General features: G+C 47.9%; 1 long non-coding RNA gene across 1 annotated transcript; it reads right to left on the bottom strand.

Annotated features, from left to right (window-relative positions):
* Positions 1-22,024: 22,024 nt before the first annotated feature.
* On the bottom strand, positions 22,025-50,605 carry LOC125774597 (uncharacterized). Its single transcript, XR_007421079.1, has 6 exons — positions 50,465-50,605; positions 47,679-48,336; positions 45,649-45,718; positions 36,982-37,107; positions 34,448-34,573; positions 22,025-22,155 (listed from the first exon to the last, which is right to left on the bottom strand). It is a non-coding gene; the product is annotated as an uncharacterized LOC125774597 (long non-coding RNA).
* Between the last annotated feature and the right edge of the window lie 21,484 nt (positions 50,606-72,089).

The following is a 72,089-nucleotide window of genomic DNA, read 5'->3' as shown; positions in this document are numbered from 1 at the left end:
CCATTGCCAGGGCATGTGATGCCACAATGCCCAGAAGGAAACCACCAAATCGTAGACGACGCCCCGCCTACTGGTGGAACCTCCAGGTTAAAAGCTGCAGGGAAGCGTGTTCCATAGCACGAAGGAAATACCAGCGAGAAAAATGTCCGATAACAAGGGAACTGCTACGGGCTGCATACGTTAAGGCCAGATCGGATTTGAAAAGACAAATTAAAGTTAGCAAAGAACGCAGTTTTGTAGATCTGTGCTCAGAAATTGCCCGAAACCCTTTGGGATCTGCGTATAAAACCGTGATGAACAGAGCAAAACTGAAAGACGACCCCATTGAGCGATGCCCGTTGAAATTGCGAGAAATAATTGAGCAGTTGTTTCCAACCCATGACCCTCCAGTTCTGAGCCAAATCTTCAGTACCCCTGAATCACTACCTGTACCCATAACCATGGACGAGGTACTAGTACTCGCAGATCGGCTTAAGGCAGGCAAGGCACCGGGCCCGGATGGCATCCCAAATGAAGCTGTTAAAATAGCGATGCAGACGTATCCAGCGGTATTTCAAGCCGTATTGCAGCACATCCTAGAGTCGGGTCAATTCCCAGATATATGGAAGAGACAGCAACTGGTACTCATTCCAAAACCTGGGAAACCTCCGGGTGACTCGTCAGCCCTAAGGCCTCTAGGCCTTGTAGACTGTTTGGCGAAGGTAACCGAGATGGCGATTCTCACTCGACTAACTGCTTTCACCGAAAGTCAATTTGGGCTGTCCGAAAAGCAGTTTGGATTCCGAAAGAGGCGGTGCACCATTGACGCGATACTCTCCGTCCTGGAACAGGGACAGTCAGCATTCAACCGGAAAAGATGTGGACAACGGTTCTGCGCGGTCATCACGATTGACGTGAAGAACGCGTTTAACAGCGCCAGCTGGGAGGCGATAGCAGCAGCATTAGAGCGCATGAAAGTTCCCCCGTACCTGTGCCGGCTGCTTAGAAGCTACCTTCACGAGCGGAAGCTAATTTACGACACGTCCGATGGTACAAGAATGTGGAACATAACAGCAGGCGTTCCACAGGGATCAGTTCTTGGTCCCACCCTGTGGAACGTCATGTACAATGACGTGCTTAATCTGGATCTGCCTCCAGGTGCAAAACTATTCGGCTTTGCTGATGATATTGCCCTCACGATATCTGGGGAGTTCGTTGAAGAGGTGGAAGTGATTGGCACTGAAGCAATCAACAGAATAGACGCGTGGATGCGAGAGGTAAGACTGCACATAGCACACGCGAAGACAGAGTGTATACTTATAAGCAGTCACAAAGAAATTAAAGAAGCAGTGATACAGGTAGGGTCGGCTCGCATTCAGACAGCTCGGCACCTTAAATATCTCGGTGTAATCATTGATGATCGACTGCTTTTCAAGGAGCACCTGAAGCAAGCTTGCAATAAAGCGGGCAAGATATCTAACATGCTAGCATCGTTCATGCCAAACATCGGAGGGCCAGCTAGCCGTATTAGACGTCTCCACGCTGAAGTAGCCATCTCAGCACTGCGATATGGGGCACCAGTGTGGGCGCACATACTATCACAGCAGCAACATCAGACTGCTGTCAACAGAGTGCATAGAAGATTGGCTATGCGCGTCGCCAGCGCATACAGGACAATCTCATTCGAAGCTGTCTGCGTTATCGCCGGAATGATGCCAGTATGCCTTACCCTAACCGAAGACATGGAGTGCTTCCACATTGCACGGACGGGGGAACCAAGTGCTGGCTCTAGGAAAGTGGCGAAGCAGCGCTCAATGAGAAGGTGGCAGGAATCCTGGTCCAGTTCATCTAAGGGGAGATGGACGTACCGCCTTATCCCCGAAGTCGAGCCCTGGGTGGAAAGAAAGCATGGTGATGTGAATTTCTTCATGACACAATTCCTCTCTGGACACGGATGCTTCAGAAGCTATCTCCACCGCTTCCGGCACGCGTCGTCTTCCTGCTGTCCTACATGCACCGGCGAAGAAGAAACGGCAGAACATGTGCTGTTTTATTGTCCGAGGTTTGCTGAGGAACGTCTACAATTGAACGTCAAGTGTGGTACTGCTGCTAACGTTGGCAACCTGGTGAATGCTATGCTGGAAAGTGCAGAGATGTGGGAGGCCGCGTCGACAACGATGCGGCTTATCGTACAAAAGTTACAGTGTCGGTGGAAGGCGGATCAGCTGCTTGGTCGAGCCTGAGTGTTGCTTGTGTGTTGTGTTTTATTGTGCCCGTGTGTAGTGAAGTGAATGTTAAAACCAGTGTCAAATCAGTGTACGAAGTTGCTAGCGCGTACCAATAGGCAATACAGACTGAGTGCACAGCACTGCCCCTTCCATGACGTAATACCGTGAGGTGATTCCGTGGGAGGGTGCAAAGGGTCCAAGGAGAGTTTTTTACTGGGTAAAAATCCCATGTCCCCCATGGTGGGTGTCTTTCGAAGATTTTAAACTCCTTGTAAAAAAAAAAAAAAAAAAAAAAAAAAAAAAAAAAAAAAAAAAAAAACCTTAGCCAGGACACATTAGCCAAGACACATTAACCAAGACACCTTAGCCAAGACACATTAGCCAAGACACCTTAGCCAAGACACCTTAGCCAAGACACCTTTGCCAAGACACCTTAGCCAAGACACATTAGCCAAGACACCTTAGCCAAGACACCTTAGCCAAGACATCTTAGCCAAGACACCTTAGCCAGGACACATTAGCCAAGACACCTTAGCCAAGACACATTAGCCAAGACACATTAGCCAAGACACCTTAGCCAAGACACCTTAGCCAAGACACATTAGCCAAGACACCTTAGCCAAGACACATTAGCCAAGACACCTTAGCCAAGACACCTTAGCCAAGACACCTTAGCCAAGACACCTTAGCCAAGACACCTTAGCCAAGACACATTAGCCAAGACACCTTAGCCAAGACACCTTAGCCAAGACACATTAGCCAAGACACATTAGCCAAGACACCTTAGCCAAGACACATTAGCCAAGACACCTTAGCCAAGACACCTTAGCCAAGACACCTTAGCCAAGACACCTTAGCCAAGACACCTTAGCCAAGACACATTAGCCAAGACACCTTAGCCAAGACACCTTAGCCAAGACACATTAGCCAAGACACCTTAGCCAAGACACCTTAGCCAAGACACATTAGCCAAGACACCTTAGCCAAGACACATTAGCCAAGACACATTAGCCAAGACACCTTAGCCAAGACACCTTAGCCAAGACACCTTAGCCAAGACACCTTAGCCAAGACACATTAGCCAAGACACCTTAGCCAAGACACCTTAGCCAAGACACCTTAGCCAATACACATTAGCCAAGACACCTTAGCCAAGACACCTTAGCCAAGACACATTAGCCAAGACACCTTAGCCAAGACACCTTAGCCAAGACACCTTAGCCAAGACACCTTAGCCAAGACACCTTAGCCAAGACACATTAGCCAAGACACCTTAGCCAAGACACCTTAGCCAAGACACATTAGCCAAGACACCTTAGCCAAGACACCTTAGCCAAGACACATTAGCCAAGACACCTTAGCCAAGACACAGTAGCCAAGACACCTTAGCCAAGACACCTTAGCCAAGACACCTTAGCCAAGACACATTAGCCAAGACACCTTAGCCAAGACACCTTAGCCAAGACACCTTAGCCAAGACACCTTAGCCAAGACACCTTAGCCAAGACACCTTAGCCAAGACACATTAGCCAAGACACCTTAGCCAAGACACCTTAGCCAAGACACATTAGCCAAGACACCTTAGCCAAGACACCTTAGCCAAGACACATTAGCCAAGACACATTAGCCAAGACACCTTAGCCAAGACACCTTAGCCAAGACACCTTAGCCAAGACACATTAGCCAAGACACCTTAGCCAAGACACCTTAGCCAAGACACATTAGCCAAGACACCTTAGCCAAAACACCTTAGCCAAGACACATTAGCCAAGACACATTAGCCAAGACACATTAGCCAAGACACCTTAGCCAGGACACATTAGCCAAGACACATTAGCCAAGACACCTTAGCCAAGACACCTTAGCCAAGACACCTTAGCCAAGACACCTTAGCCAAGACACATTAGCCAAGACACCTTAGCCAAGACACCTTAGCCAAGACACCTTAGCCAATACACATTAGCCAAGACACCTTAGCCAAGACACCTTAGCCAAGACACCTTAGCCAAGACACATTAGCCAAGACACCTTAGCCAAGACACATTAGCCAAGACACATTAGCCAAGACACCTTAGCCAAGACACCTTAGCCAAGACACCTTAGCCAAGACACCTTAGCCAAGATACATTAGCCAAGACACCTTAGCCAAGACACCTTAGCCAAGACACATTAGCCAAGACACATTAGCCAAGACACCTTAGCCAAGACACCTTAGCCAAGACACCTTAGCCAAGACAACTTAGCGAAGACACCTTAGCCAAGACACCTTAGCCAAGACACATTAGCCAAGACACCTTAGCCAAGACACCTTATTCAAGACACATTAGCCAAGACACATTAGCCAAGACACATTAGCCAAGACACCTTAGCCAAGACACCTTAGCCAAGACACATTAGCCAAGACACCTTAGCCAAGACACATTAGCCAAGACACCTTAGCCAAGACACCTTAGCCAAGACACCTTAGCCAAGACACATTAGCCAAGACACCTTAGCCAAGACACCTTAGCCAAGACACCTTAGCCAAGACACATTAGCCAAGACACCTTAGCCAAGACACCTTAGCCAAGACACCTTAGCCAAGACACATTAGCCAAGACACCTTAGCCAAGACACATTAGCCAAGACACATTAGCCAAGACACCTTAGCCAAGACACCTTAGCCAAGACACCTTAGCCAAGACACATTAGCCAAGACACATTAGCCAAGACACCTTAGCCAAGACACCTTAGCCAAGACACATTAGCCAAGACACCTTAGCCAAGATACCTTAGCCAAGACACCTAAGCCAAGACACCTTAGCCAAGACACCTTAGCCAAGACACCTTAGCCAAGACACATTAGCCAAGACACCTTCGCCAAGACACCTTAACCAAGACACCTTAGCCAAGACACCTTAGCCAAGACACCTTAGCCAAGACACATTAGCCAAGACACCTTAGCCAAGACACCTTAGCCAAGACACATTAGCCAAGACACCTTAGCCAAGACACATTAGCCAAGACACCTTAGCCAAGACACCTTAGCCAAGACAGCTTAGCCAAGACACATTAGCCAAGACACCTTAGCCAAGACACATTAGCCAAGACACCTTAACCAAGACACCTTAGCCAAGACACCTTAGCCAAGACACATTAGCCAAGACACATTAACCAAGACACCTTAGCCAAGACACATTAGCCAAGACACATTAGCCAAGACACCTTAGCCAAGACACCTTAGCCAAGACACATTAGCCAAGACACCTTAGCCAAGACACCTTAGCCAAGACACATTAGCCAAGACACCTTAGCCAAGACACATTAGCCAAGACACCTTAACCAAGACACCTTAGCCAAGACACCTTAGCCAAGACACCTTAGCCAAGAAACCTTAGCCAAGACACATTAGCCAAGACACATTAGCCAAGACACATTAGCCAAGACACCTTAGCCAAGACACCTTAGCCAAGACACATTAGTCAAGACACCTTAGCCAAGACACATTAGCCAAGACACCTTAGCCAAGACACATTAGCCAAGACACCTTAGCCAAGACACCTTAGCCAAGACACCTTAGCCAAGACACATTAGCCAAGACACCTTAGCCAAGACACCTTAGCCAAGACACCTTAGCCAAGACACATTAGCCAAGACACCTTAGCCAAGACACCTTAGCCAAGACACCTTAGCCAAGACACCTTAGCGAAGACACCTTAGCCAAGACACCTTAGCCAAGACACCTTAGCGAAGACACCTTAGCCAAGACACCTTAGCCAATACACATTAGCCAAGACACCTTAGCCAAGACACATTAGCCAAGACACATTAGCCAAGACACCTTAGCCAAGACACATTAGCCAAGACACCTTAGCCAAGACACCTTTGCCAAGACACCTTAGCCAAGACACCTTAGCCAAGACACATTAGCCAAGACACCTTAGCCAAGACACCTTAGCCAAGACACATTAGCCAAGACACATTAGCCAAGGCACATTAGCCAAGACACATTAGCCAAGACACCTTAGCCAAGACAACTTAGCGAAGACACCTTAGCCAAAACACCTTAGCCAAGACACCTTAGCCAAGACACCTTAGCCAAGACACCTTAGCCAAGACACCTTAGCCAAGACACATTAGCCAAGACACATTAGCCAAGACACCTTAGCCAAGACACATTAGCCAAGACACCTTAGCCAAGACACCTTAGCCAAGACACCTTAGCCAAGACACCTTAGCCAAGACACATTGGCCAAGACACCTTAGCCAAGACACCTTAGCCAAGACACATTAGCCAAGACACATTAGCCAAGACACATTAGCCAAGACACCTTAGCCAAGGCACATTAGCCAAGACACATTAGCCAAGACACCTTAGCCAAGACACATTAGCCAAAACACCTTAGCCAAGACACCTTAGCCAAGACACATTAGCCAAGACACCTTAGCCAAGACACATTAGCCAAGACACCTTAGCCATGACACCTTAGCGAAGACACCTTAGCCAAGACACCTTAGCCAAGACACATTAGCCAAGACACCTTAGCCAAGACACATTAGCCAAGACACCTTAGCCAAGACACATTAGCCAAGACACCTTAGCCATGACACCTTAGCGAAGACACCTTAGCCAAGACACCTTAGCCAAGACACATTAGCCAAGACACCTTAGCCAAGACACATTAGCCAAGACACCTTAGCCAAGACACATTAGCCAAGACACATTAGCCAAGACACAATAGCCAAGACACATTAGCCAAGACACATTAGCCAAGACACCTTAGCCAAGACACATTAGGTAAAACACCTTAGCCAAGACACAATAGCCAAGACACCTTAGCTAAGACACATTAGCCAAGACACCTTAGCCAAGACACTTTAGCCAAGACACCTTAGCCAAGACACATTAGCCAAGACACCTTAGCCAAGACACCTCAGCCAAGACACATTAGCCAAGACACCTTAGCCAAGACACATTAGCCAAGACACCTTAGCCAAGACACCTTAGCCAAGACACCTTAGCCAAGACACATTAGCCAAGACACATTAGCCAAGACACATTAGCCAAGACACCTTAGCCAAGACACCTTAGCCAAGACACCTTAGCCAAGACACAGTAGCTAATACACATTAGCCAAGACACCTTAGCCAAGACACCTTAGCCAAGACACCTTAGCCAAGACACATTAGCCAAGACACCTTAGCCAAGACACAATAGCCAAGACACATTAGCCAAGACACATTAGCCAAGACACCTTAGCCAAGACACATTAGCCAAGACACCTTAGCCAAGACACCTCAGCCAAGACACATTAGCCAAGACACCTTAGCCAAGACACATTAGCCAAGACACCTAAGCCAAGACACCTTAGCCAAGACACATTAGCCAAGACACCTTAGCCAAGACACATTAGCCAAGACACCTTAGCCAAGACACATTAGCCAAGACACATTAGCCAAGACACATTAGCCAATACACATTAGCCAAGACACCTTAGCCAAGACACCTTAGCCAAAACACCTTAGCCAAGACACCTTAGCCAAGACACCTTAGCCAAGACACATTAGCCAAGACACCTTAGCCAAGACACTTTAGCCAAGACACATTAGCCAAGACACATTAGCCAAGACACATTATCCAAGACACATAAGACAAGATACCTTAGCCAAGACACCTTAGCCAAGACACATAAGCCAAGACACGTTAGCCAAGACACGTTAGCCAAGACACCTTAGCCAAGACACCTTAGCCAAGACACCTTAGCTAAGACACATTAGCCAAGCCACATTAGCCAAGACACCTTAGCCAAGACACATTAGCCAAGACACATTAGCCAAGACAACTTAGCAAAGACACCTTAGCCAAGACACTTTAGCCAAGACACCTTAGCCAAGACACATTAGCCAATACACATTAGCCAAGACACCTTAGCCAAGACACCTTAGCCAAAACACCTTAGCCAAGACACCTTAGCCAAGACACCTTAGCCAAGACACATTAGCCAAGACACCTTAGCCAAGACACTTTAGCCAAGACACATTAGCCAAGACACATTAGCCAAGACACATTATCCAAGACACATAAGACAAGACACCTTAGCCAAGACACCTTAGCCAAGACACCTTAGTCAAGACACGTTAGCCAAGACACCTTAGCCAAGACACCTTAGCCAAGACACCTTAGCTAAGACACATTAGCCAAGACACCTTAGCCAAGACACCTTAGCCAAGACAACTTAGCGAAGACACCTTAGCCAAGACACCTTAGCCAAGACACCTTAGCCAAGACACATTAGCCAATACACATTAGCCAAGACACCTTAGCCAAGACACCTTAGCCAAGACACATTAGCCAAGACACCTTAGCCAAGACACAATAGCCAAGACACATTAGCCAAGACACATTAGCCAAGACACATTAGCCAAGACACCTTAGCCAAGACACCTTAGCCAAGACACCTTAGCGAAGACACCTTAGCCAAGACACCTTAGCCAAGACACATTAGCCAAGACACCTTAGCCAAGACACCTTAGCTAAGACATATTAGCCAAGACACATTAGCCAAGACACCTTAGCCAAGACACATTAGCCAAGACACCTTAGCCAAGACACAATAGCCAAGACACATTAGCCAAGACACATTAGCCAAGACACATTAGCCAAGACACCTTAGCCAAGACACATTAGCCAAGACACCTTAGCCAAGACACCTTAGCCAAGACACCTTAGCCAAGACACATTAGCCAAGACACCTTAGCCAAGACACTTTAGCCAAGACACCTTAGCCAAGACACATTAGCCAAGACACATTAGCCAAGACACCTCAGCCAAGACACATTAGCCAAGACACCTTAGCTAAGACACCTTAGCCAAAACACAATAGCCAAGACACATTAGCCAAGACACATTAGCCAAGACACATTAGCCAAGACACCTTAGCCAAGACACCTTAGCCAAGACACATTAGCCAAGACACATTAGCCAAGACACCTTAGCCAAGACACTTTAGCCAAGACACCTTAGCCAAGACACATTAGCCAAGACACCTTAGCCAAGACACCTCAGCCAAGACACATTAGCCAAGACACCTTAGCCAAGACACATTAGCCAAGACACCTTAGCCAAGACACCTTAGCCAAGACACCTTAGCCAAGACACATTAGCCAAGACACCTTAGCCAAGACACATTAGCCAAGACACCTTAGCCAAGACACAATAGCCAAGACACATTAGCCAAGACACATTAGCCAAGACACATTAGCCAAGACACCTTAGCCAAGACACATTAGCCAAGACACCTTAGCCAAGACACATTAGCCAAGACACATTAGCCAAGACACCTTAGCTAAGACACATTAGCCAAGACACATTAGCCAAGACACCTTAGCCAAGACACATTAGCCAAGACACCTTAGCCAAGACACAATAGCCAAGACACATTAGCCAAGACACATTAGCCAAGACACATTAGCCAAGACACCTTAGCCAAGACACATTAGCCAAGACACCTTAGCCAAGACACCTTAGCCAAGACACCTTAGCCAAGACACCTTAGCCAAGACACATTAGCCAAGACACTTTAGCCAAGACACCTTAGCCAAGACACATTAGCCAAGACACCTTAGCCAAGACACCTTAGCCAAAACACAATAGCCAAGACACATTAGCCAAGACACATTAGCCAAGACACATTAGCCAAGACACCTTAGCCAAGACACCTTAGCCAAGACACATTAGCCAAGACACATTAGCCAAGACACCTTAGCCAAGACACTTTAGCCAAGACACCTTAGCCAAGACACATTAGCCAAGACACCTTAGCCAAGACACCTCAGCCAAGACACATTAGCCAAGACACCTTAGCCAAGACACATTAGCCAAGACACCTTAGCCAAGACACCTTAGCCAAGACACATTAGCCAAGACACATTAGCCAAGACACCTTAGCCAAGACACATTAGCCAAGACACCTTAGCCAAGACACCTTAGCCAAGACACCTCAGCCAAGACACATTGGCCAAGACACCTTAGCCAAGACACCTTAGCCAAGACACATTAGCCAAGACACCTTAGCCAAGACACATTAGCCAAGACACATTAGCCAAGACACCTTAGCCAAGGCACCTTAGCCAAGACACATTAGCCAAGACACCTTAGCCAAGACACATTAGCCAAAACACCTTAGCCAAGACACATTAGCCAAGACACATTAGCCAAGACACATTAGCCAAGACACCTTAGCCAAGACACATTAGCCAAGACACCTTAGCCAAGACACATTAGCCAAGACACCTTAGCCAAGACACCTTAGCCAAGACACCTTAGCCAAGACACCTTAGCCAAGACACCTTAGCCAAGACACCTTAGCCAAGACACCTTAGCCAAGACACCTTAGCCAAGACACCTTAGCCAAGACACCTTAGCCAAGACACATTAGCCAAGACACCTTAGCCAAGACACCTTAGCCAAGACACCTTAGCCAAGACACCTTAGCCAAGACACATTAGCCAAGACACCTTAGCCAAGACACCTTAGCCAAGACACCTTAGCCAAGACACATTAGCGAAGACACCTTAGCCAAGACACCTTAGCCAAGACACATTAGCCAAGACACCTTAGCCAAGACACATTAGCCAAGACACCTTAGCCAAGACACCTTAGCCAAGACACATTAGCCAAGACACCTTAGCCAAGACACAATTGCCAAGACACATTAGCCAAGACACATTAGCCAAGACACATTAGCCAAGACACCTTAGCCAAGACACCTTAGCCAAGACACCTTAGCCAAGACACCTTAGCCAAGACACCTTAGCCAAGACACCTTAGCCACGACACCTTAGCCAAGACACATTAGCCAAGACACCTTAGCCAAGACACCTTAGCCAAGACACCTTAGCCAAGACACCTTAGCCAAGACACCTTAGCCAAGACACCTTAGCCAAGACACATTAGCCAAGACACATTAGCCAAGACACCTTAGCCAAGACACCTTAGCCAAGACACATTAGCCAAGACACCTTAGCCAAGACACCTTAGCCAAGACACATTAGCCAAGACACCTTAGCCAAGACACATTAGCCAAGACACCTTAGCCAAGACACCTTAGCCATGACACCTTAATCAAGACTCCTTAGCCAAGACACCTTAGCCAAGACACCTTAGCCAAGACACCTTAGCCAAGACACCTTAGCCAAGACACCTTAGCCAAGACACATTAGCCAAGACACCTTAGCCAAGACACCTTAGCCAAGACACATTAGCCAAGACACATTAGCCAAGACACCTTAGCCAAGACACCTTAGCCAAGACACATTAGCCAAAACACCTTAGCCAAGACACCTTAGCCAAGACACATTAGCCAAGACACCTTAGCCAAGACACCTTAGCCAAGACACATTAGCCAAGACACATTAGCCAAGACACCTTAGCCAAGACACCTTAGCCAAGACACCTTAGCCAAGACACCTTAGCGAAGACACCTTAGCCAAGACACCTTAGCCAAGACACCTTAGCGAAGACACCTTAGCCAAGACACCTTAGCCAAGACACCTTAGCGAAGACACCTTAGCCAAGACACCTTAGCCAATACACATTAGCCAAGACACCTTAGCCAAGACACATTAGCCAAGACACATTAGCCAAGACACCTTAGCCAAGACACCTTAGCCAAGACACCTTAGCGAAGACACCTTAGCCAAGACACCTTAGCCAAGACACCTTAGCGAAGACACCTTAGCCAAGACACATTAGCCAAGACACATTAGCCAAGACACCTTAGCCAAGACACATTAGCCAAGACACATTAGCCAAGACACCTTAGCCAAGACACATTAGCCAAGACACCTTAGCCAAGACACCTTTGCCAAGACACCTTAGCCAAGACACCTTAGCCAAGACACATTAGCCAAGACACCTTAGCCAAGACACATTAGCCAAGACACATTAGCCAAGACACCTTAGCCAAGACACATTAGCCAAGACACCTTAGCCAAGACACCTTAGCCAAGACACCTTAGCCAAGACACCTTAGCCAAGACACCTTAGCCAAGACACATTAGCCAAGACACATTAGCCAAGACACATTAGCCAAGACACCTTAGCCAAGGCACATTAGCCAAGACACCTTAGCGAAGACACCTTAGCCAAGACACCTTAGCCAAGACACCTTAGCGAAGACACCTTAGCCAAGACACCTTAGCCAATACACATTAGCCAAGACACCTTAGCCAAGACACATTAGCCAAGACACATTAGCCAAGACACCTTAGCCAAGACACATTAGCCAAGACACCTTAGCCAAGACACCTTTGCCAAGACACCTTAGCCAAGACACCTTAGCCAAGACACATTAGCCAAGACACCTTAGCCAAGACACCTTAGCCAAGACACATTAGCCAAGACACATTAGCCAAGGCACATTAGCCAAGACACATTAGCCAAGACACCTTAGCCAAGACAACTTAGCCAAGACACCTTAGCCAAAACACCTTAGCCAAGACACCTTAGCCAAGACACATTAGCCAAGACACCTTAGCCAAGACACCTTAGCCAAGACACATTAGCCAAGACACATTAGCCAAGACACCTTAGCCAAGACACCTTAGCCAAGACACCTTAGCCAAGACACCTTAGCCAAGACACCTTAGCCAAGACACCTTAGCCAAGACACATTGGCCAAGACACCTTAGCCAAGACACCTTAGCCAAGACACATTAGCCAAGACACATTAGCCAAGACACCTTAGCCAAGACACCTTAGCCAAGGCACATTAGCCAAGACACATTAGCCAAGACACCTTAGCCAAGACACATTAGCCAAAACACCTTAGCCAAGACACCTTAGCCAAGACACATTAGCCAAGACACCTTAGCCAAGACACATTAGCCAAGACACCTTAGCCATGACACCTTAGCGAAGACACCTTAGCCAAGACACCTTAGCCAAGACACATTAGCCAAGACACCTTAGCCAAGACACATTAGCCAAGACACCTTAGCCAAGACACATTAGCCAAGACACCTTAGCCATGACACCTTAGCGAAGACACCTTAGCCAAGACACCTTAGCCAAGACACATTAGCCAAGACACCTTAGCCAAGACACATTAGCCAAGACACCTTAGCCAAGACACATTAGCCAAGACACATTAGCCAAGACACAATAGCCAAGACACCTTAGCCAAGACACCTTAGCCAAGACACATTAGCCAAGACACCTTAGCCAAGACACTTTAGCCAAGACACCTTAGCCAAGACACATTAGCCAAGACACCTTAGCCAAGACACCTCAGCCAAGACACATTAGCCAAGACACCTTAGCTAAGACACCTTAGCCAAAACACAATAGCCAAGACACATTAGCCAAGACACATTAGCCAAGACACATTAGCCAAGACACCTTAGCCAAGACACCTTAGCCAAGACACATTAGCCAAGACACATTAGCCAAGACACCTTAGCCAAGACACTTTAGCCAAGACACCTTAGCCAAGACACATTAGCCAAGACACCTTAGCCAAGACACCTCAGCCAAGACACATTAGCCAATACACATTAGCCAAGACACCTTAGCCAAGACACCTTAGCCAAGACACCTTAGCCAAGACACATTAGCCAAGACACCTTAGCCAAGACACAATAGCCAAGACACATTAGCCAAGACACATTAGCCAAGACACCTTAGCCAAGACACATTAGCCAAGACACCTTAGCCAAGACACCTCAGCCAAGACACATTAGCCAAGACACCTTAGCCAAGACACATTAGCCAAGACACCTTAGCCAAGACACATTAGCCAAGACACATTAGCCAAGACACCTTAGCCAAGACACATTAGCCAAGACACCTTAGCCAAGACACATTAGCCAAGACACCTTAGCCAAGACACATTAGCCAATACACATTAGCCAAGACACCTTAGCCAAGACACCTTAGCCAAAACACCTTAGCCAAGACACCTTAGCCAAGACACCTTAGCCAAGACACATTAGCCAAGACACCTTAGCCAAGACACTTTAGCCAAGACACATTAGCCAAGACACATTAGCCAAGACACATTATCCAAGACACATAAGACAAGATACCTTAGCCAAGACACCTTAGCCAAGACACATAAGCCAAGACACGTTAGCCAAGACACCTTAGCCAAGACACCTTAGCCAAGACACCTTAGCTAAGACACATTAGCCAAGCCACATTAGCCAAGACACCTTAGCCAAGACACATTAGCCAAGACACATTAGCCAAGACAACTTAGCAAAGACACCTTAGCCAAGACACTTTAGCCAAGACACCTTAGCCAAGACACATTAGCCAATACACATTAGCCAAGACACCTTAGCCAAGACACCTTAGCCAAAACACCTTAGCCAAGACACCTTAGCCAAGACACCTTAGCCAAGACACATTAGCCAAGACACCTTAGCCAAGACACTTTAGCCAAGACACATTAACCAAGACACATTATCCAAGACACATAAGACAAGACACCTTAGCCAAGACACCTTAGCCAAGACACCTTAGTCAAGACACGTTAGCCAAGACACCTTAGCCAAGACACCTTAGCCAAGACACCTTAGCTAAGACACATTAGCCAAGACACCTTAGCCAAGACACCTTAGCCAAGACAACTTAGCGAAGACACCTTAGCCAAGACACCTTAGCCAAGACACCTTAGCCAAGACACATTAGCCAATACACATTAGCCAAGACACCTTAGCCAAGACACCTTAGCCAAGACACATTAGCCAAGACACCTTAGCCAAGACACAATAGCCAAGACACATTAGCCAAGACACATTAGCCAAGACACATTAGCCAAGACACCTTAGCCAAGACACCTCAGCCAAGACACCTTAGCGAAGACACCTTAGCCAAGACACCTTAGCCAAGACACATTAGCCAAGACACCTTAGCCAAGACACCTTAGCTAAGACATATTAGCCAAGACACATTAGCCAAGACACCTTAGCCAAGACACATTAGCCAAGACACCTTAGCCAAGACACAATAGCCAAGACACATTAGCCAAGACACATTAGCCAAGACACATTAGCCAAGACACCTTAGCCAAGACACATTAGCCAAGACACCTTAGCCAAGACACCTTAGCCAAGACACCTTAGCCAAGACACATTAGCCAAGACACCTTAGCCAAGACACTTTAGCCAAGACACCTTAGCCAAGACACATTAGCCAAGACACCTTAGCCAAGACACCTCAGCCAAGACACATTAGCCAAGACACCTTAGCTAAGACACCTTAGCCAAAACACAATAGCCAAGACACATTAGCCAAGACACATTAGCCAAGACACATTAGCCAAGACACCTTAGCCAAGACACCTTAGCCAAGACACATTAGCCAAGACACATTAGCCAAGACACCTTAGCCAAGACACTTTAGCCAAGACACCTTAGCCAAGACACATTAGCCAAGACACCTTAGCCAAGACACCTCAGCCAAGACACATTAGCCAAGACACCTTAGCCAAGACACATTAGCCAAGACACCTTAGCCAAGACACCTTAGCCAAGACACCTTAGCCAAGACACATTAGCCAAGACACCTTAGCCAAGACACATTAGCCAAGACACCTTAGCCAAGACACAATAGCCAAGACACATTAGCCAAGACACATTAGCCAAGACACATTAGCCAAGACACCTTAGCCAAGACACATTAGCCAAGACACCTTAGCCAAGACACATTAGCCAAGACACATTAGCCAAGACACCTTAGCTAAGACACATTAGCCAAGACACATTAGCCAAGACACCTTAGCCAAGACACCTTAGCCAAGACACCTTAGCCAAGACACCTTAGCCAAGACACCTTAATCAAGACACCTTAGCCAAGACACCTTAGCCAAGACACCTTAGCCAAGACACCTTAGCCAAGACACCTTAGCCAAGACACCTTAGCCAAGACACCTTAGCCAAGACACCTTAGCCAAGACACCTTAGCCAAGACACATTAGCCAAGACACCTTAGCCAAGACACATTAGCGAAGACACCTTAGCCAAGACACCTTAGCCAAGACACATTAGCCAAGACACCTTAGCCAAGACACATTAGCCAAGACACCTTAGCCAAGACACCTTAGCCAAGACACATTAGCCAAGACACCTTAGCCAAGACACAATTGCCAAGACACATTAGCCAAGACACATTAGCCAAGACACATTAGCCAAGACACCTTAGCCAAGACACCTTAGCCAAGACACCTTAGCCAAGACACCTTAGCCAAGACACCTTAGCCAAGACACCTTAGCCACGACACCTTAGCCAAGACACATTAGCCAAGACACCTTAGCCAAGACACCTTAGCCAAGACACCTTAGCCAAGACACCTTAGCCAAGACACCTTAGCCAAGACACATTAGCCAAGACACATTAGCCAAGACACCTTAGCCAAGACACCTTAGCCAAGACACATTAGCCAAGACACCTTAGCCAAGACACCTTAGCCAAGACACATTAGCCAAGACACCTTAGCCAAGACACATTAGCCAAGACACCTTAGCCAAGACACCTTAGCCATGACACCTTAATCAAGACACCTTAGCCAAGACACCTTAGCCAAGACACCTTAGCCAAGACACCTTAGCCAAGACACCTTAGCCAAGACACCTTAGCCAAGACACATTAGCCAAGACACCTTAGCCAAGACACCTTAGCCAAGACACATTAGCCAAGACACCTTAGCCAAGACACCTTAGCCAAGACACCTTAGCCAAGACACATTAGCGAAGACACCTTAGCCAAGACACCTTAGCCAAGACACATTAGCCAAGACACCTTAGCCAAGACACATTAGCCAAGACACCTTAGCCAAGACACCTTAGCCAAGACACATTAGCCAAGACACCTTAGCCAAGACACAATAGCCAAGACACATTAGCCAAGACACATTAGCCAAGACACATTAGCCAAGACACCTTAGCCAAGACACCTTAGCCAAGACACCTTAGCCAAGACACATAAGCCAAGACACATTAGCCAAGACACCTTAGCCACGACACCTTAGCCAAGACACCTTAGCCAAGACACATTAGCCAAGACACCTTAGCCAAGACACATTAGCCAAGACACCTTAGCCAAGACACTTTAGCCAAGACACCTTAGCCAAGACACATTAGCCAAGACACCTTAGCCAAGACACCTTAGCCAAGACACCTTAGCCAAGACACATTAGCCAATACACATTAGCCAAGACACCTTAGCCAAGACACCTTAGCCAAGACACATTAGCCAAGACACCTTAGCCAAGACACAATAGCCAAGACACATTAGCCAAGACACATTAGCCAAGACACCTTAGCCAAGACACCTTAGCCAAGACACCTTAGCCAAGACACCTTAGCCAAGACACATTAGCCAAGACACATTACCCAAGACACCTTAGCCAAGACACCTTAGCCAAGACACCTTAGCCAAGACACCTTAGCCAAGACACCTTAGCCAAGACACATTAGCCAAGACACATTACCCAAGACACCTTAGCCAAGACACCTTAGCCAAGACACATAAGCCAAGACACATTAGCCAAGACACCTTAGCCAAGACACCTTAGCCAAGACACATTAGCGAAGACACCTTTGCCAAGACACCTTAGCCAAGACACCTTAGCCAAGACACATTAGCCAAGACACTTAAGCCAAGACACCTTAGCCAAGACACATTAGCCAAAACACCTTAGCCAAGACATCTTAGCCAAGACACATTAGCCAAGACACATTAGCCAAGACACATTAGCCAAGACACATTAGCCAAGACACCTTAGCCAAGACACCTTAGCCAAGACACATTAGCCTAGACACATTAGCCAAGACACTTTAGCCAAGACACCTTAGCCAAGACACCTTAGCCAAGACACATTAGCCAAGACACCTTAGCCAAGACACATTAGTCAAGACACCTTGGCCAAGACACATTAGCCAAGACACACTAGCCAAGACACCTTAGCCAAGACACTTTAGCCAAGACACCTTAGCCAAGACACATTAGCCAAAAGACCTTAGCCAAGACACCTTAGCCAAGACACATTAGCCAAGACACCTTAGCCAAGACACCTTAGCCAAGACACCTTAGCCAAGACACCTTTGCCAAGACATCTTAGCCAAGACACCTTAGCCATGACACCTTAGCCACGACACCTTAGCCAAGACACATTAGCCAAGACACCTTAGCCAAGACACCTTAGCCAAGACACCTTAGCCAAGACACATTAGCCGAGACACCTTAGCCAAGACACCTTAGCCAAGACACCTTAGCCAAGACACATTAGCCAAGACACATTAGCCAAGACACATTAGCCAAGACACCTTAGCCAAGACACTTTAGCCAAGACACCTTAGCCAAGACACATTAGCCAAAAGACCTTAGCCAAGACACCTTAGCCAAGACACCTTAGCCAAGACACCTTAGCCAAGACACATTAGCCAAGACACCTTAGCCAAGACACATTAGCCAAGACACATTAGCCAAGACACCTTAGCCAAGACACATTAGCCAAGACACCTTAGCCAAGACACCTTAGCCAAGACACATTAGCCAAGACACCTTAGCCAAGACACATTAGCCAAGACACCTTAGCCAAGACACCTTAGCCAAGACACATTAGCCAAGACACCTTAGCCAAGACACAATAGCCAAGACACATTAGCCAAGACACATTAGCCAAGACACATTAGCCAAGACACCTTAGCCAAGACACCTTAGCCAAGACACCTTAGCCAAGACACATTAGCCAAGACACATTAGCGAAGACACCTTAGCCAAGACACATTAGCCAAGACACATTAGCCAAGACACATTATCCAAGACACATTAGCCAAGACACCTTAGCCAAGACACCTTAGCCAAGACACATAAGCCAAGACACATTAGCCAAGACACCTTAGCCAAGACACCTTAGCCAAGACACCTTAGCCAAGACACATTAGCCAAGACACTTTAGCCAAGACACCTTAGCCAAGACACCTTAGCCAAGACACCTTAGCCAAGACACATAAGAAAAGACACCTTAGCCAAGACACATTAGCCAAGACACCTTAGCCTAGACACCTTAGCCAAGACACCTTAGCCAAGACACATTAGCCAAGACACCTTAGCCAAGACACCTTAGCCAAGACACATTAGCCAAGACACATTAGCCAAGACACCTTAGCCAAGACACATTAGCCAAGACACCTTAGCCAAGACACAATAGCCAAGACACATTAGCCAAGACACATTAGCCAAGACACATTAGCCAAGACACCTTAGCCAAGACACCTTAGCCAAGACACCTTAGCCAAGACACCTTAGCGAAGACACATTAGCCAAGACACCTTAGCCAAGACACCTTAGCCAAGACACCTTAGCCAAGACACATTAGCCAAGACACCTTAGCCAAGACACATTAGCCAAGACACCTTAGCCAAGACACTTTAGCCAAGACACATTAGCCAAGACACATTAGCCAAGACACCTTAGCCAAGACACCTTAGCCAAGACACCTTAGCCAAGACACATTAGCCAATACACATTAGCCAAGACACATTAGCCAAGACACCTTAGCCAAGACACATTAGCCAAGACACCTTAGCCAAGACACAATAGCCAAGACACATTAGCCAAGACACATTAGCCAAGACACATTAGCCAAGACACCTTAGCCAAGACACCTTAGCCAAGACACCTTAGCCAAGACACATTAGCCAAGACACCTTAGCCAAGACACCTTAGCCAAGACACCTTAGCCAAGACACCTTAGCCAAGACACATTAGCCAAGACACATTAGCCAAGACACATTAGCCAAGACACATTAGCCAAGACACCTTAGCCAAGACACCTTAGCCAAGACACATTAGCCAAGACACCTTAGCCAAGACACCTTAGCCAAGACACATTAGCCAAGACACCTTAGCCAAGACACATTAGCCAAGACACCTTAGCCAAGACACCTTAATCAAGACACCTTAGCCAAGACACCTTAGCCAAGACACCTTAGCCAAGACACCTTAGCCAAGACACCTTAGCCAAGACACCTTAGCCAAGACACATTAGCCAAGACACCTTAGCCAAGACACCTTAGCCAAGACACATTAGCCAAGACACCTTAGCCAAGACACCTTAGCCAAGACACCTTAGCCAAGACACATTAGCGAAGACACCTTAGCCAAGACACCTTAGCCAAGACACATTAGCCAAGACACTTTAGCCAAGACACATTAGCCAAGACACCTTAGCCAAGACACCTTAGCCAAGACACATTAGCCAAGACACCTTAGCCAAGACACAATAGCCAAGACACATTAGCCAAGACACATTAGCCAAGACACATTAGCCAAGACACCTTAGCCAAGACACCTTAGCCAAGACACCTTAGCCAAGACACCTTAGCCAAGACACCTTAGCCAAGACACCTTAGCCACGACACCTTAGCCAAGACACCTTAGCCAAGACACATTAGCCAAGACACTTAAGCCAAGACACCTTAGCCAAGACACATTAGCCAAAACACCTTAGCCAAGACACCTTAGCCAAGACACATTAGCCAAGACACCTTAGCCAAGACACATTAGCCAAGACACATTAGCCAAGACACCTTAGCCAAGACACCTTAGCCAAGACACATTAGCCTAGACACATTAGCCAAGACACTTTAGCCAAGACACCTTAGCCAAGACACCTTAGCCAAGACACATTAGCCAAGACACCTTAGCCAAGACACATTAGTCAAGACACCTTGGCCAAGACACATTAGCCAAGACACATTAGCCAAGACACCTTAGCCAAGACACTTTAGCCAAGACACCTTAGCCAAGACACATTAGCCAAAAGACCTTAGCCAAGACACCTTAGCCAAGACACATTAGCCAAGACACCTTAGCCAAGACACCTTAGCCAAGACACCTTAGCCAAGACACCTTTGCCAAGACACCTTAGCCAAGACACCTTAGCCATGACACCTTAGCCACGACACCTTAGCCAAGACACATTAGCCAAGACACATTAGCCAAGACACCTTAGCCAAGACACATTAGCCAAGACACATTAGCCAAGACACCTTAGCCAAGACACCTTAGCGAAGACACCTTAGCCAAGACACCTTAGCCAAGACACATTAGCCAAGACACCTTAGCCAAGACACATTAGCCAAGACACCTTAGCCAAGACACCTTAGCCAAGACACATTAGCCAAGACACATTAGCCAAGACACCTTAGCCAAGACACCTTAGCCAAGACACCTTAGCCAAGACACCTTAGCCAAGACACATTAGCCAAGACACCTTAGCCAAGACACCTTAGACAAGACACCTTAGCCAAGACACCTTAGCCAAGACACCTTAGCGAAGACACCTTAGCCAAGACACCTTAGCCAAGACACATTAGCCAAGACACCTTAGCCAAGACACCTTAGCCAAGACACCTTAGCCAAGACACATTAGCCAAAACACATTAGCCAAGACACCTTAGCCAAGACACCTTAGCCAAGACACATTAGCCAAGACACATTAGCCAAGACACCTTAGCCAAGACACCTTAGCCAAGACACCTTAGCCAAGACACCTTAGCGAAGACACCTTAGCCAAGACACCTTAGCCAAGACACCTTAGCCAAGACACCTTAGCCAAGACACATTAGCCAAGACACCTTAGCCAAGACACATTAGCCAAGACACATTAGCCAAGACACCTTAGCCAAGACACATTAGCCAAGACACATTAGCCAAGACACTTTAGCCAAGACACATTAGCCAAGACACCTTAGCCAAGACACCTTAGCCAAGACACATTAGCCAAGACACCTTAGCCAAGACACAATAGCCAAGACACATTAGCCAAGACACATTAGCCAAGACACATTAGCCAAGACACCTTAGCCAAGACACCTTAGCCAAGACACCTTAGCCAAGACACCTTAGCCAAGACACCTTAGCCAAGACACCTTAGCCACGACACCTTAGCCAAGACACCTTAGCCAAGACACATTAGCCAAGACACTTAAGCCAAGACACCTTAGCCAAGACACATTAGCCAAAACACCTTAGCCAAGACACCTTAGCCAAGACACATTAGCCAAGACACCTTAGCCAAGACACATTAGCCAAGACACATTAGCCAAGACACCTTAGCCAAGACACCTTAGCCAAGACACATTAGCCTAGACACATTAGCCAAGACACCTTAGCCAAGACACCTTAGCCAAGACACCTTAGCCAAGACACATTAGCCAAGACACCTTAGCCAAGACACATTAGTCAAGACACCTTGGCCAAGACACATTAGCCAAGACACATTAGCCAAGACACCTTAGCCAAGACACTTTAGCCAAGACACCTTAGCCAAGACACATTAGCCAAAAGACCTTAGCCAAGACACCTTAGCCAAGACACATTAGCCAAGACACCTTAGCCAAGACACCTTAGCCAAGACACCTTAGCCAAGACACCTTTGCCAAGACACCTTAGCCAAGACACCTTAGCCATGACACCTTAGCCACGACACCTTAGCCAAGACACATTAGCCAAGACACATTAGCCAAGACACATTAGCCAAGACACATTAGCCAAGACACCTTAGCCAAGACACCTTAGCGAAGACACCTTAGCCAAGACACCTTAGCCAAGACACATTAGCCAAGACACCTTAGCCAAGACACATTAGCCAAGACACCTTAGCCAAGACACCTTAGCCAAGACACATTAGCCAAGACACATTAGCCAAGACACCTTAGCCAAGACACCTTAGCCAAGACACCTTAGCCAAGACACCTTAGCCAAGACACATTAGCCAAGACACCTTAGCCAAGACACCTTAGACAAGACACCTTAGCCAAGACACCTTAGCCAAGACACCTTAGCGAAGACACCTTAGCCAAGACACCTTAGCCAAGACACATTAGCCAAGACACCTTAGCCAAGACACCTTAGCCAAGACACCTTAGCCAAGACACATTAGCCAAGACACCTTAGCCAAGACACCTTAGCCAAGACACCTTAGCCAAGACACATTAGCCAAGACACATTAGCCAAGACACCTTAGCCAAGACACCTTAGCCAAGACACCTTAGCCAAGACACCTTAGCGAAGACGCCTTAGCCAAGACACCTTAGCCAAGACACCTTAGCCAAGACACCTTAGCCAAGACACATTAGCCAAGACACCTTAGCCAAGACACATTAGCCAAGACACATTAGCCAAGACACCTTAGCCAAGACACATTAGCCAAGACACATTAGCCAAGACACCTTAGCCAAGACACATTAGCCGAGACACATTAGCCAAGACACATTAGCCAAGACACCTTAGCCAAGACACCTTAGCCAAGACACATTAGCCAAGACACCTCAGTCAAGACACAATAGCCAAGACACATTAGCCAAGACACATTAGCCAAGACACATTAGCCAAGACACCTTAGCCAAGACACCTTAGCCAAGACACCTTAGCCAAGACACCTTAGCCAAGACACCTTAGCCAAGACACCTTAGCCAAGACACCTTAGCCAAGACACATTAGCCAAGACACATTAGCCAAGACACCTTAGCCAAGACACCTTAGCCAAGACACCTTAGCCAAGACACCTTAGCCAAGACACATTAGCCAAGACACCTTAGCCAAGACACATTAGCCAAGACACCTTAGCCAAGACACCTTAGCCAAGACACCTTAGCCAAGACACATTAGCCAAGACACATTAGCCAAGACACATTAGCCAAGACACCTTAGCCAAGACACATTAGCCAAGACACCTTAGCCAAGACACCTTAGCCAAGACACCTTAGCCAAGACACATTAGCCAAGACACATTAGCCAAGACACCTTAGCCAAGACACATTAGCCAAGACACATTAGCCAAGAGACCTTAGCCAAGACACATTGGCTAAGACACATAAGCCAAGACACCTTAGCCAAGACACCTTAGCCAAGACACCTTAGCCAAGACACATTAGCCAAGACACCTTAGCCAAGACACCTTAGCCAAGACACCTTAGCCAAGACACATTAGCCAAGACACATTAGCCAAGACACCTTAGCCAAGACACCTTAGCCAAGACACCTTAGCCAAGACACCTTAGCCAAGACACATTAGCCAAGACACCTTAGCCAAGACACATTAGCCAAGACACCTTAGCCAAGACACCTTAGCCAAGACACCTTAGCCAAGACACCTTAGCCAAGACACATTAGCCAAGACACATTAGCCAAGACACCTTAGCCAAGACACCTTAGCCAAGACACATTAGCCAAGACACATTAGCCAAGACACCTTAGCCAAGACACATTAGCCAAGACACCTTAGCCAAGACACATTAGCCAAGACACCTTAGCCAAGACACCTTAGCCAAGACACCTTAGCCAAGACACCTTAGCCAAGACACCTTAGCCAAGACACATTAGCCAAGACACCTTAGCCAAGACACATTAGCCAAGACACATTAGCCAAGACACCTTAGCCAAGACACCTTAGCCAAGACACATTAGCCAAGACACATTAGCCAAGACACCTTAGCCAAGACACATTAGCCAAGACACCTTAGCCAAGACACATTAGCCAAGACACATTAGCCAAGACACCTTAGCCAAGACACATTAGCCAAGACACCTTAGCCAAGACACCTTAGCCAAGACACATTAGCCAAGACACATTAGCCAAGACACATTAGCCAAGACACCTTAGCCAAGACACCTTAGCCAAGACACATTAGCCAAGACACCTTAGCCAAGACACAATAGCCAAGACACATTAGCCAAGACACATTAGCCAAGACACATTAGCCAAGACACCTTAGCCAAGACACCTTAGCCAAGACACCTTAGCCAAGACACCTTAGCCAAGACACATTAGCCAAGACACCTTAGCCAAGACACATTAGCCAAGACACATTAGCCAAGACACATTATCCAAGACACATTAGCCAAGACACCTTAGCCAAGACACCTTAGCCAAGACACATAAGCCAAGACACATTAGCCAAGACACCTTAGCCAAGACACCTTAGCCAAGACACCTTAGCCAAGACACATTAGCCAAGACACATTAGCCAAGACACCTTAGCCAAGACACCTTAGCCAAGACACCTTAGCCAAGACACATAAGAAAAGACACCTTAGCCAAGACACATTAGCCAAGACACCTTAGCCAAGACACCTTAGCCAAGACACATTAGCCAATACACATTAGCCAAGACACCTTAGCCAAGACACCTTAGCCAAGACACATTAGCCAAGACACCTTAGCCAAGACACAATAGCCAAGACACTTTAGCCAAGACACATTAGCCAAGACACATTAGCCAAGACACCTTAGCCAAGACACCTTAGCCAAGACACCTTAGCCAAGACACCTTAGCCAAGACACATTAGCCAAGACACATTAGCCAAGACACCTTAGCCAAGACACCTTAGCTAAGACATATTAGCCAAGACACATTTGCCAAGACACCTTAGCCAAGACACCTTAGCCAAGACACATTAGCCAAGACACCTTAGCCAAGACACATTAGCCAAGACACATTAGCCAAGACACCTTAGCCAAGGCACATTAGCCAAGACACTTTAGCCAAGACACCTTAGCCAAGACACATTATCCAAGACACATTAGCCAAGACACATTAGCCAAGACACATTAGCCAAGACACCTTAGCCAAGACACCTTAGCCAAGACACATTAGCCTAGACACATTAGCCAAGACACATTAGCCAAGACACCTTAGCCAAGACACCTTAGCCAAGACACCTTAGCCAAGACACCTTAGCCAAGACACATTAGCCAAGACACCTTAGCCAAGACACATTAGCCAAGACACATTAGCCAAGACACCTTAGCCAAGACACCTTAGCCAAGACACCTTAGCCAAGACACATTAGCCAAGACACCTTAGCCAAGGCACATTAGCCAAGACACTTTAGCCAAGACACCTTAGCCAAGACACATTAGCCAAAACACCTTAGCCAAGACACCTTAGCCAAGACACATTAGCCAAGACACCTTAGCCAAGACACCTTAGCCAAGACACATTAGCCAAGACACCTTAGCCAAGACACCTTAGCCAAGACACATTAGCCAAGACACCTTAGCCAAGACACCTTAGCCAAGACACATTAGCCAAGACACATTAGCCAAGACACCTTAGCAAAGACACATTAGCCAAGACACCTTAGCCAAGACACATTAGCCAAGACACATTAGCCAAGACACATTAGCCAAGACACATTAGCCAAGACACCTTAGCCAAGACACATTAGCCAAGACACCTTAGCCAAGAGACCTTAGCCAAGACACATTGGCTAAGACACATAAGCCAAGACACCTTAGCCAAGACACCTTAGCCAAGACACCTTAGCCAAGACACCTTAGCCAAGACACATTAGCCAAGACACCTTAGCCAAGACACCTTAGCCAAGACACCTTAGCCAAGACACATTAGCCAAGACACATTAGCCAAGACACCTTAGCCAAGACACCTTAGCCAAGACACCTTAGCCAAGACACATTAGCCAAGACACATTAGCCAAGACACATTAGCCAAGACACCTTAGCCAAGACACCTTAGCCAAGACACCTTAGCCAAGACACGTTAGCCAAGACACATTAGCCAAGACACATTAGCCAAGACACCTTAGCCAAGACACCTTAGCCAAGACACCTTAGCCAGGACACATTAGCCAAGACACATTAGCCAAGACACCTTAGCCAAGACACATTAGCCAAGACACCTTAGCCAAGAGACCTTAGCCAAGACACATTGGCTAAGACACCTTAGCCAAGACACCTTAGCGAAGACACCTTAGCCAAGACACCTTAGCCAAGACACATTAGCCAAGACACCTTAGCCAAGACACATTAGCCAAGACACCTTAGCCAAGACACATTAGCCAAGACACATTAGCCAAGACACCTTAGCCAAGACACATTAGCCAAGACACCTTAGCCAAGACACCTTAGCCAAGACACATTAGCCAAGACACATTAGCCAAGACACATTAGCCAAGACACCTTAGCCAAGACACCTTAGCCAAGACACATTAGCCAAGACACCTTAGCCAAGACACATTAGCCAAGACACCTTAGCCAAGACACCTTAGCCAAGACACCTTAGCCAAGACACCTTAGCCAAGACACATTAGCCAAGACACCTTAGCCAAGACACCTTAGCCAAGACACATTAGCCAAGACACCTTAGCCAAGACACCTTAGCCAAGACACATTAGCCAAGACACATTAGCCAAGACACCTTAGCCAAGACACCTTAGCCAAGACACATAAGCCAAGACACATTAGCCAAGACACCTTAGCCAAGACACCTTAGCCAAGACACCTTAGCCAAGACACATTAGCCAAGACACATTAGCCAAGACACCTTAGCCAAGACACCTTAGCCAAGACACCTTAGCCAAGACACATAAGAAAAGACACCTTAGCCAAGACACATTAGCCAAGACACCTTAGCCAAGACACCTTAGCCAAGACACATTAGCCAATACACATTAGCCAAGACACCTTAGCCAAGACACCTTAGCCAAGACACATTAGCCAAGACACCTTAGCCAAGACACCTTAGCCAAGACACCTTAGCCAAGACACCTTAGCCAAGACACATTAGCCAAGACACCTTAGCCAAGACACCTTAGCCAAGACACCTTAGCCAAGACACATTAGCCAAGACACCTTAGCCAAGACACCTTAGCTAAGACATATTAGCCAAGACACATTAGCCAAGACACCTTAGCCAAGACACCTTAGCCAAGACACATTAGCCAAGACACCTTAGCCAAGACACATTAGCCAAGACACCTTAGCCAAGGCACATTAGCCAAGACACTTTAACCAAGACACTTTAGCCAAGACACCTTAGCCAAGACACCTTATCCAAGACACCTTAGCCAAGACACATTAGCCAAGACACATTAGCCAAGACACCTTAGCCAAGACACCTTAGCCAAGACACATTAGCCTAGACACATTAGCCAAGACACATTAGCCAAGACACCTTAGCCAAGACACCTTAGCCAAGACACCTTAGCCAAGACACCTTAGCCAAGACACATTAGCCAAGACACCTTAGCCAAGACACATTAGCCAAGACACATTAGCCAAGACACCTTAGCCAAGACACATTAGCCAAGACACCTTAGCCGAGACACATTAGCCAAGACACATTAGCCAAGACACCTTAGCCAAGGCACATTAGCCAAGACACTTTAGCCAAGACACCTTAGCCAGGACACCTTAGCCAAAACACCTTAGCCAAGACACCTTAGCCAAGACACATTAGCCAAGACACCTTAGCCAAGACACCTTAGCCAAGACACCTTAGCCAAGACACCTTAGCCAAGACACCTTAGCCAAGACACATTAGCCAAGACACCTTAGCCAAGACACCTTAGCCAAGACACATTAGCCAAGACACATTAGCCAAGACACCTTAGCAAAGACACATTAGCCAAGACACCTTAGCCAAGACACATTAGCCAAGACACATTAGCCAAGACACATTAGCCAAGACACATTAGCCAAGACACCTTAGCCAAGACACATTAGCCAAGACACCTTAGCCAAGAGACCTTAGCCAAGACACATTGGCTAAGACACATAAGCCAAGACACCTTAGCCAAGACACCTTAGCCAAGACACCTTAGCCAAGACACATTAGCCAAGACACCTTAGCCAAGACACCTTAGCCAAGACACCTTAGCCAAGACACATTAGCGAAGACACCTTAGCCAAGACACCTTAGCCAAGAAACCTTAGCCAAGACACATTAGCCAAGACACATTAGCCAAGACACCTTAGCCAAGACACATTAGCCAAGACACCTTAGCCAAGACACATTAGCCAAGACACTTTAGCCAAGACACCTTAGCCAAGACACATTAGCCAGGACACATTAGCCAAGACACCTTAGCCAAGACACCTTAGCCAAGACACATTAGCCAAGACACCTTAGCCAAGACACCTTAGCCAAGACACATTAGCCAAGACACCTTAGCCAAGACACCTTAGCCAAGACACCTTAGCCAAGACACATTAGCCAAGACACATTAGCCAAGACACCTTAGCCAAGACACCTTAGCCAAGACACCTTAGCCAAGACACCTTAGCCAAGACACATTAGCCAAGACACCTTAGCCAAGACACATTAGCCAAGACACCTTAGCCAAGACACCTTAGCCAAGACACCTTAGCCAAGACACCTTAGCCAAGACACATTAGCCAAGACACATTAGCCAAGACACCTTAGCCAAGACACATTAGCCAAGACACCTTAGCCAAGGCACATTAGCCAAGACACTTTAGCCAAGACACCTTAGCCAAGACACATTAGCCAAAACACCTTAGCCAAGACACCTTAGCCAAGACACATTAGCCAAGACACCTTAGCCAAGACACCTTAGCCAAGACACCTTAGCCAAGACACCTTAGCCAAGACACATTAGCCAAGAGACCTTAGCCAAGACACATTAGCCTAGACACATTAGCCAAGACACATTAGCCAAGACACCTTAGCAAAGACACATTAGCCAAGACACCTTAGCCAAGACACATTAGCCAAGACACATTAGCCAAGACACATTAGCCAAGACACATTAGCCAAGACACCTTAGCCAAGACACATTAGCCAAGACACCTTAGCCAAGAGACCTTAGCCAAGACACATTGGCTAAGACACATAAGCGAAGACACCTTAGCCAAGACACCTTAGCCAAGACACCTTAGCCAAGACACATTAGCCAGGACACCTTAGCCAAGACACCTTAGCCAAGACACCTTAGCCAAGACACATTAGCGAAGACACCTTAGCCAAGACACCTTAGCCAAGACACCTTAGCCAAGACACATTAGCCAAGACACATTAGCCAAGACACCTTAGCCAAGACACATTAGCCAAGACACCTTAGCCAAGACACATTAGCCAAGACACTTTAGCCAAGACACCTTAGCCAAGACACATTAGCCAAGACACATTAGCCAAGACACCTTAGCCAAGACACCTTAGCCAAGACACCTTAGCCAAGACACATTAGCCAAGACACCTTAGCCAAGAGACCTTAGCCAAGACACATTAGCTAAGACACATAAGCCAAGACACCTTAGCCAAGACACCTTAGCCAAGACACCTTAGCCAAGACACATTAGCCAAGACACCTTAGCCAAGACACCTTAGCCAAGACACCTTAGCCAAGACACATTAGCCAAGACACATTAGCCAAGACACCTTAGCCAAGACACATTAGCCAAGACACCTTAGCCAAGACACATTAGCCAAGACACCTTAGCCAAGGCACATTAGCCAAGACACATTAGCCAAGACACCTTAGCCAAGACACCTTAGCCAAGACACCTTAGCCAAGACACATTAGCCAAGACACATTAGCCAAGACACCTTAGCCAAGACACATTAGCCAAGACACATTAGCCAAGACACCTTAGCCAAGACACCTTAGCCAAGACACATAAGAAAAGACACCTTAGCCAAGACACATTAGCCAAGACACCTTAGCCAAGACACCTTAGCCAAGACACATTAGCCAATACACATTAGCCAAGACACCTTAGCCAAGACACCTTAGCCAAGACACATTAGCCAAGACACCTTAGCCAAGACACAATAGCCAAGACACATTAGCCAAGACACATTAGCCAAGACACATTAGCCAAGACACCTTAGCCAAGACACCTTAGCCAAGACACCTTAGCCAAGACACCTTAGCCAAGACACATTAGCCAAGACACCTTAGCCAAGACACATTAGCCAAGACACATTAGCCAAGACACATTAGCCAAGACACCTTAGCCAAGACACCTTAGCCAAGACACCTTAGCCAAGACACCTTAGCCAAGACACATTAGCCAAGACACCTTAGCCAAGACACATTAGCCAAGACACCTTAGCCAAGACACATTAGCCGAGACACATTAGCCAAGACACCTTAGCCAAGACACCTTAGCCAAGACACCTTAGCCAAGACACATTAGCCGAGACACATTAGCCAAGACACCTTAGCCAAGACACCTTAGCCAAGACACCTTAGCCAAGACACCTTAGCCAAGACACATTAGCCAAGACACCTTAGCCAAGACACCTTAGCCAAGACACATTAGCCAAGACACCTTAGCCAAGACACCTTAGCCAAGACACCTTAGCCAAGACACATTAGCCAAGACACCTTAGCCAAGACACCTTAGCCAAGACACCTTAGCCAAGACACATTAGCCAAGACACATTAGCCAAGACACCTTAGCCAAGACACCTTAGCCAAGACACATTAGCCAAGACACCTTAGCCAAGACACCTTAGCCAAGACACCTTAGCCAAGACACATTAGCCAAGACACATTAGCCAAGACACCTTAGCCAAGACACCTTAGCCAAGACACCTTAGCCAAGACACCTTAGCCAAGACACATTAGCCAAGACACCTTAGCCAAGACACATTAGCCAAGACACCTTAGCCAAGACACCTTAGCCAAGACACCTTAGCCAAGACACATTAGCCAAGACACCTTAGCCAAGACACATTAGCCAAGACACCTTAGCCAAGACACCTTAGCCAAGACACATTAGCCAAGACACATTAGCCAAGACACCTTAGCCAAGACACCTTAGCCAAGACACCTTAGCCAAGACACATTAGCCAAGACACCTTAGCCAAGACACATTAGCCAAGACACCTTAGCCAAGACACCTTAGCCAAGACACCTTAGCCAAGACACCTTAGCCAAGACACCTTAGCCAAGACACATTAGCCAAGACACCTTAGCCAAGACACCTTAGCCAAGACACATTAGCCAAGACACATTAGCGAAGACACCTTAGCCAAGACACCTTAGCCAAGACACCTTAGCCAAGACACATTAGCCAAGACACATTAGCCAAGACACCTTAGCCAAGACACATTAGCCAAGACACCTTAGCCAAGACACATTAGCCAAGACACTTTAGCCAAGACACCTTAGCCAAGACACATTAGCCAAGACACATTAGCCAAGACACCTTAGCCAAGACACCTTAGCCAAGACACATTAGCCAAGACACCTTAGCCAAGAGACCTTAGCCAAGACACATTGGCTAAGACACATAAGCCAAGACACCTTAGCCAAGACACCTTAGCCAAGACACCTTAGCCAAGACACATTAGCCAAGACACCTTAGCCAAGACACCTTAGCCAAGACACCTTAGCCAAGACACATTAGCCAAGACACATTAGCCAAGACACCTTAGCCAAGACACCTTAGCCAAGACACCTTAGCCAAGACACCTTAGCCAAGACACATTAGCCAAGACACCTTAGCCAAGACACATTAGCCAAGACACCTTAGCCAAGACACCTTAGCCAAGACACCTTAGCCAAGACACCTTAGCCAAGACACATTAGCCAAGACACATTAGCCAAGACACCTTAGCCAAGACACATTAGCCAAGACACCTTAGCCAAGGCACATTAGCCAAGACACTTTAGCCAAGACACCTTAGCCAAGACACATTAGCCAAAACACCTTAGCCAAGACACCTTAGCCAAGACACATTAGCCAAGACACCTTAGCCAAGACACCTTAGCCAAGACACCTTAGCCAAGACACCTTAGCCAAGACACATTAGCCAAGACACCTTAGCCAAGACACCTTAGCCAAGACACATTAGCCTAGACACATTAGCCAAGACACCTTAGCAAAGACACATTAGCCAAGACACCTTAGCCAAGACACATTAACCAAGACACATTAGCCAAGACACATTAGCCAAGACACATTAGCCAAGACACCTTAGCCAAGACACATTAGCCAAGACACCTTAGCCAAGACACCTTAGCCAAGACACCTTAGCCAAGACACATTAGCCAAGACACCTTATCCAAGACACCTTAGCCAAGACACCTTAGCCAAGACACCTTAGCCAAGACACCTTAGCCAAGACACATTAGCCAAGACACCTTAGCCAAGACACATTAGCCAAGACACCTTAGCCAAGACACCTTAGCCAAGACACCTTAGCCAAGACACCTTAGCCAAGACACATTAGCCAAGACACATTAGCCAAGACACATTAGCCAAGACACCTTAGCCAAGACACCTTAGCCAAGACACCTTAGCCAAGACACATTAGCCAAGACACCTTAGCCAAGACACCTTAGCCAAGACACATTAGCCAAGACACATTAGCCAAGACACCTTAGCCAAGACACCTTAGCCAAGACACCTTAGCCAAGACACCTTAGCCAAGACACATTAGCCAAGACACCTTAGCCAAGACACATTAGCCAAGACACCTTAGCCAAGACACCTTAGCCAAGACACATTAGCCAAGACACCTTAGCCAAGACACATTAGCCAAGACACCTTAGCCAAGACACCTTAGCCAAGACACATTAGCCAAGACACATTAGCCAAGACACCTTAGCCAAGACACCTTAGCCAAGACACCTTAGCCAAGACACATTAGCCAAGACACATTAGCCAAGACACCTTAGCCAAGACACATTAGCCAAGACACCTTAGCCAAGACACATTAGCCAAGACACTTTAGCCAAGACACCTTAGCCAAGACACATTAGCCAAGACACCTTAGCCAAGACACATTAGCCAAGACACCTTAGCCAAGAGACCTTAGCCAAGACACATTGGCTAAGACACATAAGCCAAGACACCTTAGCCAAGACACCTTAGCCAAGACACCTTAGCCAAGACACATTAGCCAAGACACCTTAGCCAAGACACCTTAGCCAAGACACCTTAGCCAAGACACATTAGCCAAGACACATTAGCCAAGACACCTTAGCCAAGACACCTTAGCCAAGACACCTTAGCCAAGACACCTTAGCCAAGACACATTAGCCAAGACACCTTAGCCAAGACACATTAGCCAAGACACCTTAGCCAAGACACCTTAGCCAAGACACCTTAGCCAAGACACCTTAGCCAAGACACATTAGCCAAGACACATTAGCCAAGACACCTTAGCCAAGACACCTTAGCCAAGACACATTAGCCAAGACACATTAGCCAAGACACCTTAGCCAAGACACATTAGCCAAGACACCTTAGCCAAGACACATTAGCCAAGACACCTTAGCCAAGACACATTAGCCAAGACACATAAGCCAAGAAACATTAGCCAAGACACATTAGCCAAGACACATTAGCCAAGACACATTTGCCAAGACACCTTAGCCAAGACACCTTAGCCAAGACACATTAGCCAAGACACCTTAGCCAAGACACATTAGCCAAGACACCTTAGCCAAGACACCTTAGCCAAGACACCTTAGCCACGACACCTTAGCCAAGACACCTTAGCCAAGACACATTAGCCAAGACACCTTAGCCAAGACACATTAGCCAAGACACCTTAGCCAAGACACTTTAGCCAAGACACATTAGCCAAGACACCTTAGCCAAGACACCTTAGCCAAGACACCATAGCCAAGACACATTAGCCAAGACACATTAGCCAAGACACCTTAGCCAAGACACCTTAGCCAAGACACATTAGCCAAGACACCTTAGCCAAGACACCTTAGCCAAGACACATTAGCCAAGACACCTTAGCCAAGACACATTAGCCAAGACACCTTAGCCAAGACACCTTAGCCAAGACACCTTAACCAAGACACATTAGCCAAGACACCTCAGCCAAGACACATTAGCCAAGACACATTAGCCACGACACATTAGCCAAGACACCTTAGCCAAGACACATAAACCAAGACACATTAGCCAAGACACATTAGCCAAGACACCTTAGCCAAGACACCTTAGCCAAGACACATTAGCCAAGACACCTTAGCCAAGACACATAAGCCAAGACACCTTAGCCAAGACACCTTTGCCAAGACACCTTAGCCAAGACACCTTAGCCAAGACACCTTAGCCAAGACAACTTAGCGAAGACACCTTAGCCAAGACACCTTAGCCAAGACACCTTAGCCAAGACACCTTAGCCAAGACACATTAGCCAATACACATTAGCCAAGACACCTTAGCCAAGACACCTTAGCCAAGACACATTAGCCAAGACACCTTAGCCAAGACACCTTAGCCAAGACACATTAGCCAAGACACCTTAGCCAAGACACTTTAGCCAAGACACCTTTGCCAAGACACCTTAGCCAAGACACCTTAGCCAAGACACCTTAGCGAAGACACCTTAGCCAAGACACCTTAGCCAAGACACATTAGCCAAGACACCTTAGCCAAGACACCTTAGCTAAGACATATTAGCCAAGACACATTAGCCAAGACACCTTAGCCAAGACACATTAGCCAAGACACCTTAGCCAAGACACAATAGCCAAGACACCTTAGCCAAGACACATTAGCCAAGACACATTAGCCAAGACACCTTAGCCAAGACACCTTAGCCAAGACACCTTAGCCAAGACACCTTAGCGAAGACACCTTAGCCAAGACACCTTAGCCAAGACACATTAGCCAAGACACCTTAGCCAAGACACATTAGCCAAGACACCTTAGCCAAGACACCTTAGCCAAGACACAATAGCCAAGACACATTAGCCAAGACACATTAGCCAAGACACCTTAGCCAAGACACATTAGCCAAGACACCTTAGCCAAGACACCTTAGCCAAGACACCTTAGCCAAGACACCTTAGCCAAGACACATTAGCCAAGACACCTTAGCCAAGACACCTTAGCGAAGACACCTTAGCCAAGACACCTTAGCCAAGACACCTTAGCCAAGACACATTAGCCAAGACACATTAGCCAAGACACCTTAGCCAAGACACCTTAGCCAAGACACATTAGCCAAGACACCTTAGCCAAGACACCTTAGCCAAGACACCTTAGCCAAGACACCTTAGCCGAGACACCTTAGCGAAGACACCTTAGCCAAGACACCTTAGCCAAAACACCTTAGCCAAGACACATTAGCCAAGACACATTAGCCAAGACACCTTAGCCAAGACACCTTAGCCAAGACACCTTAGCCAAGACACCTTAGCCAAGACACCTTAGCGAAGACACCTTAGCCAAGACACCTTAGCCAAGACACATTAGCCAAGACACCTTAGCCAAGACACCTTAGCCAAGACACATTAGCCAAGACACATTAGCCAAGACACCTTAGCCAAGACACCTTAGCCAAGACACCTTAGCCAAGACACATTAGCCAAGACACCTTAGCCAAGACACAATAGCCAAGACACATTAGCCAAGACACATAAGCCAAGACACCTTAGCCAAGACACCTTTGCCAAGACACCTTAGCCAAGACACCTTAGCCAAGACACCTTAGCCAAGACACCTTAGCGAAGACACCTTAGCCAAGACACCTTAGCCAAGACACATTAGCCAAGACACCTTAGCCAAGACACCTTAGCTAAGACATATTAGCCAAGACACATTAGCCAAGACACCTTAGCCAAGACACCTTAGCCAAGACACCTTAGCCAAGACACAATAGCCAAGACACATTAGCCAAGACACATTAGCCAAGACACATTAGCCAAGACACCTTAGCCAAGACACCTTAGCCAAGACACCTTAGCGATGACACCTTAGCCAAGACACCTTAGCCAAGACACATTAGCCAAGACACCTTAGCCAAGACACATTAGCCAAGACACCTTAGCCAAGACACCTTAGCCAAAACACAATAGCCAAGACACCTTAGCCAAGACACCTTAGCCAAGACACATTAGCCAAGACACATTAGCCAAGACACCTTAGCCAAGACACCTTAGCCAAGGCACATTAGCCAAGACACATTAGCCAAGACACCTTAGCCAAGACACCTTAGCCAAGACACATTAGCCAAGACACATTAGCCAAGACACATTAGCCAAGACACATTAGCCAAGACACATTAGCCAAGACACCTTAGCCAAGACACTTTAGCCAAGACACCTTAGCCAAGACACATTAGCCAAGACACCTTAGCCAAGACACATTAGAAAAGACACCTTAGCCAAGACACCTTAGCCAAGACACAATAGCCAAGACACATTAGCCAAGACACATTAGCCAAGACACCTTAGCCAAGACACCTTAGCCAAGACACCTTAGCCAAGACACATTAGCCAAGACACATTAGCCAAGACACATTAGCCAAGACACCTTAGCCAAGACACCTTAGCCAAGACACCTTAGCGAAGACACCTTAGCCAAGACACCTTAGCCAAGACACCTTAGCCAAGACACCTTAGCGAAGACACCTTAGCGAAGACACCTTAGCGAAGACACCTTAGCGAAGACACCTTAGCCAAGACACCTTAGCCAAGACACCTTAGCCAAGACACCTTAGCCAAGACACATTAGCCAAGACATCTAAGCCAAGACACATTAGCCAAGACACATTCGCCAAGACACATTAGCCAAGACACCTTAGCCAAGACACATTAGCCAAGACACATTAGCCAAGACACATTAGCCAAGACACCTTAGCCAAGACACCTTAGCCAAGACACCTTAGCCAAGACACATTAGCCAAGACACATTAGCCAAGACACCTTAGCCAAGACACCTTAGCCAAGACACCTTAGCCAAGACACATTAGCCAAGACACCTTAGCCAAGACACCTTAGCCAAGACACCTTAGCGAAGACACCTTAGCCAAGACACCTTAGCGAAGACACCTTAGCCAAGACACATTAGCCAAGACACCTTAGCCAAGACACCTTAGCCAAGACACCTTAGCCAAGACACCTTAGCCAAGACACCTTAGCCAAGACACCTTAGCCAAGACACATTAGCCAAGACACCTTAGCCAAGACACCTTAGCCAAGACACCTTAGCCAAGACACATTAGCCAAGACACATTAGCCAAGACACCTTAGCCAAGACACATTAGCCAAGACACATTAGCCAAGACACATTAGCCAAGACACCTTAGCCAAGACACCTTAGCCAAGACACCTTAGCGAAGACACCTTAGCCAAGACACATTAGCCAAGACACATTAGCCAAGACACATAAGCCAAGACACCTTAGCCAAGACACATTAGCCAAGACACCTTAGCCAAGACACATTAGCCAAGACACCTTAGCCAAGACACCTTAGCCAAGACACCTTAGCCAAGACACCTTAGCGAAGACACCTTAGCCAAGACACCTTAGCCAAGACACCTTAGCCAAGACACATTAGCCAAGACACCTTAGCGAAGACACATTAGCCAAGACACATTAGCCAAGACACCTTAGCCAAGACACCTTAGCCAAGACACAATAGCCAAGACACCTTAGCCAAGACACATTAGCCAAGACACATTAGCCAAGACACATTAGCCAAGACACCTTAGCCAAGACACCTTAGCCAAGACACCTTAGCCAAGACACCTTAGCCAAGACACATTAGCCAAGACACATTAGTCAAGACACCTTAGCCAAGACACCTTAGCCAAGACACCTTAGCCAAGACACCTTAGCCAAGACACCTTAGCCAAGACACATTAGCCAAGACACCTTAGCCAAGACACCTTAGCCAAGACACCTTAGCCAAGACACATTAGCCAAGACACATTAGCCAAGACACCTTAGCCAAGACACATTAGCCAAGACACATTAGCCAAGACACATTAGCCAAGACACCTTAGCCAAGACACCTTAGCCAAGACACCTTAGCGAAGACACCTTAGCCAAGACACATTAGCCAAGACACATTAGCCAAGACACATAAGCCAAGACACCTTAGCCAAGACACATTAGCCAAGACACCTTAGCCAAGACACATTAGCCAAGACACCTTAGCCAAGACACCTTAGCCAAGACACCTTAGCCAAGACACCTTAGCCAAGACACATTAGCCAAGACACCTTAGCCAAGACACATTAGCCAAGACACCTTAGCCAAGACACATTAGCCAAGACACCTTAGCCAAGACACCTTAGCCAAGACACCTTAGCCAAGACACCTTAGCGAAGACACCTTAGCCAAGACACCTTAGCCAAGACACCTTAGCCAAGACACATTAGCCAAGACACCTTAGCGAAGACACATTAGCCAAGACACATTAGCCAAGACACCTTAGCCAAGACACCTTAGCCAAGACACAATAGCCAAGACACATTAGCCAAGACACATTAGCCAAGACACATTAGCCAAGACACCTTAGCCAAGACACCTTAGCCAAGACACCTTAGCCAAGACACCTTAGCCAAGACACCTTAGCCAAGACACCTTAGCCAAGACACCTTAGCGAAGACACCTTAGCCAAGACACATTAGCCAAGACACATTAGCCAAGACACATAAGCCAAGACACCTTATCCAAGACACATTAGCCAAGACACCTTAGCCAAGACACATTAGCCAAGACACCTTAGCCAAGACACATTAGCCAAGACACCTTAGCCAAGACACCTTAGCCAAGACACATTAGCCAAGACACCTTAGCCAAGACACCTTAGCCAAGACACCTTAGCCAAGACACCTTAGCCAAGACACATTAGCCAAGACACCTTAGCCAAGACACCTTAGCCAAGACACATTAGCCAAGACACCTTAACCAAGACACCTTAGCCAAGACACCTTAGCCAAGACACCTTAGCCAAGACACATTCGCCAAGACACATTAGCCAACACACATAAGCCAAGACACATTAGCCAAGACACCTTAGCCAAGACACATTAGCCAAGACACCTTAGCCAAGACACCTTAGCCAAGACACCAGCACACGAGTTCCTCGAGGTGCCCAGTATGCGTGACCGTAGATGAAACAGCCGAACACGTGCTCTTCCACTGCCCCAGATTTGTCGACGAACGGCATGAAGCCAGTGAAAAGTGTGGTTCAACAATCAACAAAGGCAACCTGGTCGAGCTAATGATCGAGGACTGCAGAAAGTGGGATGCCGTGGCATTAGCTATGCGATTGATCGCCACAAAACTTCAGCACGCCTGGAGGGTGGACCAAAGACTTGGCCGAGTGTGAAGGGAGTTACGTGTGATGTGTTTTGCTTCATGTGCTTAATGTGTCAGTGTGTGTTTGAGTGTCGGTGAGTACTTGTGGATATTGCAAGTCTGAACTGAACCCTGAATGTACGTCTCGTCCCGTTGAATAGTCTATGGTGTTAAGTTAAGGTGTGGACTAAGTCCATTGTAGAGCCCCACCCGTGAAGTTATACCGCGAGGTGAACCCGTGGGTGGTGGCAGCAACACTACGTGGCCAAGGAGAGTTTTTTTACTGGGTAAAAATCCCATGTCACCGTTGGTGGTGTCTAAGAAGATTTTATCTCTCCTTGAAAAAAAAAAAAAAAAACCTTAGCCAAGACACCTTAGCCAAGACACGTTAGCCAAGACACATTAGCCAAGACACATTAGCCAAGACACCTTAGCCAAGACAAATTAGCCAAGACACATTAGCCAAGACACATTAGCCAAGACACATTAGCCAAGACACCTTAGCCAAGACACCTTAGCCGAGACACCTTAGCCAAGACACATTAGCCAAGACACCTTAGCCAAGACACCTTAGCCAAGACACATTAGCCAAGACACCTTAGCCAAGACACCTTAGCCAAGACACCTTAGCCAAGACACGTTAGCCAAGACACATTAGCCAAGACACATTAGCCAAGACACCTTAGCCAAGACACCTTAGCCAAGACACATTAGCCAAGACACCTTAGCCAAGACACATTAGCCAAGACACCTTAGCCAAGACACATTAGCCAAGACACCTTAGCCAAGACACCTTAGCCAAGACACCTTAGCCAAGACACCTTAGCCAAGACACCTTAGCCAAGACACCTTAGCCAAGACACATTAGCCAAGACACCTTAGCCAAGACACCTTAGCCAAGACACATTAGCCAAGACACATTAGCCAAGACACCTTAGCCAAGACACCTTAGCCAAGACACCTTAGCCAAGACACATTAGCCAAGACACCTTAGCCAAGACACCTTAGCCAAGACACATTAGCCAAGACACATTAGCCAAGACACAATAGCCAAGACACATTAGCCAAGACACATTAGCCAAGACACATTAGCCAAGACACCTTAGCCAAGACACCTTAGCCAAGACACCTTAGCCAAGACACCTTAGCCAAGACACATTAGCCAAGACACCTTAGCCAAGACACCTTAGCCAAGACACATTAGCCAAGACACCTTAGCCAAGACACCTTAGCCAAGACACCTTAGCCAAGACACGTTAGCCAAGACACATTAGCCAAGACACATTAGCCAAGACACCTTAGCCAAGACACCTTAGCCAAGACACATTAGCCAAGACACCTTAGCCAAGACACATTAGCCAAGACACCTTAGCCAAGACACATTAGCCAAGACACCTTAGCCAAGACACCTTAGCCAAGACACCTTAGCCAAGACACCTTAGCCAAGACACCTTAGCCAAGACACCTTAGCCAAGACACCTTAGCCAAGACACATTAGCCAAGACACATTAGCCAAGACACCTTAGCCAAGACACCTTAGCCAAGACACATTAGCCAAGACACCTTAGCCAAGACACATTAGCCAAGACACCTTAGCCAAGACACCTTAGCCAAGACACCTTAGCCAAGACACCTTAGCCAAGACACCTTAGCCAAGACACATTAGCCAAGACACATTAGCCAAGACACATTAGCCAAGACACATTAGCCAAGACACCTTAGCCAAGACACATTAGCCAAGACACCTTAGCCAAGACACATTAGCCAAGACACCTTAGCCAAGACACATTAGCCAAGACACCTTAGCCAAGACACCTTAGCCAAGACACCTTAGCCAAGACACCTTAGCCAAGACACCTTAGCCAAGACACCTTAGCCAAGACACCTTAGCCAAGACACATTAGCCAAGACACATTAGCCAAGACACCTTAGCCAAGACACATTAGCCAAGACACCTTAGCCAAGACACCTTAGCCAAGACACCTTAGCCAAGACACGTTAGCCAAGACACATTAGCCAAGACACATTAGCCAAGACACCTTAGCCAAGACACCTTAGCCAAGACACATTAGCCAAGACACCTTAGCCAAGACACATTAGCCAAGACACCTTAGCCAAGACACATTAGCCAAGACACCTTAGCCAAGACACCTTAGCCAAGACACCTTAGCCAAGACACCTTAGCCAAGACACCTTAGCCAAGACACATTAGCCAAGACACATTAGCCAAGACACCTTAGCCAAGACACCTTAGCCAAGACACATTAGCCAAGACACCTTAGCCAAGACACATTAGCCAAGACACCTTAGCCAAGACACATTAGCCAAGACACATTAGCCAAGACACATTAGCCAAGACACCTTAGCCAAGACACATTAGCCAAGACACCTTAACCAAGACACCTTAGCCAAGACACCTTAGTCAAGACACATTAGCCAAGACACCTTAGCCAAGACACCTTAGCCAAGACACAATAGCCAAGACACATTAGCCAAGACACATTAGCCAAGACACCTTAGCCAAGACACATTAGCCAAGACACCTTAGCCAAGACACCTTAGCCAAGACACATTAGCCAAGACACCTTAGCCAAGACACCTTAGCCAAGACACCTTAGCCAAGACACCTTAGCCAAGACACATTAGCCAAGACACCTTAGCCAAGACACCTTAGCCAAGACACATTAGCCAAGACACCTTAGCCAAGACACCTTAGCCAAGACACATTAGCCAAGACACATTAGCCAAGACACATTAGCCAAGACACCTTAGCCAAGACACCTTAGCCAAGACACAATAGCCAAGACACATTAGCCAAGACACATTAGCCAAGACACCTTAGCCAAGACACCTTAGCCAAGACACCTTAGCCAAGACACCTTAGTCAAGACACATTAGCCAAGACACCTTAGCCAAGACACCTTAGCCAAGACACAATAGCCAAGACACATTAGCCAAGACACATTAGCCAAGACACCTTAGCCAAGACACATTAGCCAAGACACCTTAGCCAAGACACCTTAGCCAAGACACATTAGCCAAGACACCTTAGCCAAGACACCTTAGCCAAGACACATTAGCCAAGACACCTTAGCCAAGACACCTTAGCCAAGACACCTTAGCCAAGACACGTTAGCCAAGACACATTAGCCAAGACACATTAGCCAAGACACCTTAGCCAAGACACCTTAGCCAAGACACATTAGCCAAGACACCTTAGCCAAGACACATTAGCCAAGACACCTTAGCCAAGACACATTAGCCAAGACACCTTAGCCAAGACACCTTAGCCAAGACACCTTAGCCAAGACACCTTAGCCAAGACACCTTAGCCAAGACACCTTAGCCAAGACACATTAGCCAAGACACATTAGCCAAGACACCTTAGCCAAGACACCTTAGCCAAGACACATTAGCCAAGACACCTTAGCCAAGACACATTAGCCAAGACACCTTAGCCAAGACACCTTAGCCAAGACACCTTAGCCAAGAAACCTTAGCCAAGACACCTTAGCCAAGACACCTTAGCCAAGACACATTAGCCAAGACACATTAGCCAAGACACATTAGCCAAGACACCTTAGCCAAGACACATTAGCCAAGACACCTTAGCCAAGACACATTAGCCAAGACACCTTAGCCAAGACACATTAGCCAAGACACCTTAGCCAAGACACCTTAGCCAAGACACCTTAGCCAAGACACCTTAGCCAAGACACCTTAGCCAAGACACCTTAGCCAAGACACATTAGCCAAGACACATTAGCCAAGACACATTAGCCAAGACACCTTAGCCAAGACACATTAGCCAAGACACCTTAGCCAAGACACCTTAGCCAAGACACCTTAGCCAAGACACGTTAGCCAAGACACATTAGCCAAGACACATTAGCCAAGACACCTTAGCCAAGACACCTTAGCCAAGACACATTAGCCAAGACACCTTAGCCAAGACACATTAGCCAAGACACCTTAGCCAAGACACATTAGCCAAGACACCTTAGCCAAGACACCTTAGCCAAGACACCTTAGCCAAGACACCTTAGCCAAGACACCTTAGCCAAGACACCTTAGCCAAGACACCTTAGCCAAGACACATTAGCCAAGACACATTAGCCAAGACACCTTAGCCAAGACACCTTAGCCAAGACACATTAGCCAAGACACCTTAGCCAAGACACATTAGCCAAGACAGCTAAGCCAAGACACCTTAGCCAAGACACATTAGCCAAGACACATTAGCCAAGACACCTTAGCCAAGACACCTTAGCCAAGACACAATAGCCAAGACACATTAGCCAAGACACATTAGCCAAGACACATTAGCCAAGACACATTAGCCAAGACACCTTAGCCAAGACACATTAGCCAAGACACATTAGCCAAGACACCTTAGCCAAGACACTTTAGCCAAGACACATTAGCCAAGACACCTTAGCCAAGACACATTAGCCAAGACACCTTAGCGAAGACATCTTAGCCAAGACACCTTAGCCAAGACACCTTAGCCAAGACACCTTAGCCAAGACACCTTAGCCAAGACACCTTAGCCAAGACACATTAGCCAAGACACCTTAGCCAAGACACCTTAGCCAAGACACATTAGCCAAGACACCTTAGCCAAGACACCTTAGCCAAGACACATTAGCCAAGACACCTTAGCCAAGACACCTTAGCCAAGACACCTTAGCCAAGACACATTAGCCAAGACACATTAGCCAAGACACATTAGCCAAGACACATTAGCCAAGACACCTTAGCCAAGACACCTTAGCCAAGACACAATAGCCAAGACACATTAGCCAAGACACATTAGCCAAGACACCTTAGCCAAGACACCTTAGCCAAGACACCTTAGCCAAGACACCTTAGTCAAGACACATTAGCCAAGACACCTTAGCCAAGACACCTTAGCCAAGACACAATAGCCAAGACACATTAGCCAAGACACATTAGCCAAGACACCTTAGCCAAGACACATTAGCCAAGACACCTTAGCCAAGACACCTTAGCCAAGACACATTAGCCAAGACACCTTAGCCAAGACACCTTAGCCAAGACACATTAGCCAAGACACCTTAGCCAAGACACCTTAGCCAAGACACCTTAGCCAAGACACATTAGCCAAGACACATTAGCCAAGACACATTAGCCAAGACACCTTAGCCAAGACACCTTAGCCAAGACACAATAGCCAAGACACATTAGCCAAGACACATTAGCCAAGACACATTAGCCAAGACACCTTAGCCAAGACACCTTAGCCAAGACACCTTAGTCAAGACACATTAGCCAAGACACATTAGCCAAGACACCTTATCCAAGACACCTTAGCCAAGACACATTAGCCAAGACACCTTAGCCAAGACACCTTAGCCAAGACACCTTAGCCAAGACACATTAGCCAAGACACATTAGCCAAGACACATTAGCCAAGACACCTTAGCCAAGACACCTTAGCCAAGACACCTTAGCCAAGACACCTTAGCCAAGACACCTTAGCCAAGACACCTTAGCCAAGACACATTAGCCAACACACATAAGCCAAGACACATTAGCCAAGACACCTTAGCCAAGACACCTTAGCCAAGACACGTTAGCCAAGACACATTAGCCAAGACACATAAGCCAAGACACCTTAGCCAAGACACATTAGCCAAGACACATTAGCCAAGACACCTTAGCCAAGACACCTTAGCCAAGACACCTTAGTCAAGACACATTAGCCAAGACACATTAGCCAAGACACCTTATCCAAGACACCTTAGCCAAGACACCTTAGCCAAGACACATTAGCCAAGACACCTTAGCCAAGACACCTTAGCCAAGACACATTAGCCAAGACACCTTAGCCAAGACACATTAGCCAAGACACCTTAGCCAAGACACATTAGCCAAGACACCTTAGCCAAGACACATTAGCCAAGACACCTTAGCCAAGACACCTTAGCCAAGACACAATAGCCAAGACACATTAGCCAAGACACATTAGCCAAGACACATTAGCCAAGACACCTTAGCCAAGACACCTTAGCCAAGACACCTTTGTCAAGACACATTAGCCAAGACACATTAGCCAAGACACCTTATCCAAGACACCTTAGCCAAGACACATTAGCCAAGACACCTTAGCCAAGACACCTTAGCCAAGACACCTTAGCCAAGACACATTAGCCAAGACACATTAGCCAAGACACATTAGCCAAGACACCTTAGCCAAGACACCTTAGCCAAGACACCTTAACCAAGACACCTTAGCCAAGACACCTTAGCCAAGACACCTTAGCCAAGACACCTTAGCCAAGACACATTAGCCAACACACATAAGCCAAGACACCTTAGCCAAGACACATTAGCCAAGACACATTAGCCAAGACACCTTAGCCAAGACACCTTAGCCAAGACACCTTAGCCAAGACACCTTAGCCAAGACACCTTAGCCAAGACACCTTAGCCAAGACACCTTAGTCAAGACACATTAGCCAAGACACATTAGCCAAGACACCTTATCCAAGACACCTTAGCCAAGACACATTAGCCAAGACACCTTAGCCAAGACACCTTAGCCAAGACACATTAGCCAAGACACCTTAGCCAAGACACAATAGCTAAGACACATTAGCCAAGACACATTAGCCAAGACACATTAGCCAAGACACCTTAGCCAAGACACATTAGCCAAGACACCTTAGCCAAGACACCTTAGCCAAGACACATTAGCCAAGACACATTAGCCAAGACACCTTAGCCAAGACACCTTAGCCAAGACACCTTAGCCAAGACACATTAGCCAAGACACCTTAGCCAAGACACATTAGCCAAGACACCTTAGCCAAGACACCTTAGCCAAGACACCTTAGCCAAGACACCTTAGCCAAGACACCTTAGCCAAGACACATTAGCCAAGACACATTAGCCAAGACACCTTAGCCAAGACACCTTAGCCAAGACACATTAGCCAAGACACATTAGCCAAGACACCTTAGCCAAGACACCTTAGCCAAGACACATTAGCCAAGACACCTTAGCCAAGACACCTTAGCCAAGACACCTTAGCCAAGACACCTTAGCCAAGACACATTAGCCAAGACACCTTAGCCAAGACACCTTAGCCAAGACACCTTAGCCAAGACACATTAGCCAAGACACATTAGCCAAGACACATTAGCCAAGACACATTAGACAAGACACATTAGCCAAGACACATTAGCCAAGACACCTTAGCCAAGACACCTTAGCCAAGACACTTTAGCCAAGACACCTTAGCCAAGACACCTTAGCCAAGACACATTAGCCAAGACACATTAGCCAAGACACATTAGCCAAGACACCTTAGCCAAGACACCTTAGCCAAGACACCTTAGCCAAGACACTTTAGCCAAGACACCTTTGCCAAGACACCTTAGCCAAGACACATTAGCCAAGACACCTTAGCCAAGACACATTAGCCAAGACACCTTAGCCAAGACACCTTAGCCAAGACACCTTAGCCAAGACACATTAGCCAAGACACATTAGCCAAGACACATTAGCCAAGACACCTTAGCCAAGACACCTTAGCCAAGACACCTTAGCCAAGACACAATAGCTAAGACACATTAGCCAAGACACCTTAGCCAAGACACATTAGCCAAGACACCTTAGCCGAGACACATTAGCCAAGACACATTAGCCAAGACACCTTAGCCAAGACACCTTAGCCAAGACACCTTAGCCAAGACACATTAGCCAAGACACATTAGCCAAGACACATTAGCCAAGACACCTTAGCCAAGACACCTTAGCCAAGACACATTAGCCAAGACACATTAGACAAGACACATTAGCCAAGACACATTAGCCAAGACACCTTAGCCAAGACACCTTAGCCAAGACACTTTAGCCAAGACACCTTAGCCAAGACACCTTAGCCAAGACACTTTAGCCAAGACACATTAGCCAAGACACCTTAGCCAAGACACCTTAGCCAAGACACATTAGCCAAGACACCTTAGCCAAGACACCTTAGCCAAGACACATTAGACAAGACACATTAGCCAAGACACATTAGCCAAGACACCTTAGCCAAGACACCTTAGCCAAGACACTTTAGCCAAGACACATTAGCCAAGACACCTTAGCCAAGACACTTTAGCCAAGACACATTAGCCAAGACACCTTAGCCAAGACACCTTAGCCAAGACACATTAGCCAAGACACCTTAGCCAAGACACCTTAGCCAAGACACCTTAGCCAAGACACCTTAGCCAAGACACCTTAGCCAAGACACCTTAGCGAAGACACCTTAGCCAAGACACCTTAGCCAAGACACATTAGCCAAAACTCCTTAGCCAAAACACATTAGCCAAGACACCTTAGCCAAGACACCTTAGCCAAGACACATTAGCCAAGACACATTAGCCAAGACACCTTAGCCAAGACACCTTAGCCAAGACACCTTAGCCAAGACACTTTAGCCAAGACACATTAGCCAAGACACATTAGCCAAGACACATTAGCCAAGACACCTTAGCCAAGACACCTTAGCCAAGACACATAAGCCAAGACACATTAGCCAAGACACCTTAGCCAAGACACCTTAGCCAAGACACAATAGCCAAGACACCTTAGCCAAGACACATTAGCCAAGACACCTTAGCCAAGACACATTAGCCAAGACACCATAGCAAATACACATAAGCCAAGACACCTTAGCCAAGACACATTAGCCAAGACACATTAGCCAAGACACCTTAGCCAAGGCACATTAGCCAAGACACCTTAGCCAAGACACCTTAGCCAAGACACCTTAGCCAAGACACATTAGCCAAGACACATTAGCCAAGACACCTTAGCCAAGACACATTAGCCAAGACACATTAGCCAAGACACATTATCCAAGACACCTTAGCCAAGACACCTTTGCGAAGACACCTTAGCCAAGACACATTAGCCAAGACACATTAGCCAAGACACATAAGCCAAGACACCTTAGCCAAGACACATTAGCCAAGACACCTTAGCCAAGACACATTAGCCAAGACACCTTAGCCAAGACACCTTAGCCAAGACACATTAGCCAAGACACCTTAGCGAAGACACCTTAGCCAAGACACCTTAGCCAAGACACCTTAGCTAAGACACATTAGCCAAGACACCTTAGCGAAGACACATTAGTCAAGACACATTAGCCAAGACACCTTAGCCAAGACACCTTAGCCAAGACACAATAGCCAAGACACATTAGCCAAGACACATTAGCCAAGACACATTAGCCAAGACACCTTAGCCAAGACACCTTAGCCAAGACACCTTAGCCAAGACACATTAGCCAAGACACCTTAGCCAAGACACATTAGCCAAGACACATTAGCCAAGACACATTAGCCAAGAAACCTTAGCCAAGACACCTTAGCCAAGACACATTAGCCAAGACACATTAGCCAAGACACATAAGCCAAGACACCTTAGCCAAGACACCTTAGCCAAGACACATTAGCCAAGACACATTAGCCAAGACACCTTAGCCAAGACACCTTAGCCAAGACACCTTAGCGAAGACACCTTAGCCAAGACACCTTAGCCAAGACACCTTAGCCAAGACACCTTAGCCAAGACACATTAGCCAAGACACATTAGCCAAGACACCTTAGCCAAGACACATTAGCCAAGACACATTAGCCAAGACACATTAGCCAAGACACATTAGCCAAGACACAATAGCCAAGACACATTAGCCAAGACACATTAGCCAAGACACCTTAGCCAAGACACCTTAGCCAAGACCCCTTAGCCAAGACACCTTAGCCAAGACACTTTAGCCAAGACACCTTAGCCAAGACACCTTAGCCAAGACACATTAGCCAAGACACCTTAGCCAAGACACCTTAGCCAAGACACCTTAGCCAAGACACATTAGCCAAGACACATTAGCCAAGACACATTAGCCAAGACACCCTAGCCAAGACACATTAGCCAAGACACCTTAACCAAGACACCTTAGCCAAGACACCTTAGCCAAGACACATTAGCCAAGACACATTCGCCAAGACACATTAGCCAACACACATAAGCCAAGACATATTAGCCAAGACACCTTAGCCAAGACACATTAGCCAAGACACCTTAGCCAAGACACCTTAGCCAAGACACCTTAGCCAAGACACATTAGCCAAGACACATTAGCCAAGACACCTTAGCCAAGACACCTTAGCCAAGACACATTAGCCAAGACACCTTAGCCAAGACACCTTAGCCAAGACACCTTAGCCAAGACACCTTAGCCAAGACACATAAGCCAAGACACCTTAGCCAAGACACCTTAGCCAAGACACATTAGCCAAGACACCTTAGCCAAGACACATTAGTCAAGACACATTAGCCAAGACACATTAGCCAAGACACCTTAGCCAAGACACCTTAGCGAAGACACCTTAGCCAAGACACCTTAGCCAAGACACCTTAGCCAAGACACATTAGCCAAGACACCTTAGCCAAGACACCTTAGCCAAGACACCTTAGCCAAGACACCTTAGCCAAGACACATTAGCCAAGACACCTTAGCCAAGACACATTAGCCAAGACACCATAGCAAATACACATTAGCCAAGACACCTTAGCCAAGACACATTAGTCAAGACACATTAGCCAAGACACCTTAGCCAAGACACCTTAGCCAAGACACCTTAGCCAAGACACCTTAGCCAAGACACATTAGCCAAGACACCTTAGCCAAGACACATTAGCCAAGACAGCTTAGCCAAGACACCTTAGCCAAGACACATTAGCCAAGACACATTAGCCAAGACACCTTAGCCAAGACACCTTAGCCAAGACACAATAGCCAAGACACATTAGCCAAGACACATTAGCCAAGACACATTAGCCAAGACACCTAAGCCAAGACACATTAGGCAAGACACATTAGCCAAGACACCTTAGCCAAGACACTTTAGCCAAGACACATTAGCCAAGACACCTTAGCCAAGACACATTAGCCAAGACACCTTAGCGAAGACATCTTAGCCAAGACACCTTAGCCAAGACACCTTAGCCAAGACACCTTAGCCAAGACACCTTAGCCAAGACACCTTAGCCAAGACACATTAGCCAAGACACCTTAGCCAAGACACATTAGCCAAGACACCTTAGCCAAGACACCTTAGCCAAGACACCTTAGCCAAGACACATTAGCCAAGACACATAAGCCAAGACACCTTAGCCAAGACACATTAGCCAAGACACATTAGCCAAGACACCTTAGCCAAGACACATTAGCCAAGACACCTTAGCCAAGACACCTTAGCCAAGACACCTTAGCCAAGACACCTTAGCCAAGACACATTAGCCAAGACACCTTAGCCAAGACGCCTTAGCCAAGACACATTAGCCAAGACACATTAGCCAAGACACCTTAGTCAAGACACCTTAGCCAAGACACCTTAGCCAAGACACCTTAGCCAAGACACCTTAGCCAAGACAAATTAGCCAAGACACCTTAGCCAAGACACCTTAGCCAAGACACATTAGCCAAGACACCTTAGCCAAGACACATTAGCCAAGACACATTAGCCAAGACACCTTAGCCAAGACACCTTAGCGAAAATACCTTAGCCAAGACACCTTAGCCAAGACACATTAGCCAAGACACCTTAGCCAAGACACCTTAGCCAAGACACATTAGCCAAGACACCTTAGCCAAGACACCTTAGCCAAGACACATTAGCCAAGACACATTAGCCAAGACACCTTAGCCAAGACACCTTAGCGAAAATACCTTAGCCAAGACACCTTAGCCAAGACACATTAGCCAAGACACCTTAGCCAAGACACCTTAGCCAAGACACCTTAGCCAAGACACCTTAGCCAAGACACCTTAGCCAAGACACCTTAGCCAAGACACCTTAGCCAAGACACCTTAGCCAAGACACCTTAGCCAAGACACATTAGCCAAGACACCTTAGCCGAGACACCTTAGCCGAGACACATTAGCCAAGACAGCTTAGCCAAGACACCTTAGCCAAGACACCTTAGCCAAGACACCTTAGCCAAGACACCTTAGCCAAGACACCTTAGCCAAGACACATTAGCCAAGACACATTAGTCAAGACACATTAGCCAAGACACCTTAGTCAAGACACATTAGCCAAGACACCTTAGCCAAGACACCTTAGCCAAGACACCTTAGCCAAGACACATTAGCCAAGACACCTTAGCCAAGACACCTTAGCCAAGACACATTAGCCAAGACACATTAGCCAAGACACCTTAGCCAAGACACATTAGCCAAGACACATTAGCCAAGACACATTAGCCAAGACACCTTAGCCAAGACACCTTAGCGAAGACACCTTAGCCAAGACACATTAGCCAAGACACCTTAGCCAAGACACATTAGCCAAGACACCTTAGCCAAGACACCTTAGCCAAGACACCTTAGCCAAGACACCTTAGCCAAGACACCTTAGCCAAGACACATTAGCCAAGACACCTTAGCCAAGACACCTTAGCCAAGACACCATAGCAAAGACACATTAGCCAAGACACCTTAGCCAAGACACATTAGCCAAGACACATTAGCCAAGACACCTTAGCCAAGACACCTTAGCGAAAATACCTTAGCCAAGACACCTTAGCCAAGACACATTAGCCAAGACACCTTAGCCAAGACACCTTAGCCAAGACACATTAGCCAAGACACCTTAGCCAAGACACCTTAGCCAAGACACATTAGCCAAGACACATTAGCCAAGACACCTTAGCCAAGACACCTTAGCCAAGACACAATAGCCAAGACACATTAGCCAAGACACATTAGCCAAGACACATTAGCCAAGACACATTAGCCAAGACACATAAGCCAAGACACCTTAGCCAAGACACATTAGCCGAGACACATTAGCCGAGACACGTTAGCCAAGACACCTTAGCCAAGACACCTTAGCCAAGACACCTTAGCCAAGACACCTCAGCCAAGACACATTAGCCAAGACACATTAGCCATGACACATTAGCCAAGACACATTAGCCAAGACACCTTAGCCAAGACACTTTAGCCAAGACACATTAGCCAAGACACCTTAGCCAAGACACATTAGCCGAGACACCTTAGCGAAGACATCTTAGCCAAGACACATTAGCCAAGACACATTAGCCAAGACACCTTAGCCAATACACCTTAGCCAAGACACCTTAGCCAAGACACCTTAGCCAAGACACATTAGCCAAGACACCTTAGCCAAGACACCTTAGCCAAGACACCTTAGCCAAGACACATTAGCCAAGACACATTAGCCAAGACACCTTAGCCAAGACACCTTAGCCAAGACACCTTAGCCAAGACACCTTAGCCAAGACACATTAGCCAAGACACATTAGCCAAGACACATTAGCCAAGACACCTTAGCCAAGACACCTTAGCCAAGACACATTAACCGAGACACATTAGCCGAGACACCTTAGCCAAGACACCTTAGCCAAGACACATTAGCCAAGACACATTAGCCAAGACACCTTAGCCAAGACACCTTAGCCAAGACACCTTAGCCAAGACACATTAGCCAAGACACCTTAGCCAAGACACATTAGCCAAGACAACTGAGCCAAGACACCTTAGCCAAGACATCTTAGCCAAGACACATTAGCCAAGACACCTTAGCCAAGACACCTTAGCCAAGACACATTAGCCAAGACACCTTAGCCAAGACACCTTAGCCAAGACACCTTAGCCAAGACACCTTAGCCAAGACACATTAGCCAAGACACATAGCCAAGACACCTTAGCAAAGACACCTTAGCCAAGACACCTTAGCCAACACATTAGCCAAGACACATTAGCCGAGACACCTTAGCAAAGACACCTTAGCAAAGACACCTTGGCCAAGACACATTAACCAAAACACCTTAGCCGAGACACATTAGCCAAGACACATTAGCCAAGACACATTAGCCAAGACACCTTAGCCAAGACACATTAGCCAAGACACCTTAGCCAAGACACCTTAGCCAAGACACCTTAGCCAAGACACATTAGCCGAGACACCTTAGCCAAGACACCTTAGCCAAGACACCTTAGCCAAGACACATTAGCCAAGACACATTAGCCAAGACACCTTAGCCAAGACACCTTAGCCAAGACACATTAGCCAAGACACCTTAGCCAAGACACCTTAGCCAAGACACCTTAGCCAAGACACATTAGCCGAGACACCTTAGCCAAGACACCTTAGCCAAGACACCTTAGCCAAGACACATTAGCCAAGACACATTAGCCAAGACACATTAGCCAAGACACATTAGCCAAGACACATAAGCCAAGACACCTTAGCCAAGACACATTAGCCGAGACACATTAGCCGAGACACGTTAGCCAAGACACCTTAGCCAAGACACCTTAGCCAAGACACCTTAGCCAAGACACCTCAGCCAAGACACATTAGCCAAGACACATTAGCCATGACACATTAGCCAAGACACATTAGCCAAGACACCTTAGCCAAGACACTTTAGCCAAGACACATTAGCCAAGACACCTTAGCCAAGACACATTAGCCGAGACACCTTAGCGAAGACATCTTAGCCAAGACACATTAGCCAAGACACATTAGCCAAGACACCTTAGCCAATACACCTTAGCCAAGACACCTTAGCCAAGACACCTTAGCCAAGACACATTAGCCAAGACACCTTAGCCAAGACACCTTAGCCAAGACACCTTAGCCAAGACACATTAGCCAAGACACATTAGCCAAGACACCTTAGCCAAGACACCTTAGCCAAGACACCTTAGCCAAGACACCTTAGCCAAGACACATTAGCCAAGACACATTAGCCAAGACACATTAGCCGAGACACCTTAGCCAAGACACCTTAGCCAAGACACCTTAGCCAAGACACATTAGCCAAGACACCTTAGCCAAGACACATTAGCCAAGACACATTAGCCAAGACACCTTAGCCAAGACACCTTAGCCAAGACACATTAGCCGAGACACCTTAGCCAAGACACCTTAGCCAAGACACCTTAGCCAAGACACATTAGCCAAGACACATTAGCTAAGACACCTTAGCCAAGACACCTTAGCCAAGACACCTTAGCCAAAACACATTAGCCAAGACACATTAGCCAAGACACCTTAGCCAAGACACCTTAGCCAAGACACCTTAGCCAAGACACCATAGCCAAGACACATTAGCCAAGACACATTAGCCATGATACATAAGCCAAGACACTTTAGCCAAGACACCTTAGCCAAGGCACATTAGCCGAGACCCATTAGCGAAGACACATTAGCCAAGACACATTAGCCAAGACACCTTAGCTAAGACACATTAGCCAAGACACCTTAGCCAAGACACATTAGCCGAGACACATTAGCCAAGACACATTAGCCAAGACACATTAGCCAAGACACATTAGCCAAGACACATTCGCCAGCGGGTTGTTGCGAATTATGTCGAAGAGCGGACGTGTTTACAAATCACTCCCAGTGTTATTGACAGTATTTTGCGAAAACCGCGGTTCTACACAGCAAATTTTTGCTGGGCTGGAGATAAGTGCTAGTGGAAGTGATAGTTACTAAGTGAAGTGGACAAGGATCAAGTTTTCTGTTACTGAGGGAATTGGCCGGTCCCAGGCCCTTGGCCGAGAGCGCCGAACCGCCTGAACCAACCTCAAACACGGAACTGCTTAACACGGTGCTTCGAGTGCCAGTGAACGTGTTGTGATCGCTTTCGCGTGACGGAGGCTGAGCAAAGTGCAGTGAAGTGAGAGTGAGTGTTTTGTTGTGATACAGATCTTTCGTGCGAGCTGAGGGAAGCGTTGATTGTCCGATTCGATTCGGTGGCGTCGGTTCCTCCTGAAGCAGCAACCGTAAGTTCGTGTTAGTGACAAGGGCACCCAGAAGGGAGAGCACACGCGGACAAACGCAACGAGAAAGTGCTTAGTAGTGCACGCACACGCGTAGCCTACCTCTAACTCTCTCGCTTAATCCCGGTGGGTATAAGTGTAACGGCCCAATGTTAAGGTCCGTCTACACGAGGCAAAGCGGGTGAGTACCAAAAATATATATATTTATACATCACTCCCCAATGAGTGGAAACGAGGCGTCCAACACCTCGTTTGGGTCCACCATCGGAGCATTCTTTGGAAGGAGCTCCAAGACCCCGAGATCCCCTCCCTCTGCCCCCGCTGTACCTACCCCGGAAAATGCGGAAGAAACGCCGAGTGTAACCCCTGATGTCGCAGAAAAACGAGACGACATGGAGGACCGCAACCCCCAAGAGTCGACGCTGATACTGGAACCGTCGCAAAGCAGCAGTAAGCTACAGGCGGCGTTAGCAACGGCGAGGGAGTTGCACGTGTACACGAAGGACCGGCACAACGTGCATGCTCCTATCAAGCAAATGGCAGTGAAAATACTGTCAGACCTAGGCAGTGTTGAACGGGAGCTACTTGCTTGGAAGCTGCGCGCAGAGAGAGCTGAAAGAGTTTTAAGAAGCAATGTTCCATCGGGACCCCAGGCTTCGTCGAAAAGGGGGAGAAATCTTGGCTCCCCTGAAGTACTAGAAGAGCAGCAGAAGCGAGCAAAAAGCGAAGCTGGTGCGTGTAATGTGGCAAGAAGTAATACAGCGGACGCTGCAAGTACCATTGCCACTGCGAACCTGCAGACATCCGATGCAGTAGAGTGCACCCCACCACTACAGGGAGAGTGGAGAGTAGTGGCAAGCAGGAAGAGACAGACGAGCCCGAAACGACCCCAAATAGCGGGAAACGAAACTGTCGAGCGCCAAAAGCAGCCGAAACCACCCATGAGACGGGAGTTGCCCGAAGCCATCGTCGTTTCGTCTAAGGATGAAAAAGAGGAGACGCTACGAAGAATGAAACAAGACCCGAAGCTCAAGGCTTTTGGAGAGAAGGTGGCAAGAATCCGTCGTACTCGGCTAGATGATCTGATCTTCGAGCTAAAGGATGGAGTGAAGGCTTCCGACTTTCAGAGCCTTATAGTGGAGTCTGTTGGCGCAACCGGACAAGTGAGGCTGCTGAACCGGTCGGAAACGGTAGAGTGCCGCGATATTGACCTGGAGACCAAGGCAGAGCAGGTGGTGACGGCCTTCAGGCAACAATTCGACTGTGGGAGCACCCTCCTGGAGGCGAAGCTAAGGCCATCATACAACGGCACGCAGACGGCATATATAAAAATGGCCGTGGATTTAGCAGCGAAGGTGGTTCGTACTGGTACGGTGAAGGTATAGTGGTCCAGCTGCCCGGTACGGATCCTACCGCCTAATAGGAGATGTTTCCGCTGTTGGGCAACAGACCACATTTCCCGCGATTGCGAGGGACCTGATCGAACCGATCTCTGTCTCCGTTGTGGAGAGAAAGGGCATCAGGCGCGCAGCTGTCACAAGGCTCCGAAGTGCGTACTTTGTGCCCCTGGCGTCAATGCACACCAAACCAGTGGCCCCTTTGCCCGGCGGTGACGAAAGCGAAACCATGGAGATAGTGCAGGCCAACATAAATCACTGCGAGCCAGCGCAGGACCTACTGTGGCAGGCGATAGCAGAAGAGCAGGGAGACGTTGCGTTAATCTCCGAGCCGTATCGTACCCCGAGAGATAACAGCTGCTGCGTAACAGATCGGACGGGCCTGGCTGCTATCTGGACGGTGGGCAGATTCCCCATACAGAAAGTAATCTCGCAGGACTTGGAGGGTTTCACCATCGCCATTGTGAACGGTGTCTATTTCTGCAGCTGTTACGCCCCACCCAGCTGGGAACTGGAGAGATTCGGCACAATGCTGGATAACCTAGTTGATGCTCTTGCAGGTTGCAACCCAGTCGTCGTTGCCGGGGACTTCAACGCTTGGGCGGTTGAGTGGGGTAGCCGGAGAACCAACAGCCGAGGAGAGGCGGTACTCGATAGTCTCTCCCAACTCAATGTGGTGCTGGGCAACGTTGGTAACACTCCCACGTTCAGCAGAAATGACAGGACATCCGTCATAGACATCACGTTCTGTAGCCCAGTCCTGTCACGACACCTGAATTGGCGAGTGAGCGAGGCTTACACTCTCAGCGACCATCGCATGCTACGGTACACCATCGGCAGAGATCATACTCCACTGCAGACACTTCGGGCATCAGTCCGCGGCTGGAGAACGCAATGCTTCGACGAGGAGATGTTCGTGAACGCGTTACGCACTGGTGGGTTCCAGAACGTTGTGAGTGCGTTAGAGTTGAGGGATGCACTCTCCAGAGCATGCGATGCTACGATGCCCAGGAGGAAGTCCCCCAAAAACATGCGGCCACCTGTATACTGGTGGACCGCTGCTATTGCGAGGCTCCGGACCGAGTGCATGGCAGCTCGAAGGCGACTACAGCGGGGCAGGTGCTTGGCGAGCAGAGAACAGCTGAAGGCAACCTACATTGCGGCGAGGTCAGAATTAAAGAGACAAATTAAGGCCAGCAAGAGACGATGCTTCCTCGAGCTTTGCGCTGAAATCGCTCGGAAGCCCTGGGGATTCGCATACAAGACGGTGATGCGAAAAGCCAAAACTCGCAAGGAGCCCGTTGAGCGATGCCCCGAGAAGCTGAAGGGAATCATCGCAAAATTATTCCCGGATCACGAGCCGCCGCAGCTGAGCTCTGCTTTCAGTACCCCTGAGACCGTACCGGAACCGGTAACCATAGAAGAGGTCCTGAAAATAGCCGAGCGTCTCAAATCAGGGAAAGCCCCCGGACCAGATGGGATCCCCAACGAGGCAGTCAAGGCAGCGATGAAGGCGTACCCGCAAGTGTTCCAGGCCATACTGCAGAGCACTCTGGCTTCTAGCCAGTTCCCGTCGATATGGAAGATACAGAAGCTGGTACTGATACCCAAGCCAGGTAAACCTCCGGGTGACCCGTCGGCCCTAAGACCCTTGGGTCTTATAGACGGCCTGGCCAAAGTTCAGGAAATACCAATCTTGGATCGCCTGACTGTCCATGCTGAAGGGCAATACGGCCTCTCAGCACGACAGTTCGGGTTCCGGAGGAGGCGATCAACAGTCGACGCGATACTGGCAGTGCTTGAAAAGGGAAATGCTGCTTTTCAGCGGAAAAGGAGCGGAGCGCGCTTTTGCGCAGTCATCACGATAGACGTGAAAAACGCCTTCAACAGTGCCAGCTGGGAGGCAATTGCGGCAGCAGTGGAGCGAATGAAGGTTCCCCCGTACCTGTGCAGGCTGCTGAGGAGCTATCTCGATGGACGCATGCTGCAATACGACACAGCGGAGGGAGTCAAGACCGCTAGCATCACGGCTGGCGTACCGCAGGGATCAGTACTTGGTCCCACCCTGTGGAACGCAATGTATGACGACGTCTTAACCCTTGCGTTACCTCCAGGAGCGGAAGTAATCGGCTTCGCGGATGACATCGCCCTCACAGTCACCGGCGAATCCGTCGCGGAGATCGAGATGTTAGCGACCGACGCCGTTGGGCGTATCGACGATTGGATGAGGACGGTGAAACTGCAGATAGCGCATGCGAAGACTGAGTTTATTGTCATCAGCAGCCATAAACGAATCCAGAATGCATCGATCATGGTTGGCACCGAGTGCATTGAGTCCGTAAGACACCTCAAGTACTTAGGGGTCACCATTGACGATCGCTTGAAGTTCGACGAGCATCTGAAGCAGGTCTGCGTTAAGGCGTCAAGGACGGCAAACACGCTCGCTTCATTTATGCCCAACATCGGTGGACCTAGTAGTAGCGCAAAACGACTACACGCCAGCGTAGCCACCTCTATGCTGAGATACGGAGCCCCAGCGTGGGCACACATCCTGGTGCAGAAACAGCACCAAGCTGCTGCCAACACAGTACATAGGATATTGGCAAAGCGCATATAGCACGATCTCCTATGAAGCAGTGTGTGTGATCGCCGGCATGGTGCCTATCTGCATCACATTGGCAGAAGATCTGGAGAGCTTCTGGATTGCACGAACGGGGCAACCTAACGCCGGTAACGCAAGGAACGCCGCGAAAAGGAACTCTATGAGGAAGTGGCAAGCTGAGTGGGACAGCTCCGAGAAGGGACGGTGGACGCACCGCCTGATCCCTAGCGTGGCAGCCTGGGTAGGGAGGAAGCACGGAGAGGTTGACTTCTATGTAACGCAGTTTCTCTCCGGCCACGGCTGCTTTCGAGCCTACCTCCACCGGTTTCGACACGCTTCATCGCCTTGTTGCCCGTGGTGTGTTGACGAGGATGAGACAGCTGGACATGTGCTGTTTGAGTGTCCGAGGTTCCTGGTAGAGCGACAGCAGCTGAACAACAAGTGTGGCAGAGAAGTTTCCAGTGCAAATCTGGTGGAGACGATGCTGCAAAGCGCTGACCTGTGGGAAGCTGCGGCAACCATGATGCGGCAGATCGGGACGAGACTCCAACGACGGTGGAAGGAAGACCAACGTGTTGGTCCCTCATAAGTGTATATGTGCTTCGTGAATAGTGCCGTGTTCGTGTAATGTGTTGCATGTTAACTTTGTAATGCGTAATTGTCTCGTGTGCGTGTGTGTTGACTAAGACCATTGCAGAGCCCCACTCATGAAGTAATACCGCGAGGTGATCCCGTGGGTGGTGGCAACAACCCTGCGTGGCCAAGGAGATTTTTTTACATGGGTAAAAATCCCATGTCGCCCGCTGGGTGTCTAAGAAGATTTTAAACTTCTTGTCAAAAAAAAAAAAAAAAAACCTTAGCCAAGACACATTATCCAAGACACCTTAGCCAAGACACATTATCCAAGACACCTTAGCCAAGACACCTTAGCCAAGACACATTAGCCAAGACACATTAGCCAAGACACATTAGCCGAGACACCTTAGCCAAGACACCTTAGCCAAGACACCTTAGCCAAGACACTTTAGCCAAGACACCTTAGTCAAGGCACATTAGCCGAGACACATTAGCCAAGACTCATTAGCCAAGACACCTTAGCCAAGACACCTTAGCCAAGACACCTTAGCCAAGACACATTAGCCGAGACACATTAGCCAAGACACATTAGCCAAGACACATTAGCCAAGACACCTTAGCCAAGACACATTAGCCAAGACACATTAGCCAAGACACCTTAGCCAAGACACCTTAGCCAAGACACCTTAGCCAAGACACATTAGCCAAGACACCTTAGCCAAGACACCTTAGCCAAGACACTTTAGCCAAGACACCTTAGCCAAGGCACATTAGCCGAGACCCATTAGCCAAGACACATTAGCCAAGACACCTTAGCCAAGACACCTTAGCCAAGACACATTAGCCAAGACACCTTAGAAAAGACACATTAGCCAAGACACATTAGCCAAGACACCTTAGCCAAGACACATTAGCCAAGACACATTAGCCAAGACACCTTAGCCAAGACACCTTAGCCAAGACACCTTAGCCAAGACACATTAGCCAAGACACCTTAGCCAAGACACATTAGCCAAGACACCTTAGCCAAGACACATTAGCTAAGACACCTTAGCCAAGACACCTTAGCCAAGACACCTTAGCCAAGACACATTAGCCAAGACACATTAGCCAAGACACCTTAGCCAAGACACCTTAGCCAAGACACCTTAGCCAAGACACCATAGCCAAGACACATTAACCAAGACACATTAGCCATGATACATTAGCCAAGACACATAAGCCAAGACACCTTAGCCAAGACAACTTAGCCAAGACACCTTAGCCAAGACACATTAGCCAAGACACATTAGCCGAGACACATTAGCCAAGACACCTTAGCCAAGACACCTTAGCCAAGACACCTTAGCCAAGACACATTAGCCAAGACACATTAGCCAAGACAACTTAGAAATAGCCACCCTAGCCAAGACACCTTAGCCAAGACACCTTAGCCAAGACACATTAGCCGAAACACATTAGCCAAGACAACTAAGCCAAGACACATTAGCCAAGACACCTCAGCCAAGACACCTTAGCCAAGACACATTAGCCAAGACACATTAGCCAAGACACCTTAGCCAAGACACCTTAGCCAAGACACATTAGCCGAGACACATTAGCCAAGACACATTAGCCAAGACACCTTAGCCAAGACACATTAGCCAAGACACATTAGCCAAGACACCTTAGCCAAGACACATTAGCCAAGACACCTTAGCCAAGACACCTTAGCCAAGACACCTTAGCCAAGACACCTTAGCCAAGACACCTTAGCCAAGACACAATAGCCAAGACACCTTAGCGAAGACACCTTAGCCAAGACACATTAGCCAAGACACCTTAGCCAAGACACCTTAGCCAAGACACATTAGCCAAGACACCTTAGCCAAGACACCTTAGCCAAGACACCTTAGCCAAGACACATTAGCCAAGACACCTTAGCCAAGACACCTTAACCAAGACACCTTAGCCAAGACACATTAGCCAAGACACATTAGCCAAAACAACTTAGAAATAGCCACCCTAGCCAAGACACCTTAGCCAAGACACCTTAGCCAAGACACCTTAGCCAAGACACATTAGCCGAGACACATTAGCCAAGACTCATTAGCCAAGACACCTTAGCCAAGACACCTTAGCCAAGACACATTAGCCGAGACACATTAGCCAAGACACATTAGCCAAGACACCTTAGCCAAGACACCTTAGCCAGGACACATTAGCCAAGACTCATTAGCCAAGACACCTTAGCCAAGACACCTTATCCAAGACACATTAGCAAAGACACATTAGCCAAGACACCTTAGCCAAGACACCTTAGCCAAGACACCTTAGCCAAGACACCTTAGCCAAGACACCTTAGCCAAGACACATTAGCCAAGACACCTTAGCCAAGACACCTTAGCCAAGACACATTAGCCAAGACACCTTAGCCAAGACACATTAGCCAAGACACATTAGCCAAGACAACTTAGCCAAGACACCTTAGCCAAGACACATTAGCCAAGACACATTAGCCAAGACACATTAGCCAAGACACCTTAGCCAAGACACCTTAGCCAAGACACATTAGCCGAGACACATTAGCCAAGACACATTAGCCAAGACACCTTAGCCAAGACACATTAGCCAAGACACATTAGCCAAGACACCTTAGCCAAGACACATTAGCCAAGACACCTTAGCCAAGACACCTTAGCCAAGACACCTTAGCCAAGACACCTTAGCCAAGACACCTTAGCCAAGACACAATAGCCAAGACACCTTAGCCAAGACACCTTAGCCAAGACACATTAGCCAAGACACCTTAGCCAAGACACCTTCGCCAAGACACATTAGCCAAGACACCTTAGCCAAGACACCTTAGCCAAGACACCTTAGCCAAGACACATTAGCCAAGACACCTTAGCCAAGACACCTTAACCAAGACACCTTAGCCAAGACACATTAGCCAAGACACATTAGCCAAAACAACTTAGAAATAGCCACCCTAGCCAAGACACCTTAGCCAAGACACCTTAGCCAAGACACCTTAGCCAAGACACATTAGCCGAGACACATTAGCCAAGACTCATTAGCCAAGACACCTTAGCCAAGACACCTTAGCCAAGACACCTTAGCCAAGACACCTTAGCCAAGACACCTTAGCCAAGACACCTTAGCCAAGACACCTTAGCCAAGACACATTAGCCGAGACACCTTAGTCAAGACACCTTAGCCAAGACACCTTATCCAAGACACATTAGCAAAGACACATTAGCCAAGACACCTTAGCCAAGACACCTTAGCCAAGACACCTTAGCCAAGACACCTTAGCCAAGACACCTTAGCCAAGACACATTAGCCAAGACACCTTAGCCAAGACACCTTAGCCAAGACACATTAGCCAAGACACCTTAGCCAAGACACATTAGCCAAGACACATTAGCCAAGACAACTTAGCCAAGACACCTTAGCCAAGACACCTTAGCCAAGACACCTTAGCCAAGACACATCAGCCAAGACACATTAGCTGAAACACCTTAGCTGAAACACATTAGCCAAGACACCTTAGCCAAGACACCTTAGCCAAGACACATTAGCCGAAACACATTAGCCAAGACAACTAAGCCAAGACACATTAGCCAAGACACCTCAGCCAAGACACCTTAGCCAAGACACATTAGCCAAGACACATTAGCCAAGACACATTAGCCAAGACAACTTAGCCAAGACACCTTAGCCAAGACACATTAGCCAAGACACCTTAGCCAAGACACATTAGCCAAGACACATTAGCCGAGACACATTAGCCAAGACACATTAGCCAAGACACCTTAGCCAAGACACCTTAGCCAAGACACCTTAGCCAAGACACCTTAGCCAAGACACCTTAGCCAAGACACCTTAGCCAAGACACATTAGCCAAGACACATTAGCCAAGACACCTTAGCCAAGACACATTAGCCAAGACACATTAGCCAAGACACCTTAGCCAAGACACCTTAGCCAAGACACCTTAGCCAAGACAAATTAGCCAAGACACATTAGCCAAGACACATTAGCCAAGACACCTTAGCCAAGACACATTAGCTAAGACACCTTAGCCAAGACACCTTAGCCAAGACACCTTAGCCAAAACACATTAGCCAAGACACATTAGCCAAGACACCTTAGCCAAGACACCTTAGCCAAGACACCTTAGCCAAGACACCATAGCCAAGACACATTAGCCAAGACACATTAGCCATGATACATAAGCCAAGACACTTTAGCCAAGACACCTTAGCCAAGGCACATTAGCCGAGACCCATTAGCGAAGACACATTAGCCAAGACACATTAGCCAAGACACCTTAGCTAAGACACATTAGCCAAGACACCTTAGCCAAGACACATTAGCCGAGACACATTAGCCAAGACACATTAGCCAAGACACATTAGCCAAGACACATTAGCCAAGACACATTCGCCAGCGGGTTGTTGCGAATTATGTCGAAGAGCGGACGTGTTTACAAATCACTCCCAGTGTTATTGACAGTATTTTGCGAAAACCGCGGTTCTACACAGCAAATTTTTGCTGGGCTGGAGATAAGTGCTAGTGGAAGTGATAGTTACTAAGTGAAGTGGACAAGGATCAAGTTTTCTGTTACTGAGGGAATTGGCCGGTCCCAGGCCCTTGGCCGAGAGCGCCGAACCGCCTGAACCAACCTCAAACACGGAACTGCTTAACACGGTGCTTCGAGTGCCAGTGAACGTGTTGTGATCGCTTTCGCGTGACGGAGGCTGAGCAAAGTGCAGTGAAGTGAGAGTGAGTGTTTTGTTGTGATACAGATCTTTCGTGCGAGCTGAGGGAAGCGTTGATTGTCCGATTCGATTCGGTGGCGTCGGTTCCTCCTGAAGCAGCAACCGTAAGTTCGTGTTAGTGACAAGGGCACCCAGAAGGGAGAGCACACGCGGACAAACGCAACGAGAAAGTGCTTAGTAGTGCACGCACACGCGTAGCCTACCTCTAACTCTCTCGCTTAATCCCGGTGGGTATAAGTGTAACGGCCCAATGTTAAGGTCCGTCTACACGAGGCAAAGCGGGTGAGTACCAAAAATATATATATTTATACATCACTCCCCAATGAGTGGAAACGAGGCGTCCAACACCTCGTTTGGGTCCACCATCGGAGCATTCTTTGGAAGGAGCTCCAAGACCCCGAGATCCCCTCCCTCTGCCCCCGCTGTACCTACCCCGGAAAATGCGGAAGAAACGCCGAGTGTAACCCCTGATGTCGCAGAAAAACGAGACGACATGGAGGACCGCAACCCCCAAGAGTCGACGCTGATACTGGAACCGTCGCAAAGCAGCAGTAAGCTACAGGCGGCGTTAGCAACGGCGAGGGAGTTGCACGTGTACACGAAGGACCGGCACAACGTGCATGCTCCTATCAAGCAAATGGCAGTGAAAATACTGTCAGACCTAGGCAGTGTTGAACGGGAGCTACTTGCTTGGAAGCTGCGCGCAGAGAGAGCTGAAAGAGTTTTAAGAAGCAATGTTCCATCGGGACCCCAGGCTTCGTCGAAAAGGGGGAGAAATCTTGGCTCCCCTGAAGTACTAGAAGAGCAGCAGAAGCGAGCAAAAAGCGAAGCTGGTGCGTGTAATGTGGCAAGAAGTAATACAGCGGACGCTGCAAGTACCATTGCCACTGCGAACCTGCAGACATCCGATGCAGTAGAGTGCACCCCACCACTACAGGGAGAGTGGAGAGTAGTGGCAAGCAGGAAGAGACAGACGAGCCCGAAACGACCCCAAATAGCGGGAAACGAAACTGTCGAGCGCCAAAAGCAGCCGAAACCACCCATGAGACGGGAGTTGCCCGAAGCCATCGTCGTTTCGTCTAAGGATGAAAAAGAGGAGACGCTACGAAGAATGAAACAAGACCCGAAGCTCAAGGCTTTTGGAGAGAAGGTGGCAAGAATCCGTCGTACTCGGCTAGATGATCTGATCTTCGAGCTAAAGGATGGAGTGAAGGCTTCCGACTTTCAGAGCCTTATAGTGGAGTCTGTTGGCGCAACCGGACAAGTGAGGCTGCTGAACCGGTCGGAAACGGTAGAGTGCCGCGATATTGACCTGGAGACCAAGGCAGAGCAGGTGGTGACGGCCTTCAGGCAACAATTCGACTGTGGGAGCACCCTCCTGGAGGCGAAGCTAAGGCCATCATACAACGGCACGCAGACGGCATATATAAAAATGGCCGTGGATTTAGCAGCGAAGGTGGTTCGTACTGGTACGGTGAAGGTATAGTGGTCCAGCTGCCCGGTACGGATCCTACCGCCTAATAGGAGATGTTTCCGCTGTTGGGCAACAGACCACATTTCCCGCGATTGCGAGGGACCTGATCGAACCGATCTCTGTCTCCGTTGTGGAGAGAAAGGGCATCAGGCGCGCAGCTGTCACAAGGCTCCGAAGTGCGTACTTTGTGCCCCTGGCGTCAATGCACACCAAACCAGTGGCCCCTTTGCCCGGCGGTGACGAAAGCGAAACCATGGAGATAGTGCAGGCCAACATAAATCACTGCGAGCCAGCGCAGGACCTACTGTGGCAGGCGATAGCAGAAGAGCAGGGAGACGTTGCGTTAATCTCCGAGCCGTATCGTACCCCGAGAGATAACAGCTGCTGCGTAACAGATCGGACGGGCCTGGCTGCTATCTGGACGGTGGGCAGATTCCCCATACAGAAAGTAATCTCGCAGGACTTGGAGGGTTTCACCATCGCCATTGTGAACGGTGTCTATTTCTGCAGCTGTTACGCCCCACTCAGCTGGGAACTGGAGACATTCGGCACAATGCTGGATAACCTAGTTGATGCTCTTGCAGGTTGCAACCCAGTCGTCGTTGCCGGGGACTTCAACGCTTGGGCGGTTGAGTGGGGTAGCCGGAGAACCAACAGCCGAGGAGAGGCGGTACTCGATAGTCTCTCCCAACTCAATGTGGTGCTGGGCAACGTTGGTAACACTCCCACGTTCAGCAGAAATGACAGGACATCCGTCATAGACATCACGTTCTGTAGCCCAGTCCTGTCACGACACCTGAATTGGCGAGTGAGCGAGGCTTACACTCTCAGCGACCATCCCCAACGAGGCAGTCAAGGCAGCGATGAAGGCGTACCCGCAAGTGTTCCAGGCCATACTGCAGAGCACTCTGGCTTCTAGCCAGTTCCCGTCGATATGGAAGATACAGAAGCTGGTACTGATACCCAAGCCAGGTAAACCTCCGGGTGACCCGTCGGCCCTAAGACCCTTGGGTCTTATAGACGGCCTGGCCAAAGTTCAGGAAATACCAATCTTGGATCGCCTGACTGTCCATGCTGAAGGGCAATACGGCCTCTCAGCACGACAGTTCGGGTTCCGGAGGAGGCGATCAACAGTCGACGCGATACTGGCAGTGCTTGAAAAGGGAAATGCTGCTTTTCAGCGGAAAAGGAGCGGAGCGCGCTTTTGCGCAGTCATCACGATAGACGTGAAAAACGCCTTCAACAGTGCCAGCTGGGAGGCAATTGCGGCAGCAGTGGAGCGAATGAAGGTTCCCCCGTACCTGTGCAGGCTGCTGAGGAGCTATCTCGATGGACGCATGCTGCAATACGACACAGCGGAGGGAGTCAAGACCGCTAGCATCACGGCTGGCGTACCGCAGGGATCAGTACTTGGTCCCACCCTGTGGAACGCAATGTATGACGACGTCTTAACCCTTGCGTTACCTCCAGGAGCGGAAGTAATCGGCTTCGCGGATGACATCGCCCTCACAATCACCGGCGAATCCGTCGCGGAGATCGAGATGTTAACGACCGACGCCGTTGGGCGTATCGACGATTGGATGAGGACGGTGAAACTGCAGATAGCGCATGCGAAGACTGAGTTTATTGTCATCAGCAGCCATAAACGAATCCAGAATGCATCGATCATGGTTGGCACCGAGTGCATTGAGTCCGTAAGACACCTCAAGTACTTAGGGGTCACCATTGACGATCGCTTGAAGTTCGACGAGCATCTGAAGCAGGTCTGCGTTAAGGCGTCAAGGACGGCAAACACGCTCGCTTCATTTATGCCCAACATCGGTGGACCTAGTAGTAGCGCAAAACGACTACACGCCAGCGTAGCCACCTCTGTGCTGAGATACGGAGCCCCAGCGTGGGCACACATCCTGGTGCAGAAACAGCACCAAGCTGCTGCCAACACAGTACATAGGATATTGGCAAAGCGCGTCACCAGCGCATATAGCACGATCTCCTATGAAGCAGTGTGTGTGATCGCCGGCATGGTGCCTATCTGCATCACATTGGCAGAAGATCTGGAGAGCTTCTGGATTGCACGAACGGGGGAACCTAACGCCGGTAACGCAAGGAACGCCGCGAAAAGGAACTCTATGAGGAAGTGGCAAGCTGAGTGGGACAGCTCCGAGAAGGGACGGTGGACGCACCGCCTGATCCCTAGCGTGGCAGCCTGGGTAAGGAGGAAGCACGGAGAGGTTGACTTCTATGTAACGCAGTTTCTCTCCGGCCACGGCTGCTTTCGAGCCTACCTCCACCGGTTTCGACACGCTTCATCGCCTTGTTGCCCGTGGTGTGTTGACGAGGATGAGACAGCTGGACATGTGCTGTTTGAGTGTCCGAGGTTCCTGGTAGAGCGACAGCAGCTGAACAACAAGTGTGGCAGAGAAGTTTCCAGTGCAAATCTGGTGGAGACGATGCTGCAAAGCGCTGACCTGTGGGAAGCTGCAGCAACCATGATGCGGCAGATCGGGACGAGACTCCAACGACGGTGGAAGGAAGACCAACGTGTTGGTCCCTCATAAGTGTATATGTGCTTCGTGAATAGTGCCGTGTTCGTGTAATGTATTGCATGTTAACTTTGTAATGCGTAATTGTCTCGTGTGCGTGTGTGTTGACTAAGACCATTGCAGAGCCCCACTCATGAAGTAATACCGCGAGGTGATCCCGTGGGTGGTGGCAACAACCCTGCGTGGCCAAGGAGATTTTTTTACATGGGTAAAAATCCCATGTCGCCCGCTGGGTGTCTAAGAAGATTTTAAACTCCTTGTCAAAAAAAAAAAAAAAACCTTAGCCAAGACACATTATCCAAGACACCTTAGCCAAGACACATTATCCAAGACACCTTAGCCAAGACACCTTAGCCAAGACACATTAGCCAAGACACATTAGCCAAAACACATTAGCCGAGACACCTTAGCCAAGACACCTTAGCCAAGACACATTAGCCAAGACACATTAGCCAAGACACCTTAGCCAAGACACATTAGCCAAGACACCTTAGCCAAGACACATTATCCAAGACACATTAGCCAAGACACCTTAGCCAAGACACATTAGCCAAGACACCTTAGCCAAGACACCTTAGCCAAGACACCTTAGCCAAGATACCTTAGCCAAGACACATTAGCCAAGACACATTAGCCAAGACACATTAGCCAAGACACATTAGCCAAGACACATTAGCCAAGACACATTAGTCAAGACACATTAGCCAAGACACCTTAGCCAAGACACATTAGCCAAGACACAAAAGCCAAGACACATTAGCCAAGACACATTAGCAAAGACACCTTAGCCAAGACACATTAGCCAAGACACATTAGCCAAGACACCTTAGCCAAGACACCTTAGCCAAGACACCTTAGCGAAGACACCTTAGCCAAGACACATTAGCCAAGACACATTAGCCAAGACACCTTAGCCAAGTTACGTTAGCCAAGACACATTAGCCAATACACCTTAGCCAAGACACCTTAGCCAAGACACATTAGCCAAGACACATTAGCCAAGACACCTTAGCCAAGACACCTTAGCCAAGACACATTAGCCAAGACATATTAGCCAAGACACCTTAGCCAAGACACATTAGCCAAGACACATTAGCCGAGACACATTAGCCGAGATACATTAGCCAAGACACATTAGCCAAGACACCTTAGCCCAGACACATTAGCCAAGACACATTAGCCAAGACACATTAGCCAAGACACCTTAGCCCAGGCACATTAGCCAAGACACATTAGCCAAGACACATTAGCCAAGACACATTAGCCAAGACACCTTAGCCTAGACACCTTAGCCAAGACACATTAGCCAAGACACCTTAGCCAAGACACCTTAGCCAAGACACCTTAGCCAAGACACATTAGCCAAGACACTTTAGCCAAGACACATTAGCCAAGACACCTTAGCCAAGACACATTAGCCAAGACACCTTAGCCAAGACACATTAGCCAAGACACATTAGCCAAGACACATTAGCCAAGACACCTTAGCCAAGATACCTTAGCCAAGACACCTTAGCCAAGACACATTAGCCGAGACACATTAGCCAAGACACATTAGACGAGACACATTAGCCAAGACACCTTAGCCAAGACACCTTAGCCAAGACACATTAGCCAAGACACATTAGCCAAGACACCTTAGCCAAGACACATAAGCCGAGACACATTAGCCAAGACACATTAGCCAAGACACATTAGTCAAGACACCTTAGCCAAGACACCTTAGCCAAGACACATTAGCCAAGACACATTAGCCAAGACACATTAGCCAAGACACATTAGACGAGACACATTAGCCAAGACACCTTAGCCATGACACCTTAGCCAAGATACCTTAGCCAAGACACATTAGCCAAGACACCTTAGCCAAGACACATTAGCCAAGACACATTAGCCAAGACACCTTAGCCAAGACACATTAGCCAAGACACCTTAGCCAAGACACCTTAGCCGAGACACATTAGCCAAGACACCTAAGCCAAGACACATTAGCCAAGACACATTAGCCAAGACACATTAGCCAAGACACATTAGCCAAGACACCTTAGCCAAGACACCTTAGCCAAGACACATTAGCCAAGACACCTTAGCCAAGACACATTAGCCAAGACACATTAGCCAAGACACCTTAGCCAAGACACACTAGCCAAGACACCTTAGCCAAGACACATTAGCCGAGACACATTAGCCAAGACACCTTAGCCAAGACACCTTAGCCAAGACACCTTAGCCAAGACACATTAGCCAAGACACATTAGCCAAGACACATTAGCCAAGACACATTAGACGAGACACATTAGCCAAGACACCTTAGCCATGACACCTTAGCCAAGACACCTTAGCCAAGACACATTAGCCAGGACACCTTAGCCAAGACACATTAGCCAAGACACATTAGCCAAGACACCTTAGCCAAGACACATAAGCCAAGACACATTAGCCAAGACACATTAGCCGAGACACATTAGCCAAGACACCTTAGCCAAGACACATTAGCCAAGACACATTAGCCGAGACACATTAGCCAAGACACCTTAGCCAAGACACATTAGCCAAGACACATTAGCCAAGACACATTAGCCAAGACACATTAGCCAAGACACCTTAGCCAAGACACCTTAGCCAAGACACATTAACCAAGACACATTAGCCAAGACACATTAGCCAAGACACCTTAGCCAAGACACCTTAGCCAAGACACCTTAGCCAAGACACATTAGCCGAGACACATTAGCCAAGACACCTTAGCCAAGACACCTTAGCCAAGACACATTAGCCAAGACACATTAGCCAAGACACATAAGCCAAGACACATTAGCCAAGACACCTTAGCCAAGACACTTTA

The sequence above is a fragment of the Anopheles funestus genome, unplaced genomic scaffold (assembly GCF_943734845.2).
Source record: "Anopheles funestus unplaced genomic scaffold, idAnoFuneDA-416_04 scaffold_41_ctg1, whole genome shotgun sequence".
NCBI classification, from domain to species: domain Eukaryota; kingdom Metazoa; phylum Arthropoda; class Insecta; order Diptera; family Culicidae; genus Anopheles; species Anopheles funestus.
Note: the sequence above shows the minus strand (reverse complement) of the source record. Positions and strands in the feature narration are given on the sequence as shown.